Genomic DNA, 72089 nt, shown 5'->3' with positions numbered 1-72089 from the left:
ATTAGCATGTTGGAAACAACCATTCAGCTTTTTTTTTTCTTTTTTTCTTGCTTTTTTTTCTCTTTTTTCGAGGGGGTGGGGGGAGGTAAACTGAGTGACAAATGCACACACACACACACACGCATACACACACAACTCTTTCAAGATATGTGAAGCTTTGTTTTTAGCTATATTTTTCATGCAATTGAAGATGTAAAAAAGAAATGTTGGGCTGAATGTATACCTTTCTTTGAAAAATAATTTCGTGTGGCAGTGTTCATTGCAAAAAGCCTCATCCGATTAAACACCACATGTTTTGTCTTCCCAATCCAAAATGTCCGCGAAAATTCACATGTATGCTTTTTTTTTCTTTTTTTTTTAATGTTGTGCTTTTCCTAGACTGAAAATTTCGAATGATGTTTGTTTCCGAAAATATCCTTGTGAAAGTAAACACCACTTGTTTTGGTCGCCATGTTTGTTGTCGTTTGCATGGTTTATCAATTTCTTTTGCGCAAACGAACTGCCAAAGGGAATTAAGTGCGTGAAAAAACGGAAATAGATCTCAATATTGAAAGAGGAATAATAATAATGATAACAACAAAAACAATTATTTCAGCCATTTGATCAAGATATGTGAGGCTATCATTTCAATCTTAATTTTTGATACTCACCTGGAAGGATTAGAACAGTCTAAGAGTGGTCACCTTCGACTTTTGTTCTTCTTTTTTTCTTCAACGATAGCGAGCATTTGTAATTGGACAGTTTTGCGAAATAGGCTCGTACAGTGTCTGCAAATTTCATGTTTCCTAGCATGATGCATATTCTTCCTGTTTTCCGAGTCTGACGATCATGTATATTTCCATGACTCACAAGGACAGAATTGAGAAGGTAGCTCCTTCACGCTAGGTGATACCTATTTAGAGAAAGACTAATTAAATATGTCAAGTTTCTTTCCTCTCAATCCAAGGGAAGTGGGTCAGGGGAAATCTTTATTGAGTGTATATCACAAGTGAGTCAAGAAGGCCTTGCCTCTCTTGTTACCATTTCTTTGCAGATGATTTTCCACATCTGTTTTCCCTTAGACTTTCCAGCCCTTACCTGTAGTGTGAAAGATTAGATTGTGTTGGGGATGCGGCTGAGAGGATACGTGAGAACAAGTAGCAGATGAATAAAGATAAAACCAAGCTAATTGCAACTGGCACGAAATCAAAGATCAACCAGGTCACCTCTACCCCTGTGTCCATCTCTGGGTGTGATTTTCCATTCTCCTTGTCTGTTAAAATCCTTGGCATCTACTAAGATGAGACACCCTCCATAGATGCAAAAAGTCACATTGAGAGTCACATGTCTCACATTGAAAGACATCGTGGGATTGCGAGAAATCGTGGTCGTTCCTCTCCCACGTTTTCTCTCAATTTCGAGAAACAATGTGTGAGAAATCATGGGAAGTCCCCCTTATCTTAATTAAAAAAAAAAGTTTTCATTTGTCATTGGAGATGGGTTCTTGTCTTTTCACAATGCAAATTTAAGAGAAAAACGAGAGAGAGAAAAAGAAACGAGAAATGGAGGCGACGACGACGACGATCACAATAATGACAGTGGCGTTGGCGAAGAGATCAACAATAGACGGTGAAGGTGATGACACAGTATTGGTTTAAAACATGTGTATTCGCATATGTATGAGTGAATGAGTTGGGAGAGAGAGAGAGAGAGAGAGAGAGAGAGAGAGAGAGAGAGAGAGAGTCCTTTTGTATGTTTACTTGGCTGGTTGATTTCTTCTTTTGTTTTTCTTTGTTTTTGAATATGATATTTTCATTTACTCAGTGTCTTCTATGAAACTGAGAATCTAGTGTCAGTGCAATTTTACATGCGAAAACATGCTGACAAACAGATGAACAAATGAGCAAGCATAAAATGAAGAATATTCTTAATGAATATGACAGAAAAGTTTGCATTACAACAAACATCAAAACTATTTGGTCCAGTTTTCACACTCCCTAAATGACGATAAAGCATTGTGAAACATCTTTATATATATATATATATATATATATATATATATATATATATATATATATATATATATATATATATCACATTTACGTAGAGAGTTGAATCATTTTGATATTCCCAACATCCCTCGGGAAAGATTCCGTTTCAAGTCTTATTATATTATATTATATTATATTATATTATATTATATTATATTATATTATATTATATTATGATGATGGAGTCTCCTGTCGGACCGACGGATGAGTAGGCAGGCAGGCTTATCTGTCGGTGTGTGTCCTCATATGGGAGAAGAGGTCGATTCTAAATGCGCAGCACTTCCCACAGGTGTTGCAAGGGAAAACGTCTCCAGAAGTTGAGCCCTGCTTCCTTCGCTCACGCTTCTCCTTAATGGTCAGCGTTCTCTTGTTTTCAAACGTCTTTATGCCATTAGAGCAGAGCATCCTCCTGCGAGAGCGGTCAAGGGCATCAGTTTCCCAGGAAGCGATGTCTATCTCACGGGCTTTGAGGTTTGTCTTCAAGGTGTCCTTGAAGCGCTTTCAGGGTCTTCCGATTTCGCCTTAGTCAGGTCTACAAAGACCATGTGGAGCTCCTTGTTCTGCTCACGGCACTTCTCTTTCATCTGGCGTACGGAAAACACCACGTCACATGTTCCCCTGCCTGAGCGGAAGCCGCACTGTGCTTCAGGGATGACTGTTGGAGACATGGTCAACCAGTCTGTTCAGTATGATGCGGGCGAAGATCTTGCCGGCGATGCAGAGGAGAGAGATTCTACGGTGGTTATCGCAGGGTGTTTTGTCTCCCTTCTGTTTGTAAATGTGGACAATTGAACCATCCTTGAAATCATGGGGAACCTCCCCTCTCTCCCAGATAGACTGGAACAGGGTGGTCAGCTTGTCCGTCAGCACCTCGCCATCATACTTGTAGATGTCGGCCTGGATTCCATCCGCTCCTGGTGCTTTTCCTGACGTTGTGAGCTTCAAGGCCTTCCGGGTCTCGGCCTTGGTGGGAGGGGCAGCTAGCGAGTCATTGAGCTGTGGGAGGGCTGCAATTACCTCGTCAGATACGGACGAGTCCCTTTTGAAGAGGGTGTTGAAGTGCTCTGCCCAGCGGGCAAGGACGTCTTTCTTGTCTGTCAGGAGGGTGGGCTGGTCCAAGGCTGGTACAGGGGTTGATCCTGTGACTCTCGGAACATACACAGGTCGGAGACCATCATGGAAGGTCTTCGTGTTCAGGAGCTTGGAGATTCCAGAGTCGTTCTCGTCAAACCAGTCTTTGTGGCTCCTCTGTACAAAGCCTTGTGTGTCAGCTGCTGCTGTGTACACAGCATCTCTAAAGGTGCTCCAAACCTCTTCTACATCAGTCGATGCAGCAATTTCTTCGAGAGCTGCTTGGATTTGCTGCTGCAGCACGTCCTTGGTGATAGGGAGGCAGTAGATGTTCAGCTTCCTAGGGGGTTTCTGCCTGGCTGGTTGGAACTTGCGTGCAAGTCTGATGTTCATCTTGCTACGTACCAGGCAATGGTCCTACCAACAGACTGCTCCTCTCATGTAGCGTGTTATGGAAACATCACCTCTGTCCCTCTGCCAGACAATCGCATAGTCCAGCATGTGCCACTGCTCGGAGCGGATGTGGATCCATGTGTTCTTGTACTTGTCCACTTGCTGGAAGAGGGTGGTGGTGATGGTCAGTCCATGCTGCGCGCAGAGCGAGAGCAAAAGCAGTCAGTTGGAGTTGCACTTGCCTAGGACTTTTGGCCACGAGGAGAAGTCCACGCTGAGGCAGGCATTGAAATCCCCAAGGATAATCAGCCTGTCCTTTCTGACTACCGCTGAAATGGTGTGGCTGAGCTCCTCGTAGAAAGCTTCTTTGATATCATCAGGGTTGCCCATCGTCGGGGCATTGCAGTTGATGACTGTGGCGGTCCTTGGACAGCGTCAGACGCAGGGTCATCAGTCAATCGTTTATCCCACGTGGAAGGCTGTCAAGCTGTCGTGCAAGTTTTGTTTGTATGGCAAAACCCACGCCTGAGGTTCTTGGGGTGCCATCTGGCTTCCCAATGCAGTATAAGGTGTAGCCCACTCCAACTTCCTCCAGCTGGGTTTCACCAGCAAACCTGGTTTCACTCAAGGCTGCTATGTCCACCTGGTAGCGATCAAGCATTCTAGCAATGAGCACTGTGCGCCTTTCTGGTCTGTTGTCTCTGTCCAAAAGGGTGCGAACATTCCAGGCACCCAGAGTCAGGGCATGACTCCTGGTTCTTTTCTTCTGTTGTTTTCGACCGCTGGTGTTGGATGTCCAAGTAGGTGCGGTTTCCTACTAGGTACTAAGTGAGGCAGGCTTTGTATCTCCCCTTCCCCGTGTGGGGAGAGCAGTGCTGTCCCTATAAAGGGCTGCTCTGACCGTCTGTGGGGGGATACGGGCACCGCATCTACCCCAGTCTACGGCGGACGACCATTACCCCACAGCCGCCTGCGTGCTGAGTCGTGACTAGGAACTGCCAGCACCATCCTCTGCCTGTCCCCGTTACCACTTCTCCATCGCCGCAGGGCTTGAGAAAGCTGGGTGTTGAAGGGCTAGCTCGTCGTTCCGACATCAGCCTGGTTGCCTGACCAAAGCAGGTGACTTTTTTTTCGGGGGGTGAAGAGGAGTTGTGCAGTCCCTTCCCCACTCTCTCGCCTACCGACGCTCACAGTCCCACAGGTGCAGATACTGCTACGTGTAGAACGGCCTCGGCAGGTGCAGGTTTTTTTTCTTCGGAGTTCCATCTCCTAGGAGGACTTCCAGCCAAGGATAAGAGCTCCCCCTGCCCTTTGGTCATCCTCTTCCGCCTTCACAGCCGTTGGGAAAGGTTTCCTCCGCCTGATCCATCGTTGGGAGACTTTACATGCGTCGGGTAGTACTGGGTTACATGGTACCAGCAGCAAGGGCTATGTCCCTGACCTGATCCACACACACACACACACACACACACACACCAAACCACTCATTTATATTATGTAATATTGGATTGTATGATTAAGTATATTATGCTACATTACATTACATTATGTTATGTTATGCTGTATTATAGTATGTCATATCAAATGGTATTATATCATATGACATTATATCATATTTCTGTTTGAGTTATGTACATTGCGTCAATTTTTGTTTGCTGTATAATTCTGATGTTGAATTTGAGGTCAGTGAATTGCAGTGATCGATCTTGTGTGAAAAACAATAAATAGTTGTGTTTCGGTGTCAATACTGTTAATGTCTTCAAGAACGGCACTGTCGTTATCATTTCTCTTTTTTTTCCCCTCTCTCTGATTTTTCTCTTAGATTTACATTGGGAAAAGGCAAGAACCCAACTCCAAAGACAAAGGAAATCTTTTTGATTAAAATAAGGGGGACTTCCCACGATTTCTCACTTATTGTGAGACACCCTCCAATTTCTCGCAATTGAGAGAAAACGTGAGAGGGGAACGACCACGATTTCTCGCAATCCCACGATTTCTCGCAATCCCACGATTTCTCTCAAAGTGAGACCACGATTTCTCGCAATCCCAATCGTCGAACTGCGAGAAATCGTGGGCTTACACACCACCATATTTTCTTTCCCTGAAAATACTTCATCTGTCGGCACCATTGTGGCTTGAAATACGAAAACATGTTTTTTTTCACGCACTGCAATCATAATGATAACGCAATTTAACACTTTTATTCAAGCTTTGGCCCCGGGGGGGATAGGGCAAAGACGGGCGTTTAGGTTATGATGAACATAGGCCTACAAGTAATATGTAAGAGAAATTTGCGATACGGTCCCACTCATTCCAACACAGAAATATGAAAAAGTACCCATACAACAAACAAGCATGTAGTAAATAGAAAGTTAAGAGAAAATATACTTAAGTGTGGTCATCAAAATCAGCCTCTATTATTATACCTTATTTCTGGAAACGTAATTCAATATGGCACGGAAAAAAATTGCAAGTTTAACAACTTTGGATTTATGCTGTGTATTCATAAGTTTAGTAAATTCTAGAGTATTTGGGAAGGGCACAAAACATTGTGCTTCAGCCAAAAATATTTTAGTAGTTAGTTACTGGTACATTTTTATCTTTATTTCTTGTTCACTAACCTTCGCATTTTTATCTGACATTGATCCGTTCATCAATGGCAGTCAAATTAACCTCTTAAAAAAAGAAAAAAAAGAAAAGAAACTCATTTGTTTGGAAATTGCAGTGATGCATTGATCTGCCAGGAACAGAAAACATGTGCCGTGGAATAAGCTTACAATGTAAAATGCTGATCCAAGATACTAACTCATTACGTCATGAACCGCGCCATTCAGCACCCGTCCGTCATTAAAAGTGTACGTCTGCTATTCATGTAAATGTTCTCCAAACCTGTTTGGCTCACAACTAATCGGTAAGTTGTTTGGAGATCAGTGAAACATGAATATAATGTGGAATAACTTACGCAGCTTACACATCGTCTTATTGCATTATACCAATAGTTAATATGAAAAGAAATAACCCTACCATACGAAATTACCGAAAATCAGTTTCTGTGTGGAGTGTATGTTACGATCTAGGCTATTGAAGCCGGAGAGCCGTGATGAAAAACATCGGAAGTTAGAAACTTTAATCTGGATCTAAATTGTAATCGAGGAAAAAAAGGAAACACCAACCGACGTGTCAGATGGTAAAACAAGAGAGGCAAGGCCTTCAAGACTCATTTGTGCTACACTAAAAATAAAAAAAATCTAATCGTTATATGTGTTCTGTATTTGTTATTATTAAGCTTCAGGTTAAAAGAAAAAAGAAGAAAAAAAGTCCTAACAGCAGATTCGAACCCCGTGTGTTCGGATGAGAAGAAACTGTCTTATCCATTACACTATCGTGGCTTCTTAACTGTCGTTCAAAAATATAATATTTAAACATGCTTTTTTAAAGGGCGATAAATCGATTGCGGTATTCGCAGTGAGAACGCTGTTCAAATCATATTATTCTGGTGTATCTCGGGCATTCAAAAAATCTTTAAGGACAATTAAAATTTCTTTTTAAGTCCGCGGTAAAGGAGACGTGGCTATCGCTGCAATCACACTGCAACATTTAGCCGTTTTCTCTGGATCTAGATAGATGTACAAGTTTAGTCACACCCGGTTGACACGTCGATTCAATTTCTCTTTTATGTTCATTCTAGTTTGATAGTTTTAAAGTTGATATGAAAATTGAGTATTTTGTTAAACTAATAACATGTAGAGCCCAGTACAAGTACTTCCAAACGTTGTATGAAGTGAAAAGGACTTCATTTTGAGAAAAGTCAAGACTGGAAATTTTTGCGTTTCATCAATTCAAGGGTATTAACTCTCATGGTTTATTATTTTTAACTGTGAATTCCGACTGATTCTATGGATGTCTTTATGGCAGTTTGGGGCATAATCCAGTAAGTGATGAGGCGTTCACAAATCTTTCTCTGAATAAATATTAACAGTCTCCTTCAAATTTCCATCACATGTTATCGTGTATTGTTGATTGAATATAGGATTGAACGGGCAGGTCAACAACTTTAAACAAAATGGCGTCGTTCGCGTTCGCCAAGAATATGAGCACGCGCTTTGAATATGTATAAATATGTGTACGCAGTTGATTTTTGCCCATGACCTTCAGGGCTCAGCCAATAGATCTATAAAGTCCACTCGTCGTATTGATTTTAGTATTTTCCGAAAAAAACCACTTGGGGAAATGAACATAGTGAAAGCCCTGTACACTGAGAGTAAAACACACAAGCTTTTTATGTATTGAGTATAATTTCAAAATGTAATGTTTAAGATGAGAAAGATCAGTTTAAAGCAAATTAAGTCCCCTAGCATTAATTACAGATTAATTTCCCTTTTTTACTACTTGCACCAAAACGTTTGCAAAATAAATATAACTTCCATGCTTAGCAAAAGAAGTTCCTGTTTGAACAAAAAATTATAAAAATGACTGCTCTTGTTGTTGTGTCAGAATATCATATCAAAGTGCCTAGGTTAGAGAATAAAAAATATATGAATATAACAGTAAATGCAGTTCACATATAATTTGGCTTCTTTTTTTAAAATTTTTTTGTGTGCCCATCTCAGAGGGGCAATATTGTTTTAAACAAGATGACTAGAAAGAACTGAATTGCCTAATGTGACAAAGTATTTGCAGAGAAAATGGTAATGTTAAAGTTTACCACGGACACGCACACACACACACACACAACCGAATACCGTGTTAAAACATAGCCTCACTTTGTTTACACAAGTGAGTCATAAATGGTCAATGGATATATAAGAACTGGTACGCCATCCACTCCCCTCACTCACACAATGCCCACACCATCTGCGGTTTCGGTTTTGTTCTGATGGTTTTTAAATGAGCAGGAAAGCCATAAAGGCTTCGCCCCTTGTAGTTTCATATTTGGGGCCTGTATTCTGAGATATTTCAATTGAAATGCAACACCACATGGTTTTCAGCAAATTACGTGTCGGCTCTTATTGTTTGTATTTTCATGACATGATTAAATCATGATAAAAAAAACAAAACGATTGTGCAGAGGCATATACGTATTTTCGATTGTTACAGACATGGTCTTGCATGGTAAACATATTGCACCAGAAAAAAGTTCATGCACCAGTCAGTTACAGGCCATGGTGTATTTTATCACAGGCTTGGTGCATTAATTGGTGAAGGTTCCTGTTGTCGAATTGTCGTTTCGGTTATCTTGTTGTATCTTGTTGTTGGTGTTGCTTTTCCTAAACAAATAGCGCAAGAGTCTACCAATGTTTCTGACAGAATTGGTGAACCTTAGGCATTCATCCTCTACGATTCGTTTCTCATCTCTCGCTGGCGATGGCCCTGCACATCTCTCTGGTGCTCTTTTTCAGTACAACACATCTCGAAATTTCCGCTCTTCTTCTGATAATCGGAATCTTTGTGTTCCATCTGTCAAAACAAAATACTTTGGTCAACGTAGTCTTTCCTTCCACAAACCAACGATCTGTAATAGTCTTCCATTTAACATTAATAATACCAAGAACAATAATGAAAGCAATCAGTAAACAATAATAATGATAATAATAATGATAATGATGATGATGATAATAATAATAATATAACATAAACAACAACTACAAACAATAATAATAATAATAATGGAGTGCTCTTCTATAGCGCTGTTCCCTCACAGAGAGGCACAGGGCGCTTGACAAATAAAAAGTAACAATAAAAAAAAAGTGTCCAGTTTTCAAGGAAATTAAAGTAACAAATAATCACCCATAACGCCCCACAAACTACAACACCTCCACCCACACATACACACACAACACTGGAAAAAGTAGTACTTCCCTCATATAACAGCAAATTAGACTAAACTGTTACTCAAATGCAAGAGAAAAAAAGATGAATTTCAGCTGGGGTTTGAAAGAGTCCAGGGAAGGGGCCTTTCGCAGGTCGGCAGGCAGTGAGTTCCAGACAGTTGAGGCTGAGAAAGGAAATGATCGGTGACCGAAGGTTTTCAAATTAACTCTTTACATACGAACGGCGAAAGAGACGACGTTAACAGCGTTTCACCCCAATAACCACCATCAAAATATTACCAGCGGAAGGCTCTTACACTGAAGAGGTGAATGTTGACAAAGAATACCACAGTTCTGACGACGGAAGCTAAAGGTTGGGTCATTGAGACACCCACTGGACATCCGAGGGGTCTGTGTAGAGGAGAAGAGAGGACTGGCCGTACTGAGTGAGTTAATGTTCGCCACACGAAGTAATCTTTCAGCTGAAGATCGAAGTCACCGGGAAGGCTCATAATTTGTGAGTGATACTGCGGGAGTGTACCATAAAAAAAGTGGTACCGAATTTGAACTGAATGCGGAATCTAACTAAAAGCCAGTGCAGCACTTTGAGCAAAGGTTTTACATGTCACTCTTAGATTTCCACGCTACAAGTTTAGCTGCATTGTTCTAAACTTTCTGCAAGCGAAGCTGGAAGACCCACTAGTACCAAATTGCAGTAATCGAGATGTGAGGTAACAGCAGAGACAAGTCTAACCGTAGCAGTCTTTGAAAGATATGAACGAATGCTAGGAAAGTTCCGAATTTAGAGAAAATCTGCACGGCAGTTGTAGCTTATGTTGCTGCATGGACAATGTTTTGTCTACATTTACACGGAGGTACTTGACAAAAGGTTTCAGAAGAATTCTATCACCCCTAATGTTGGCATGGTCTGACTGTTATATTACTGAATGTTTTCCTTTTATTATTATGATTCAAATGTGCATAATACGAGTGTTCGTGTTTCATTAATCATTATTTGACGTGACACGTTTTAAGGAATGCATTACGTTTACGTGACTTATGTGCATGTGGTAATCAGTAAACGTACGGTAGTTACTCATTTGTTTATTTTCATTTCCCTTTATCAGTTGTTGACTGGCATGACTCAGTCTTGTCTGTGTTGAGTTTCAATTTTGTTACTGCTCATCGAGGCCGGCACAATCAAATAAAGCAATAGAAAATTCTGTGGGACGAGTCCCCAAGTTAAACATATTCCAGTAGACACCATTTTCATAGACTCTTTAAGATCCTCTCTGAAGACCCATACAGGTATATCTATTGATGTTTTTCTTCAACACATTTTGAAACTGCGTCCTATCCATGCTGTGTGTGTGTGTGTGTGTGTGTGTGTGTGTGAACAGGTGAGTCAGCCAAGTTGTGTCATAATGTCTGTGAAGTCTGTGTGAACTGATTTTTATTGATTTATTTTTCGTCATTTATCGCTGATGAGTTGTATACGTAAACCACTTATGAGAAAAAAAGCACAGGATAAGTGTTCACCATCATTATTATTATTATTGTAGCAGCAGTAGTGGTAGCAGTGTTTGAATATTTGAACATAGGTGACATTACATATTCTTCAAAATTGATGGCACAATATATTGATTCGGATTTAGATTCAGATTCATGCCAGTTTTTTTTTACTCACCTGTGTAAATAGAGTGGGTCTGTGTTATAACCCGGTGTTCGTGTGTGTGTGTGTGTGTGTGTGTGTTTCCTTGGTTAACTTTTACCAAATTCATTTTCTCTGGAAATATACTTTGTCTGCCAATACCAAATTTGGATTAGACATGTCAGAAAAAAAAGCAACATTTACACTAATACCAGAAATAGGTTGTAACTCTTCCGGATTAACCCGCATTTCTGGATCATGAACGGTTTATTTCGTTGAGACTCCAGATCCTGAAATTTACAAATGGGATCTTTCCATTCAAAGACGGCATGTTATCGTTTTACTTGTTCGCAATTAAAAGAAAGGAAATGTACAACACATACAATGACACGAACTACACCATTGAACGTGTTTACTGCGTTTTAAAGTTTTAGACTGGATACTGAATTAATTAGAATGAATCGGCAACAAATCTCAGTTTCCAGCTGTAGGTCTGCGTAGATCTAGAGAAAACATGTTGGACTTTTTTTTTCTTTTTGAAAGCTTCATGATGTATTATACAGAACACGTTTTGAACAATCCCCGTCTCCCTCTTTTTTTTCTTCTTCTTCTCGGGATTCCTTTAATGGATAAAGTGTGTATCGCAAGTGAGTCTTGAAGGTGTTGCTTCTCTGGTTTTATGTTGTCAGTCATGGTTTTGCTGGCTTGTTCCGGGTCTGTGTCTTTCATATCGTTAATCCCGAAGTGAAAAACTAGGGAGTCTGCTTTCTGATGGATTGGACTCAATTTGGTTGGCTTTTTAAAATTTGATAATAGTATGACAGGCGTAAGGGAGTGCTGTCAGTGTTGTTTAGAATATAGTTGTGTAAAAATATTAATCGTAGGAAATTCCGAATTCTTTTCTTTGGAACAACTTCATTTGTGACGTCATATTTCATCTGTTTCGTCGACACGCTAGTGCTTACTGTTAGGCTAGGCCTTGTATTTGCTCTGCGGACTGACTTTTCTTCAGTTGTTTTTATTGCACAATTTGAGGTGGTCGCATCCCGGTGTTTTTTGGCAACCTGTGCGTTTGTTGGCGGAGGAGCGGCAGTGGAAGAAGTAATTGAAGACTGTGTCTGGGTTCCTGTGGTAAGAACCATGACTGTTGTTGATAGCAGTAGTAGTAATAGAGGATACTTTCTTTGAAAGTTGAAATTGTGAACTTGAAGTGAACTCAGTATCATGGTGTTGGTGTGTTTTTGTTCAGTGAGAATATGGAAAATGCTGAAAATGCTCAAAAGTTATATTTTTCGCAACAGAAGTCAAAGGTCATCAAAATGACTATGTTCCACAAGCAATTTTACAACTGATGCATAGTTATTACAAAAAAAAGGGAGAAAAACTCCAGAACTGTTGAGAGTTAAAATAAATATTCCAAGTTGCTGACTGTTGCGTTGCGCAGACTAGCCATGATGGAGGATGATGGTGATTCTTCAATCACACCGTGATGCAGTCATAACATCAGCACACCGTTTGCAGTTCGGGAAGAGTGAGCTCTTTCCATTGACTTCCGTCTATAGCCTATATAAGTAGGTAGCGGCAGCCCCCATGGCCGATCCCGGGAAACCTATGAACGCCTAAAAAATTGACTAATTTTGAATTGCATTTTCTCAAATTTGATTTCATTTTGTGAAAAACTATCCAACTGAAGTAATTATTTATCATCCATATTTTTATTTATTAATTTTTTTATTGTGTTTGCTTTATACAATGCGTAATGAGTTCGCGGATGGAAGAAAAAGAAGTGTACTGTAACGCGAAATGGCGATCCTTGTTCAATGGCGGCCGGTGTCTTTCTGAGCGCGACACAGTTAGTTTCAACCAATAAGCTTAGTGGAAAAATTCGCATCCGTTGTTTTCCATTCATTGGTTACTGTTCGAAAAACTGGGAGCCGTGGAAGGCGGAAGTTCAAGGAGAACTTTCGTGTGTTTTTTTCCAAGCCTTGGGCGAAGTAGGGTAGTTAGATCTGAGCGCAAAGTTACGGGAATTTTTCGGCTATCTTTCAACGCCTCGCGCAGTTCGAAAATGAAATCTGACCCTACGCGATACTGTATGACCGGTAAAGAGCATTTTCTACTGATTTCAGTGGTATCCGAAACTAAGATTTTTTATCCATGATCAATTTGCTCAAGCGATTCAAAAGCAGGTAAGCTTACCCCTCTTCGTCAGTTGCGTCGGCCCAATCAACATTCGACACAGGAGAGCGGCACTTCATCTAACACAAAAATGGCATTGTTTCTCCAGAAAATCTTAGCCTAAGTTTCATCGGTAAGTTTTATAATATTTTTGAAAACAAATGTCTTTAGCACTTTCATGCACAATATTGAGCTGAAATTCTTTGAATCAGGATTTTGATCGATGTCAGTAACTGAGCAGCTTGGATCTATTTCATCAGTGTTTTCGAAACGTGACACCGTGTTTCAATCTGAACACGATTTATTTTTTTCTGAGTAAAACACACAAAAACTATTGATACAGAATGAAAAATGGACATGTTAAAACAGAGCCCATGAATTCCAATTTACTAATATTTGACTGATTTTTGCTTTAGTAAGCAAAATATTACCTGGGTCTAAAACCGGAAGTGCTCGGGACAGCATTAGCGTCGTCTGCTACAGACTCGGTGAGTGTTAAATAAGTGAGTAAAAAAATTGTAATGTGGTTTCTTTTTCCATAAGATGAGCATTTCATTCAACATCACACAAAAGTCTGATAGTCTGATGTTCTAGTTGCTTTCTGCTTCGATAGCTGTGAAACTTTATATTAATATATACAGACAGATAGTTACTATGCTCTCACATTCCAAAAAGAACAAGAACACCAATTCATACTAACCCCCACCCCCCCACACCCCTCCTCTGCAAACTTCACTTTAATAATTTACTGAAAGTTGTATAATCATTCCCCTCACTTGTCTCTGAGTATCATCCACCAATAGTAAGTAGAGGGGAGGGGGTTGTCAATGGTTTTGGCAAACTTGGCACTGAGCCAAATCACTGACCACTTGCTCCGGCTTAGAATTCCTGACTGCTGACCCACCACCCCCTCCCTCCAGTCATCCCCTCCCCCATTTCTTTCCTGTCAGTGGAGTAGGTGTGTGTGTGTGTGTGTGTGAGAGAGAGAGAGAGCAAGTTTGCATTTGCACATGTATGCGTATGTGTATGTATGAGTATGAAAAAAGTGTAAAGTGAAGAGATATATGATTAATTTGAACAGTGCAGTCAACATCCTGTTTCTTAAAAAAATTAACACCAACTTTTAACAAACTAAAATTAGTAAAAAGAAAATCAGTACAATAATACCCATAGCCTAAGCTGCACATCAGGTAAAGTCAAACTATATAACACTATCTGGGATCCAGTAATTAAGAGTATAACGTGTGTGTGTGTGTGTGTTCATGTAACCCATGATATGCTATGCATCTCGACTGCATGAAACAGGAAACAAAGAGATAATTCATGAAATGATAAAATGCAAAATACCATGCACATATTGTGAATGAAATATTCACTTTGATATATATATATGTATATCGAAGACATGCATTCTCACATACACACACATATAAAGGTGAGTACACAAAATATATATATCAAAGAATAAGATACTAAGTATGATGTGCATATTAACAATAAAATATTCAATATTTAGTAATAATATATACCTAAGACATTTAGTAATACATTCATCTCAATCATGAAATGTAGTACCCTGAAGTGGAAATATTTGAGTAAATAATCGCATGAAACAAAGACACATAAGTTGAACAGTACATGTAGATGGCAAAGCTATTGTCAGTAACTGGAAAGGACAGACCCCCAAAACTTCAGCCTCAGTTGCCAAAGCATAAGTTATTGCTGCAATTTGAGTTATTGTGTGAAAGGAAAATGCAGCCAAATAGTTCAGTGCAGTGAATTTTGTGTTGCTGTTGAATGCATACTTACCTGTCAGAATGCCATTTTATAATTCTGTTACCACAGTGTTTTCCTCCCACTCAAAACACACAGAAATTGACAAAATCCTAAACATATATTAAACTGAGAGCTCTGTTTTTGGTTGTATGTTTTAAATTGAATATAACTTTTGTTCTTTCTTATGAGCTGATCTGTGTATCTAACATGTTGCAGAAAGGGCTGCTCATGGCAGGGCATGCAAGACCTATTCATTGATCCAAAAAGGCCAGTATGAACAGCTCAGGTAGCGAGCAGTATGTTATTGCTGATGCCAGGAAACCTGTGAGTGCCAAAAAAGATATTTTTTGGTGTGCATTTTCTCTCTTGTGAATCAAATGCCATTTTCTGAAGAAATAAAGATGCATCATCCACCTTTTATTTCTTATTTATTGTGCTTCTTCTACAATGAAATGCATGACTGGGTTCGTGGATGGAAGAAAAAGCTAGAGAGCTGAAAGAAAACAGATTCACATATCTGTCATTTTTGCTAGCAACTTAAGTAATATTTGCTCCCTCTTGGGAACCTTTGTTGTGGAATGCCCCATCAACCTACCCATTCTGTACAATGCTCTCAAGTTGCATTTGTTTAAAAATTTGCAGTTATTTTGCAGAATCTGATCAGCCAAGACCACTGGTAACTTATTGTGGCTGTAACTTAAATATTTTTTCAAAAACAAAAATTTTGAAGAAGTCTCATCTACAACGTGCACCCTTATTTATGAGGAAATCGGGTATCATTCCTTTTCTGCCAACTTTAGATGAAAGTTTTAAGATTGATTTTAATTTATTTTGAAAGCTGACATTTCACTTAATACACACACAAAATTTCCTGGTCCGGTTTGTCTGTGGCATGGACCATCGGGCTCAGGACCAACGTGAACCAGATATAGTTGGGCATGTGTGAGAACAGTACACACGAGGGGCGAGTGTGTGTGTTCGAGCGAATGTGATTTTTTTGTTGTTGTTTTTTTTCAATTTGTAATATTGGTTAGTAAGGTTGGGAGGGGGGATAAAGGGAAATAGTTGTTAAGGCCTCACTGCTGTTTTGGTTGTCAGTGTGTCTGTGTCAGTGAGTGAATAAAGTTTTGTATTAGTTATAAATTCTTGGTGTTGACTGCACTTCATTGAGCGTGCAAGGATCCGGAGACCCATTTTTTCTTAAATTTTCTTTTATTAGATTGCGCGGGGCCGGTCAGGTTGTAGGTGGGTCCTCAACCTTTACCGGTCACGTGACATAAATCTTGTCAAAAGAATAGGACCAGTCAGCTTATAGACATGGTCATAGTTGCGAAACGGCCCTTAGAATAGTGAATGATTTGCTTTCGGGATTTGATGAGGATAAGATATCTGTTCTCGCTCTCTTAGATTTGTCAGCAGCTTTTGACACCATCGACTACTCTATCCTCTTAACAGACTTAAAACTTTCTTCGGTATTCGTGACACTGCACTAGCATGGATCACGTCTTACCTGTCAGACCGTACACAGAAAGTGTGTGTAAATGGTAGGTACTCTAGAGTATCTGCCTTAAAATATGGTGTCCCACAGGGGTCCGTCCTAGGTCCTGTTCTTTTCGTGCTGTGTGCGGCTCCTGTGTCGGATGTCATCAGTCATCATGCGATGTCGCATGAGAGCTTTGCTGATGACACACAACTTTATCAGTCGGCTTTCATAGCTGAATTTGATGCACTGGTGACTCGAATACAGGAGTGCATTCTGGCCTAAAGGACTGGATGACTCTCAACAAGCTGCAACTAAATGATAAGACTGAATTTATGATAACCTGTCCAAAGAAGTTTCGTCAACAACCTTCCTTTCCTGACTCTGATCAATAGCATACATGTTTCACTTTCTCGTTCTGTTCGCAGTCTTGGTGTAATCCTAGACCAGTCTCTTTCCTTCCAACAGCACATTTCGAATATCTGTAAAGTTGCCTATTTGGAACTGCGTAGAATCAGCTCTATCCGCCACTATCTCTCAACCGATGTAACCAAGACACTTGTATGCTCTCTGGTTCTCTCAAGATTGGATTACTGCAACTCTTTTGGCCGGCCTTCCCAAATATCTGTTAGACTCCAACGAATTCAGACTGACGCTGCCAGACTCATTTGCAGAACTTCTAAATTTGACCATGTTTCTCCTCTCCTTCAGTCTCTCCACTGGTTGCCTGTTTCTGATCGAACAGACTATAAGCTATCCACTCTGACCTTTTCTGCAGTCAATGGATCTGGCCCCAAGTATCTTTCTGAACTCCTCCATATCTATACCCCGTCTCGCCAGCTCCGTTCTTCCTCTGATACTCGACTTCTCAGGATACCTGTAAGTTTGTGCCTGCCAATGTGTGCGTATGTGTTAGGGTAGCTGTTAGATACACATGTATTGTTAAAATGTATGTACGCAGTGTGTGTGTGTTGTCATATTTTGGTGTGTGTATGTAACATAGATGTAATGTTTTATGTTAACAAAGCGTTTTTGTAAAGCACCTAGAGCAGATTTCTGGATAGTGTGCTATATAAGTATCCATTATTATTATACTATCTTGAGGGGTACCACTAAAAACGCCAGCTACTTGTGAGTAGGAGTTTCCAAGTCTTGCTGTTTGTATTCTATATGTTAAAGTTGTTTTGTTTTTTTGTTTTTTAATGCGAACAGGTTTTATTCTCAATGCTTCTAGCTTATTCAACAATCTTTTTGTGAGGAATTGTATCAAACGCCTTCTTAATATCTAGACATATATCACATGTTGTGTGTCTCCAATATTTGACTTAGCTGTAAAGTCTTCCGTTACTTAAAACATTTGGGTTTGTTTTTTTTAAACCACGCAGACATTCAGAGTACAAGGTTCTGTTCTTAAAGTGCTCAGCCATGACATTATGAATGATTGATTCAAAAGCTTTGCATTAAACCTACTGGTCGGTAATTTACAGGATCAATTTTAGGACCCTTTTTAAAAGAATGTCATTGCCTCAGCCTTTTCCTCATTCATTTGGTAATCTCCCTTGTTCCAGTGACATCTGGCATTTGATCATCTGATGAGTCTGCCGCTTTTAATTTATTTTTGACTTTCTGGGTTATAGTAACTTTACTTAGATACTTATCATTTTGACTTTGAACCTTTACTGTTGGTAAATTCAAATCGTTTTCCATCGTAAAGAATATATTTTGTGTTTCAGCTTTACCATCATCTGCTGTTACCATTCTCCATTTTCTTCTTTCATAGAACAAATTCCTGTATCAGCTTTCACCTTTACTTGTTCACAGTTCCAAAAGTATTTTGGTTTGGTTCTACAATTCTTTGCTATTTCTTTCTCATAATTCTTCTTTGACCTTTATTGATTTATGTATAAATCTTTATCTGATTTATTGAATAATCCCGATTTTAAGTATTTGAACATAGTTCTGTGTATTGTCATCTGAAGGGTTTGAACTTACCTAAACAAAAATATTTCGTTGCTTTCCCTGAGACTACACAAGACACTCTCAACAAAGTTTAAGCAGTTTAATTCGGCACAGTCATCTGCCTTTAGAGATTGTTTAAGATATACCAATACTCTTCTCATGGGCTTAGTGTTAAACAGATCCTGGAATTTGATATTCAGCTAGATTATATTTCCTTGTAATACTGTTTGGGATAAAATTTCTGTGGATGTTTTTTGTTTGTGCCAAGGCCGTCAATACACGCGCCTGTTCATTCATGGTTTTTTTCCTGGGACAAGCTGCTCTGATTTTAAAACATTTATCAACAAAACTTATCCGTTCCAATATATCACATGGACAGGAGGTCATTTTCAGTACTCCTAATCATTTGCCAAATAAGCTTCACAGTATAGACTGTAAAACTGATAGTCTTGTCCTTTGCGTGTACCTTTCCACGCATCACCCTCGGAACACACACACACACACACACACACACACACACACACACATATATATATATATATATATATATATATATATATAATGAAAACAGCAGGAGTCTTTGCATGTCTTGAAAACGGAATAGATCATGTGCCCAAGCCTGGAGAAGCTGTACTACAGCGAAAATTTGCTGCATTTTAATGAAAAGTTTTAAAGACATGCAAAGACTACTGTTGTTTTTATGCCTACATTTCACTGCCTTTTGTAGTTACTTCAGTTTATTTTACAAGAACTGGAGCCCATGACACAAAGAGTGATCTTCTTGTATTATAATTTATCATATATACAGAGAGAGAGGGGGGTGGAGGTCGGAGGATGGAGGGGAGGGGGGGGGTTCGTGTGTGTGTTTTATCTTAAGAAAGTGGAGAATGCTAGGCATATATCTGACTTCAAAACTGCAGGTACTTTATCACAGGTTTTCTTTTCTCCAGAAAGCTTAAATTATTCCAGATAATTTCGATACACAAAAGATGGTAAGTCCTTGCCTCATTTGTAAATTATTCCAGATAATTTCGACACACAATAAACGGTAAGTCCTTGTCCCGTTTTGGAGATAATGAATATTCTAATGAAAGTCATACGGGTATTAAAAAGGCTCAAAATCCAAATTTATGGCAACTGTGATCGATTTCACCCGGAAAGCGAAAGGAGTGCTTGTTTAAAGGTGTATACGGACGGCTCAGTTCTAGAATCACCAAGCAGGTTCAGCTTTCATCATACCAGATCTAAAAACAAAAAGATAATATCATTTTGGATGAGAAAAAAAAAAAAAGAATTCACAGCTGAACTTATCGCTATTTCATGTTTCTAAATTAATCATATTAAGGAGGCGTCACTGCGTTCGGACTAATCCATGTAGGCTACACCACATCTGCTAAGCAGATGCCTGACCAGCAGCGTAACCCAACGCGTTTTGTCAGGCATTGGGTAGAATAATAAAATATAATAACAATTATCATAATACTCTTCTCGATGAGTGAGCTGACAGTGCTGCCAAGAAAGAGGGGATGTCAGCATGCCTACTGGGGCAGGTATCGCGGATCATTGTCAGGGAATCATATCAGTAGATTGGGAAAGCTTCAAACGGAACTCTGATATATTCGTAATATCGAATCTTTAACAATTCAAGACAGCTGAAACCAAGAAGAAGAAAAAGAAGGGAACAGGTGTAACATTACAGGGATTGTGGCTAAATTACAGGGATTGAGGGTAAACAAAGCATTTCCACGCACACTTGGCGACCTGTTCAAAGTCACCCTTCAATCTGAGCCAGTTGGAGAGAGAGAGAACAAACGAACAAACTTTTTTGTGGTAATAAAGATGAAGTACAGAACCTTGTTTTTATTCTGCCCTCGTATAAAGGGAAAATAATACAAACACGCAATACCAAAAGGAAAGAATATCTCAGAAAGATGTTATTCCCTTTCCGAGTTGCACAGAGAGACGAGACTTATTTTGCATTTCTCGTGACCATTACAGGAAGCCAGAAACGAAATAGAAGAGGAAAAAGACAGAAGGCTTTTCAACCGACTCAGCTAAGCTAATCAGAAACACTCGCAAGGCAGAAAACAGAAAAAGACTGAAGAGAGACGGGGATTTCCATTTGCCCCAGCTACCAAAGGTAACGCCCACCCCATGGCTACTAAACCCGTCGACGCACCTGAAGAACCACAAGCAAACTCGGGACGAATGTCTTGTGGTCAACTTTCACCAGACAGAACTCAGCAGGATTCGGCCAACAAGGCACAGCAGAAAGCGGAAAGAAAACTGACAGATCAAGTCTCAGAGCCGCTCCTTTCCGCTAAGGTCAATCCTCCAGATCACTTGTAAGTGCTGAGACAGGGTTCAGTGGGTGTTTTTAAAGGTTGATGATCTGTACCATCCTCTTGTCTCTCTGTTTTGATTGACTGTATATATTGTTGTTGCCATTGTTTGATGCTGCTGCTGCTGCTGATAAACATGATGGTGTTGCTGCTGCTGCTGATGTGTTGTTATTGTTGATATTGTTGTTTCTCAATTTTTCTTCTTCTCCAAGTCTACCTCCTCCTCTTCTTCCTAGAATACAAAATACTGTATCTCAATAAGAGAAATCTATGTGTTGTTTTGCTACAAAAAAATACACAAGAATCACAGTTACTCAATATGAATACACAGGCACAGAATGCTGAAATGCGAAGTTAATTTGAATCTCTTTTACGATAATCACAATAGTTAACATGCCGTGGGCACACTACTTTCACAGCGATTCAGAATGAACACAAAAAGGTAAATGCTTAGATACAAAGTTAACGTTAATTTCAGTACAATAATTACAAGTCAACACATGCAATAATCACAGTAAGAGAGCAGACATAAATATGCTGTAACTGAAACAGACATACATGATTAAAAGCAGGCAACAACAGTATTTCAACAGTATTTGAAACTAATAAACACTGTAAAATTCACAGATACATCCAGCCATTCATGTATGCGCGCACGCGCGCACACACACACACACACATACACACACACACACAAGGGCTAATTATGTAAAGACAGATGTTCAGAACTGAATTGACTAAGGTATACAACTATTGGTTTCTGAGAGTTTTTCAGTTTAGGAAACCAGTAGCTGTCTGTCTGTCTCATTGTCTCCTCTCTCTGCCTCTGCAACCCACAAGTAATGCAACACTACCCCTCATCTTCCTTCCCCCAGTGCCCCACATTCCCTAACTCAACAAAAAGTCATCCATCCATCACATTTTGCTTCTCAGACAGTTCCAAAGCCAGAAGAACTATTCAAAAGATGAGCTTCCCCAACCACTCAAACAGTCCGCCCCAGCCAGTTCCATCATACTGGATGTGGGTGGCAAGAAGTTCCGAACCACCAGGGGCACCCTGATGAAGCTACCCAACACCCGACTCGGCAGACTGGTCCAGGAGCAGGGCCAGCTATCCAAGAGCAGCGGAATGGAGGAGTTCTTCTTCGACAGGAACCCCGAGATCATGAACAGTGTTCTGGACCTGTACCGTAAGGGGGAGCTCCATTTGCCATCGAACATCTGCTACACCCTGGTAATAGAATCAGAAGCAGAATGATTTTATTATTTCAGGAAGAGGAATTAGTTTTGGTGAAGTCTGTGATACATACAGACATACCATACGCAGTAGCATTTGACACACAATATGTATGACAAAATTACATACAATAGAGTCGGCAAAGCAAGCCCAATAAACAGCATAATAATAAACAGCATCTTGCCACTATTCAAACAACACACGCGCACACACACATACATGCACACATGTGTGAATAACACACACACGAACATGCACAAGCATCCGCTCACGTACACCTGCACCAATGGAAAGTTTTTGGACACACTTGCACAATATAGTAAATATAAAAAGTGGTGAAGTCAGTATAAGCAATTCCGATCTTTAAAAAAATAAAACAAAAAGCAAGCAAACAACGCACACGAAGTTAAACAATTAAGGGAAAGAAACACCAATTACAGGCATAGGAACATCAGTTACAACATTTTTGTTGTAAAATAAAACTTTTCATCTCCAATTGAAGGTGGAGGAGGAGTTGGAGTTCTGGGAGATTCCAACTGAACTGATCGGCGGCTGCTGCTGGAGGCATTTCCAACATGACCAGAAAATGAGGAAGGTGATGGCTGAGATGTGCAAGTTCCTTCAGGTCTCCTTCTCGGAGGTTGTGGTCAAGGGAACCACGAGCTTCAGACTGAAGCTGTGGAGCATGCTGGAATTTTCTCACGACTCGCCAGCTCCTAAGGTATAAGGGTGGTGGGATTTGTGTGGGCATTTTATATTGGGGGATATAGGAAGTATTTGTATGGTGTGTGTGGGTTTTTTTTTTGTTGTCGTTGTTTGTTTTTTTAATCTTTGTATCTGTCTCTCAGTTGCAGCTGTCTCCCACTCTGTCTCTATTTCTGTAGCTCTGTCTGCCTATGTCTCTCGCTTTATGGCTGTCTGTATATATATATATATGTGTGTGTATTTCTCTATCTCTGGACTAAAATGACTGCTCCTCCGAATCCGTTTCCATGTCGGAACCATGTTTCAACTACGTAAGCAGTCAACACAACTTTCCCATCTGTTTCAAGAAACCGTTTTAGATCTTGAGACACCAATGGCACACGTGCATGCAATCAGTGATGGTTGCAGTAATAATAATAATAATAATAATAAACGAAACAGCTCGAAACATCAGTGACTGAGAGATATTGTCCATTAACAGTCGTCATTCAACACAGCTGTGACGGAAACAGCCAAGGAGATCCTGGGAAAACACCGCTCAACCAAGAAGCCCTGGATCACATCTGACATCCTGGATCTGTGTGACAAGCGGAGAGAGCTGAAAAACAAAAAAGGCGAGACCAAAGGAGCGAAGAAGTACAGAGCAGTCAACCAACAAATCAAGAAAAGCATGATAAAGGCAAGAGAACTGGATTAAAGAGCAATGCCAGGAAATTGAAGAAAACCTGAAACAAAACAACAGCAAGAAGGCATACCAACATGTGAAAAAACTGACCAGCACAAAGGAAGAGCGAACCACCACCATCCAGGACAAAACCGGAAAATGTCTCACTGAAGAACAGGACATTTTGAAGAGGTGGACTGAATACTGCTCCGAGCTGTACGGTCACAGAGCCACGGGAGACCCAGAGGAACTGAACGTCCCTCCAGGAACCAACAACGACAACCACCCCATCCTTCGAGAAGAAGTGGAAGCAGCTGTAAAATCGCTGAAAAAGGGGAAGTCAGTAGGAGCGGATAATATCCCAGCAGAGCTGGTCCAAGCAGGGGGAGAAGCAATGATCACAGCCCTCACAACCATCTGCAACAAGATCTGGCAGACAGGGGAGTGGCCAACACCGTGGACCCAGTCACTGATCATCACTCTCCCCATGCAAGGCAATCTACAACAGTGCCAGAACTACCGCACGATCAGCCTAATAAGCCATCCCAGCAAAGTCATGCTAAAGATCCTGCCAAATAGATTGAAGCCACAAGCGGAGAAGATCATCGCAGAGGAACAAGCAGGTTTCAGACCAGGGCGCAGTACAGCAGAGCAAATCTACCTCAGGATACTGTGCGAGAGGTACCTCCAACATCAGCAAGACCTCTACCACGTCTTCGTGGATTTCAAGAAGGCGTTTGACCGAGTATGGCATGCAGCTTTATGGGCCACCATGAAGTTGTATAACATCAATGCTAACCTGACCCGAGTGATACAGAACCTCTACGACAAAGCCACCGGCGCAGTCTACTTCAACAGTAACATAGGGGACTGGTTCAGAACCACAGTCGGAGTGAGGCAAGGCTGTTTGCTCTCACCAACATCTTCCTGGAAAGAATCATGACTGATGCACTTGAAGACCACAAAGGAACAGTCAACATCGGAGGCAGAGCAGTCACCATCTTACGTTTCGCCGACGATATTGATGGCCTAGCAGGAAAAGAAGAGGAGCTAGTTAGCTTAGTGGACCACCCTGATAAAACCTCTAGAGCCTATGGCATGCAGATCAGTGCAGAGAAGACCAAACTGATGACCAACAACACCAATGGCATCAGCACTGACATAAGAGTGGATGGCCAGAAGCTAGAAACTGTCCACAGCTTTAAATACCTGGGAGCAATTGTGACAGATGAGGGATCCAAACCCGAAGTACTCTCCAGGATTGCACAGGTGACAGCAGCACTCGCAAAACTGAGGTACATCTGGAACGACCGGAACATTGCACTCGGCTCAAAGATCAGACTGATGCGTACCCTGGTGACATCAGTACTCTTGGATGCATGTGAATCGTGGACCTTAACAGCTGAAATAGAAAAGAGAATACAGTCCACTGAGATGAGATGCTTTCGAAGACTCCTGGGCATCTCCTACAAAGATCATATCACGAACGAAGAAGTTCGAAACAGAAGTCATTGGGCCCTACGAAGACCTGTTGACCTTGGTCAAGAGACGCAAGCTCAAATGGTATGGCCATGTCACGAGATCATCAGGGCTTGCCAAGACATTCCTGCAGGGCACAGTGCAAGGGGGGAGAAGGAGAGACTGACAGAGGAAGAGATGGGAGGACAACATCCCAGAATGGACGGGCTTGAGGTTGAGTGATACAGTCAGGAGGTCAGAAAACCGAGAGGATTGGAGGATGCTGGTTGCCAGATCACCTGTGGCGCCCCAACGGTCCACAAGACTACGGGATAGGTGAAGGTGGAGGTGAACAGTCGCCTGAAGTTATGCTGATAAGGCAAGACAGGGGTCAGCATGGTCTGTTCAAAGCTGCGTCAGGCATAGAAATTTTCGATGGTCACAACCACTGTAGCAGTCCTCAGCAAGCAAGCGATGAGCAGAAGAATGCTGTCATGATAATACTCGGTAGAGAATGAGTTAAATTAAGTCTCTAACTTCACATGTCCATAACCTTTTCACAGTTGACATGAAAAAATCCCTCATCTTTCCTATCTTTTCGATTATTGATTCTTTAACACGTTTTCTTCTATTCCCTTAAATATCAACACCAGCACCACTAACACTTAACCCCTCTGCCCATCGATGTTGACTCACACTGCTACCACTTCCCCTCCTCGTGTTCATATTCAAAGTTTAAACCCTTTTCCCCTCTTCCAGCAAATATAAACCAAACCCGCTTCCCTTCTTTTCCCACAGTTGACACTTTCTGCAAAACCCCTTCTTCGTATAGATTTGGCCATTTGAAATTTTTTCCTCTTCTTCTCAATATCATTAATTAAAAAAAATTCCATTATCATTATCAGTAATAGTAATAGCAGTAGTCCTGGTAGACGTAATAGTCGTGATAGTAGTAGTAGCAGCAGCGGTAGAAGCAGTAGCGGTTGTTGTCAAAGTCCCAAAACCTTTTACAGCCATCGAGGCAGTGAATTCATCCATTGTGTTTGGATCTTGGCATTGGAAGGCGAGACCCAATCCTTTCCATCTGCCGTTTTAACCGTCCCAAGCCGAAGTCAGGTGCCCATTCACACCTGGGTGGAGTGAGGGAAATCGCAGTAAAGTGCCGTTCCCAAGGACACAACACCAGGTTGAAAGAGGGGATTATATCCTGACCACTCAATCGAAGTAGCAGTGGTAGTATAGTAGTGGTAGTAGTAGTAGTAGTAGTGGTGGTGGTACTTTTTTTCCACAATATATTTCTCTGTGTGAAATTCGGGCTGCTCTCCCCGGGAAGAGCATGTCCTTACAGTGCAGCACCACCATATATTTCTTTGTTTTGTTTCGCATGTGTATTTGTTTTTAATATCAAGGTGGATTTTTCTATTTGTCAGGAACAAGCCTTTTGTTGCCGTGGGTTCTTTCACTTGCGTTGAGTGCATGCTGCACACGGGACCTCAGTGTATCATCCGAATGACTAGTATCCAGACCACCACTCAAGCTCTAGTGAAGGAGGCAGGGAGGAGTAAAAATCCCAGTCCGTTTATAGGTCTCAAAGGCTTCCTAGTCGGGTGCATTACCACCAGGCCACCGTTCCACGGTACCCACTTACCTTTCCTCTGTTCTTTTCTCGTCACCCAGATCTGGGGCTTCATCTTCTTCGTCTCCGTCTTCTTGTCAATCTTTAACTTCATCTTCGAGACGGATCCTTATTTCCGGGTTCCCACAGACACGTTCAGTGAGTACCTGGATGCCCATAACACGACTGTGACTCAAGCCTATGACGAGTTACCCCCTGTGCGCTTTATGGCGGTCACGTTGCCCATCACCGGGCTGCACACTCTCCGCTTCATCACCACCGCTTTCTTCAGTTTGGATTTCATGCTGAGGCTGGTGACCTGTCCGGTGAAGAAAAAGTAAGGGGCCCATTTAATGTTCAGTACAGGTGGTGTGTTTCTGTTTGTGTGTGTGTGCGTGTGTGTGTGTGTGTGTGTGTGTGTGTGTGTAGATTAAATATCAAATCCAGGCCAAGATGCCTTTGTTTTTTTTCAAAATGTAAATTGTAATTGAGAAAACACAAAAAATAGTCTTGGTTAATCTTTTAACCTTTAAAACTGTATTTGTGTTTGGGGTGGGGTAGTGATTTTAAAAAACTCATTTATAATGATAATAATAATAACAATAATAACAATAATAGTAGTATTTATATAATATTGTGCAGAGACAAATCTAAGCGCTTTCACACCAGTCATTCAAACGCATGTATAACTCTAAAACTGAAGAAACTGAAGACAAGGAAAAGGCAGGGGAGGGAGGCTATCTTGTGAAGAGGCGGCTTTTAAGGCCAGACTTGAAAGAGCTGAGTGCGGAGACCTGACGAAGGGAAAGAGGACGTTCATTCCAAATGCAAGGTCCAGAGACAAAGAAAGAACGGCGTCCAAGATTGGAATGTTTGAATCTGGGTATGTGTAAACATAGTGGATCCGAAGCCGATCGTAGAGAGTGAGATGGAGTGTAGAGGTGAAGGCAGCCACATAGATAGGAAGGGGCAGATTTGTGAATACATATATAACAGAGCGTTGATCTTCAACTTTATTCTGTCTGAGGCAGAGGGCCCATGGAGATGTTGCAAAAGAGGAGCGATGTGCTCAGAACTTTAGTTTCTGAGGACGTCGGGCAGCAGAGTTTTGTATGCGCTGAAGAGACTGAATGGATGAAGCAGGCAAAACAGACAAAAGAGAGTTACAGTAGTCAAGGCGAGAGAGAATGAGAGAAAGGACAAGTCTAGATGTTGCGTCAGTGGACAGATATTTCCGAATGGAACTGATGCGTCGCAGTTGACAGTAGCAGGATCGACATATCTGACTGATAAATTTTTGCATGGACAGTATGTTGTCAAGGACAACGCCGAGGTTTCTGACTGAACTGGAAAGAGGGATGGATGAACTGCCAAGTTTGATTTTGTCAATTGTGACAGAAGAGAGTTTTTGTTTAGTTCCTATGATCATTGCTTCGGTTTTGTCTGCGTTCAATTGTAACTTATTTAGAGTCATCCAGTTTTGAATGTCCAGGAAGCATTTATGTTTCCTGCAAGAGCGAGGACAATTTTCCAGGGTATCACTCCTTTTAATTTCTTTTAACATTTATGCCCATGTTGGTCCATTGTAACTCCAAAAGGAAGGTTGGTTTGCACAGCAAGAGACAGCAGTTTCACACTTACGAAGTGCTCATTGGGCTTGCTACCCACTCTTGACTCAGAGCTAGAAAGAAACCCCTACTCAAGCATGAGAAGTTTCCAATTGCTCAGCAGGGATTTTTTTTTTTTTTTTTTTTTTTTACTATAAAGAAAATGTCTCTCAGTGACCAACATGAGCAGAACATGGAAAGTAAAAACCAGGCATATAGATAAAACAGACCTTCCAAAATTGTCTTAACACCTGCACTTAAAAACTACAAGACACAGCCCATGGGGGGGAAGTTACAAGGGATTAAAAAAAATCCACAGGGGGACTAAAATAAATTCTAGGAAGTCAATCCCAAGTTTAAAAAATGGGCACCGCATCATGACCTGTTGTGTTCAGTGGATGATGCATGTCATGCAGTTATAGATTAGATATTAAATCCAGGCCCAGATGTCTTTGTTTTTTGGGTTTTTTTTTAAAATGTTATAGAGAAAACACCACAAAAAACAGTCTTGGTCAGTCTTTTAACCTTTAAAACTGTGTTCGTGTTTGGGGTGGGGTGGTTGTTTTAAAAAGCTCTTATTTATGCCCATGTTGGTCCAATGTAACTCCGAAAGGAAGGTTGATTTGTACAGCAAGCGACAGCAGTTTCGTACCTATAAAGAGCTCATCGAGCTTGCTACCTGCTCTTGACTGCGAACCAGAGAGAAACTACTCAAGAAAAGAAAAATTTCCAATTGCTCTCTCTTTTATGGAAAAAAATCCCTGCTGAGCAACTGGAAATTTTTCCTTGCTTGAGACACAGACAACAATTGTATATAACGTTCCCTCTATAATTCAAACTTAATGTATCAAAATGTTTTAACCCATTCCATGCACACACATTCCCTCAGATAACTAAATCTTGAAATAGATAATTTAATATTTAAATATTTGAATCTTCGAATCAATTTTAAGATCCTCTTCTGGTCCTCTCTAAGCAGCTAAGTTTTCCAACCGACCCTCCTGGTCCAACTTCTTTCAGATCACAACAAGTGGCAAGATTCTGTGCTGGTCCCCTCCGACCTCAGTCAGTGAGCTAGCAGCTCCAAGGACCTTGAGACCCAGGGCATGTACGAAGCGCTGAGGGTCCACCTGAAACACTCGGCACTCTACCGTAAACCACATATCCAATGTCTCGAGAGTGGTCTCAAATAAAGATTCCATGAATAGAAATCTTGGCAGACTATAAAATATACAAATTCATACTCACCCGGATGTCGGTCTCTTTTAAAATGCTGTGTCTACAAATGATCCTTGAAAATAGTAAATCAGACTTGAAATAGTATTTGATTCGCGAGAAACAATCATCAATGAAAAAGTAAACAATTTGAGTAAATAGAACATTTTCACTAATCTATCACGCGAGGATCATTTGTAGAAATAGGCACCAAAACTTACACGGCCACATCACTGTTACCCGGACTGACAAGATGCCAACAAGAGGCAGCAGAGCCCTGACTGTATGGGCCGGCGGGTCAGAAAGGAGTGACACTAAAACTTCGTCACAATTTTCTATTTCACAATAAAAGTTCACTCCTGAACTATTTTCACAAAACGTGCAGCCATTCAAGACAAGGGCTAAACCTCTGTCTCACTTAACTACCCATAGTAGTGTTCATGTTCCACGAACTCAAAACCGCCGTCTCAAAAAACTACCTCGTCCATTTTCATACGATTCCTCCTCAGCGCTTTCACATTCCCTGACAGTAGAATTTAAGCCTTCTTGTAATAGATTTTGAAAAAAGCCTTTGATGTAATCAGTCATTCTCTGTTTCTTCTTAGATTCTAAGTTTATAGAATAATCAAGGATATTACTCAAAGAACATTTTCTTTTTGACAGAAAATGGTTGATAACAGTGAATGATCAAACTCAGACTTTACTCCAATCAAACAAGAAGTCCCACAGAGAACCATTTTAGGGCCAATCAGATTAATTATCTATTTATGTCAAGAACTTGCCTTTTTTTCATTAAACGTAAATGTGGAATATTTGCAGATGACGCCGATGTATGTGAAACAATGTATTTCATTATCACAGTATTCTTGTATACAGAATACCCTGTTATCTCAAAAAGAGATTTCACGTGGGATGTATAATACACGAACAGTGCACGGTGTCACAGTCAGTTTGAATACATAATCGACATAATTGACTTTGATTTTGAATCTCTCTCTCTCTCTCTCTCTCTCTCTCTCTCTCTCTCTCTCTCTCCCCCCCCCCCCCCTCTCTCTCTCTCTCTCTCTCCTTATTTTCCAGATATGGAAAATAATTTCACGAATCGTCCCATCCCGAGAAAAAGTTCTCTTTGCACTTGGAAAGAAAGGGTAAAACTGCAGGCCCTGATGAGATAATTAGAAAAAAAAGAAAGCTCCTTACCAGCCAATCATTGACTGTTTCCGTAAAATCTCAAGTACTTCATTTGATAAGGGCATTTTACCGAAATATGGTGGATTCTGTAACTCTTCCTTTGTGTAAGAAGACTAATATACATAACATAAATAATTATAGAGGTGCATCGTTATCAAATATCAGCAGCAAAGTGCCCAGTTCTGTTATCATCAATAAACGTCTTCAGGAACATACATACCAAAATAATGTAACTGGGGAATATCAAGCTGGATGTAAAAGGGGATATTTTACAATTGATGATATTATGTTCACCCTTTTGGTATTCAAAAGCAATTTTCCTTTAATCACAAGCTTCATGTTGCATTTATTGATTTCGAAAATGCATTTGAGTCTATCAACAGAAGTTTACTTTGGCTTGCTCTTATCAAAAATGGAATTTCAGGGGGAAAATTTTAGATGTGTTATGTATAAAGTACTTTAAACGATGATAAGATGTGGAGGCAAATGTATTGATTCATTAATTGTACAAGAGGAGTAAAATAGAGGATGTCTGAAGTCCTACTTTATTTTCGTTATCCATGAATGAATCAACATTAGAAGTAATCGAAAAGGGAAAGCATGGTGCTACATTTACAGTTGACATTACTGAATGATTTATCTTATTACCAGCTGACGATATATTTCCGCTCTGAGAGACAATTATATGCTTGCAACCACAGCTCAGTGATTCTTCTTCTTCTTCTGCGTTCACTCGTATGCACACGAGTGGGCTTTTACGTGTATGACCGTTTTTACCCCGCCATGTAGGCAGTCATACTCCGTTTTCGGGGGTGTGCATGCTGGGTATGTTCTTGTTTCCATAACCCACCGAACGCTGACATGGATTACAGGATCTTTAACGTGCGTATTTGATCTTCTGCGTGCATATACACACGAAGGGGGTTCAGGCACTAGCAGGTCTGCACATATGTTGACCTGGGAGATCGTAAAAAATCTCCACCCTTTACCCACCAGGCGCCGTCACCGTGATTCGAACCCGGAACCCTCAGATTGACAGTCCAACGCTTTAACCACTTGGCTATTGCGCCCGTCGCTCAATGATTCGCCCCCAGGGGTCTGGCTTCACGTCGCCGGGGGTGTTAGCGGGAGGATTCATGCATCTGATTGTTGCTTCCAATTGATAGTATAGTGATGTGGTTTGGATTGGTTGTTAGGCGGAGGGATTTTTGTTATGCTGAAATATTGTTTGTTGACGGGGTATGGGAAGCAGATTGGATGCATGAGTTCTCCCGAACCAAAGACCCAAACGTGGTCAGCGTATCTGGCCCGTAATCCCACGTTTCTTACACTCGGCTAGGGGATGAATGGCTATACGTTAGTTAGTCGTGAGAGTGTACTGTCTGAATTCATGCGGGACGGTTTCAGGCAGACGGACGTCGAATTGACCATCCATTGTCCCTTCCCCAGCACGGCAGCTCTCCTGGGGTGACCGAATATTTACTGCCATCGCTGAGCCTACGCCTCATGCACAAACAAAATCAAAACCCTATAAAACGGAAACGAACGCACGGAAATGGAACTGAAATTGATTCTGATTCGGATGATGATGCTAGGAGGGAGTTTGGTAATTGGCCTTCTTGGTTGGTGGTTGAACCCCTTGACAGTGATCACCCTCTGCGGACTCTGAGTCCCTTCGCAGTTGAAAAGGGAATCTCTGCTATTGTGGGAGGCAAGGCAAAGGATGCGAAAAAGCTGAGGAATGGGACGCTGCTCATTGAATGTGCCACAAAAAAGCAATCTGACCAGTTACTGAAATCCTCAACTTTTGTGAACCGCCCTGTTAAAATATCCCCTCATAAGAGCCTCAATTCTTGTAAGGGGGTAATGAGATGTCGTGATTTGGAAGGTGTGTCGGAGGCTGAAATCAAGACGGAGCTGGCGTCGCAGGGGGTCACGGATGTGCATCGGGTCCATGTGAGGAAAGGCGCTGACCGAGTTCCAACCAATACCTTCTTTTTGACCTTCGGATCCACGGTACTACCAGAGACTCTCAGGGTGGGATATTTGCGGGTCAACGTTTCTCTGTACGTGCCAACTCCGCTCAGGTGCTTCCAGTGCCAGAAGTTTGGCCACGTGCGGGATCGTTGCAGGGAGGAGGAGGTGTGTGGCACTTGTGCCAAGTCTCCCCACACAGGGGCATGTGTCAGTCCTGCCCTTTGTGTGAACTGTGGAGGTGACCATCCTTCTTCTGCAAAGACCTGCCCCACCTGGGTTAGAGAATCTACAATTCAACGGATAAAAGCAGAAAAAAAGTGCAGCTTTTCTGAGGCCAGGAAGTTGGTGAAAAACAGTGAACCAAAAGGTCAATCGTACGCCAGCGTTCTCAAAACCAAAGTAAAGATGGTAAGCATCGCTTGCCAGACAGAATGTACAGAGTTTACACACAAGAAAGGGTCAGTCGCCTCGGGTGGAGGCATTGTATCCACCCATTCTTCTCCTTCTTCTTCTTCTTCTTCTCCTTCTTCTTCTTGTCCTTCTCTGCAGGGGTCCTCCGGTACTTCTGCAGCGAGGGAGAAAACTCCTTCTGGTAGGGGCGTACCATCTGCCTCTACCACAGCTCCTTATCCCCAGACCGGATCCTCGGCTGGGGAGGGGAGTCACAAACCTGCTCCTCCTCCCAAGCCGGGGGGAGTACTTAAAAACCAGCGGGGGCGGGGAACTGTCTCCCATGGGAGAGCGGCTCTTCACAAGCCACCGGAACACAAAGCTCCTGGAGGAGATCGGAGGTGGTCTGTTCTCTCTGGGAGACAGAAAAAAGCTGAATTGAAGCTACAAAATCAATACAACCCTCTTTCGGACCAAGATGACTGTGATGATATGGACTACCAGAACAGCCCTGAGATGGCCTAAGTGGCCGGCTGGGCTATAAACATCATCAACATGAACACAATTTCTCAGTGGAATGTCAGAGGTATACAAGCTAGATATGAGGAACTTCTTACTTTCTGCTGTGATAAAAAAACCAGCTGTACTGGCCATCCAGGAAACATTTCTGCCGGATGGTAAAGATTTTTCTATAAATGGCTACCACATTGAAAACACACCAGCAGATGTCACTGAAAAAGACGGTCTTACTGGAGGCGTATCCTTACTTATCCACAAATCTCTTTTACACAGTCCTGTTCCCCTCATAACAAATTTACAAGCCGTAGCAACTAGAGTTAGTTTACATAAAACTATCACTATCTGCAACCTTTATCTCAGCCCTTCTATCCCAGTTCAAAAACAAGCCATTGAAAATCTTATTCAACAATTACCTAGACCATTTCTTCTCCTGGGTGACTTTAACGGTCATTCTCCACTCTGGGGAAGTGACCGCACATCTTCCAGAGGTCGCTTACTGGAAACTATCTTCTCTGATCTTGATCTCTGTGTCTTAAATGATGGATCTCACACTTTCTTTGACTCTAGAAATGGTACATTCTCATGCTTGGATCTGTCTGTATGTGACCCATCATTAGTCCTTGACTATGATTGGAAAGTACATGATGACCTGCATGGGAGTGACCACTTCCCTATTCTTATTTCTCCCACTGTTCGTGAGCCTATCTCTATTCCAGAACACTTTCTTCTGAATAAAGCCAACTGGGACCTTTTCTCTGCCATAGTTCATTCAAAAATGGATGAAAACAACATAATAAACTCTGATGATCCTGTCAAATCTCTCACAGATGTAATATTAAATAGTGCAAAAACGGCTATTCCTACCTCCAGTAGATCACCTCAACTTCCCAAAACACCTTGGTTTAATCAAGATTGTCGAGATATTTGCTCGGAGAGGAAAAAGGCTCAACGTAAGGTCTTTAAAAGACCAACCACAGACAACGTTAGAGCGCACCAACGTCTCCGAGCGAAATCAAGACACATCTACAAAATGAGCAGACGCAATTCCTGGAAAAAGTTTGCTTCCACACTAAATTTTAAAACATCTACCAAGAAAGTATGGAAAGTTATAAAAAAGATCAAGGGTAAAAACACCTGCCCCTCTTTACATCACCTGAAACTAAACGACCGCCTAATTACAGGAAAAGAAGCAGTTGCCAACTTATTAGCGTCTACTTTACAGGAAAACTCTGCTGTCAACAGATCTGCTGCCTTTTCAAAATTAAGAACTCAAAAAGAAAAATCTCCTTGTGACTTTGACTTTGATGGTATCAAACTTTACAATCTGCCTTTTACGCTGGATGAATTGAAGTCGAGTCTCCAGTCATGCAATGACTCTGCAGCTGGGCCCGATGAAATTCATTACAGCCTATTAAAACATTTACCTGAAAGTTGTCTTCAAACAGTCCTAAAAGTTTTTAATCATATCTGGACCACTGATTACTTCCCTCCATCCTGGAGAAAAGCCCATATTATTCCACTTCCCAAACCTGGCAAAGACCCGAGCAACCCTTCAAACTATCGACCTATTGCTCTAACCAGCTGCATTTGCAAACTCATGGAGAAAATGGTCAACTCCCGCTTGATGTGGTACCTAGAAACTGAGGGGCTCTTAGCAGCTGAGCAGTGTGGTTTCAGGAAACACCACTCTACAGTTGATCATCTGATCCGTCTTGAGTCTACCATCCGCAATGCTTTTGTAAACCAACAACATGTTGTAGCTATATTTTTTGATCTGGAAAAGGCGTTTGACACAACCTGGAAATATGGAATTTTATCTGACCTTCATGACCTTGGTTTCCGTGGTCGCCTTCCAAAATTCATCCAAAAGTTTTTATCTAATAGACAGTTTCAGGTTCGCTTGGGTTCTTCTTTGTCTGACTTCTACACGCAGGAGCAGGGTGTTCCACAGGGCAGCATTCTCTCTCCTGCACTTTTCAATATTAAAATAAATAGCATTATAAATTCTGTTCGCCATGGATCCGATTCTTCACTGTTTGTCGACGACTTTGCTCTGTACGCAACAGGGAAATCGTTTCCATGCATACAACGTCAACTGCAGTTATGTGTAGACAAAATTCAACAGTGGGCTGAGAACAACGGATTCCAGTTTTCTTCTTCCAAAACAGAGTGTATCCATTTCCATAATTTTAGAACCTTTTTTCCTGACCCAGAAATAAAACTAAAAAATGGAAAAATCAAATCTGTCAAAGAGGCCAAATTTCTTGGTATCATTTTTGACCAAAAACTGAATTTCCTCAGCCATATCAAATATCTCAAGAAATCCTGTCAACAAGCTCTCAATGCACTCAAAGTGGTAGCTCACACGGACTGGGGTGCAGACCGTCGGACCCTCCTACGCCTGTACCGGGCCCTTGTGCGCTCCAAGCTTGACTATGGCAGCATTGTATACGGCTCTGCGAGAGACTCTTACCTCAAGAAGCTCGATCCCATTCATCATCAAGGATTAAGACTGTGTCTGGGGGCATTTAGAACGACCCCAGTTCATAGTCTATGCGCTGAAGCCGGAGAACCCTCATTAACCCTCAGACGCCTCAAGCTATCTTTAAATTACTATCTGAAACTTTCATCTGATCCACTAAACCCTGCCTATGACATTGTTATGAATCCTCCCTCTCAAGAAAAATTTCAAGATAACCAGTCCTGCATTCCACCTCTGGGCATCCGCATTCTTCCACACCTGGAGGATGCGGATATAAACACTGATGTCATTTCTGATGATTCCAAGTTTCCGGACAGTCCTCCCTGGATGATAAAAACTCCTGAGGTGAGGTTTGACCTGTCTTCTTACAAAAAAGAGTCCACCAACTCCCTGATCTATAAATCATTGTATGCTAAACTATGCCAGTTGTATCCAGACTTCCTGCGCATTTTTACTGATGGTTCAAAGTCTGAGGAAGGTGTTGGCTGTGCTGCTGTATCCCCTTCTCTCAACAACTCGTCTTTATCTAAACATCTTCCAAACGACAGCTCAGTTTACACTGCAGAACTCACTGCTTTGGTTTTAGCTCTAAAAATGATTCATCAGTCACAAAACAAAAACTTTCTTATCCTCTCTGATTCTCTGTCTGCTCTGGAGGCCATCTCTGGCCGCAATACAAATCATCCCATGCTTCTAAAATTCCACGAGCTGCACACCTCCCTTAAAAATGATGACTATAATATTGTCTTTGTTTGGATACCAGGTCATTCGGGCATTTTTGGAAATGAGATGGCTGACCAACTAGCCAAAAGTGCAACAAAGCAGACCAAATCCAATTCCACAATTCCGTTTTCTGACCTGAAACCAAAAGTTCAAAGTTACACAAACAATCTCTGGCAAGAAGAATGGAACAACAATACCAACAACAAACTGTTCCAAATTAGACCAAATTTGAAAGAATACCTTCCATCTTTTTCTGGTAACCGCAGAGAGGAAACGGTGATGTGCCGATTACATACTGGCCACACATTCCTCACACACTCCTATCTGCTAAAAAATGAAGAAGCTCCTTGGTGTATCCCTTGTCATGAACCTCTTACTGTGAAACACTTATTAATTGACTGCTGGGATTTGAACGAGGTCCGACATAAACACTACACAGCTGAGTCCTTGAGAACACTGTTCAGGGATGTGCCTCCCTGGGCAGTAATGGACTTTTTAAGAGAAACAAATACTTTTAACAAGATTTAGATATTTTTAATTGCAAAGATTTGTTGTGGTCACAGCCCTGAGATGGCCTAAGTGGCTGGCTGGGCTGTAAACATAAAAATTTTAAATAAGATATTTTATTTACAGTTTTGAGAAGATTTTTTTGTTGAAACGTGGAAACAGCCCTGAGATGGCCTAAACGGTCGGCTGGGCTCTAAACAACATGAATTGAATTGAATTGAAATTGAATCGCTCAATGATTCAAACACTGCACCTGAACAACCACGGGTTAAATTGAATAAAAGTAATGATGTTGTGTTTGGGAAAGGAGGGTATTTGGCGGCAAGGGTAAAACTAAAATGGTTCTTTGATGGCACTGCTTTGTATGTTGTGAAGGCATATGAATACCTTAGAATTTTCATTATCCGTCTTAGTTTTGTGGCTGCATGTAAAGATCTGTCTATCAGAGCAAATAATACATTGTTGCTCGTTATAAAGAAATTATTTGTGTTGAATAAAAACTCTCTGGACCTTTTCCCGTCTAACCGTTTGATACCCAAATACAACCTATTGGCAACACGGTTCGAAATTGTGGGGCTTTGAAAGTAATTGTTTACTGCGAATCAATACATTTGGGCTAAGGAAGTTTTTTGGGACTTCACACAAGAACATCAAATGACTTAGTTTACAGAGAGGTAAACAGATATCCTAATATAAGATTAATTCTGCAGTGAGATGTATGTAATTACTGAAGATGAAAAATGATAGGCTGCAATGAAAGGCTTATATGATGTATGATTTAGACATGAGAGGTGAAAGTAACTGGGCATCTAACATATGAACATGTCTATTTGAACTTGGGTTTGGGTATGCATGGACTTAACGAGAGGTGGGAGAAGAAAAAAAACGTTGTGGGTTGGTTTGAATGACTGATAGACTAGATGGCAAACAATTCAATTGAGTGATGAACTTAGAGCTGATATATATACATAGTTCGTAGTCTGACACATTTTGTTACAGAATTCTGGAAGGACCTGTTGTACCCGTGTGACTATAGTTTTTCTTCATTATTGTACATATTGCCCCTCCGCATATGGGGTCAGGGCATTAAATTGAATATATAAAGAAAAGTTCCAAGCAATGATTCAATGATTGGAAGGAAATTCGCATCACTAACAATTCTAGATGTTAAAACATAAACCTAATGTCTGCAGTCAACACGTTCAACAAATCATTACTTGAAACACTGAAATATTGGGAAAACATCAGTGCCCCAAAAAGCAATGGGCCACAACAAAGATCTTAGCGCTGTGTGATAAGAGACGAGAACCAAAGAAAGGGAAAGGTGAGTCAGAAGGAGCCTAGAAGTGCAGAGAGACGAGACAAAACAACAAAGCCAGGTAAGGGTTCAATAAGGGAAAAGAAACCTGATTTGATGAACAGTGTGCAGAAATTAAAGAAAGTCTGAACAGAAACAACACTAAGAAAGGTCAATAGGTTGTTAAGGAATTCATCAGCAAGAAATGAGGAAGACCTACAAGCTTTCGAGAGCAAGTCATGGAAGCGCCTTTCGGAAGAAAAACATGCACTAGACAGATGGACAGAATATTGATCAGAGCCGTATAACTACCATGTATATAACTGTTGAAGATCTAGCAGTACTAAATTGTCCACAGCTAAGACCAGAAGAAGAATCATACCCCATTTTGACCTCAGAAGTGGAGGCAGCAGTCGAGGCACTGAAACCAGGGAAGTCGGCGGGAATCAACAACATACCTGCAGAACGGGTTCAGGCAGGAGAAGAGGCAACGATCACTGTTCTCACTACCATCTGCTATAAGATCTGGAGCATTAGAATATGTTCAGCTCCGTGAACGTAGTCATTTACATCACTCCGATCAAGAAAGGAAATCTTTGGTTATGCCATAACTATTATCAACTTGATAAGCTGTCCAAGCAAAGTTGTGTTGAAATTCCTACTGAACAAACAGTAACCCCAAGCAGAGACAATCATTGCTGAAGAACAGGCAGGTTTCAAGAGAGGGTGGAGCCCCGTTGAAAATATATTCATCTGCGAAAAAGTACCCGCAGCACCAACAAAACCTGTACCTTGTATTTGCTGACTTCAAGAAGACCTTTGACAGGGTTTGGCAAGCTGCCTCATAGTATTCTGTGAGGATGTACATCAGTGCCAACCTTGTCCGAGTGATCGAACAGTGGTGCATGGCCACAAGCACTGTACTCCTAAATGGGAACATGGGACACTGATTCCGTACTATGGTTGAAGTGCCTCAGGGATACCTACTGTCACCAACCCTCTTTAGTGTCTTTCTTGAGAGGATTATGGAAAATGCCTCGGAAGGCCATGAAAGCACACTTTCCATTGGGGGGAGGGGGGGGGGGGAGAACGATCACCAATCTGCGTTTCGAGGGTGATATTGGTCTTGCAGGGAGTGAACATGAACTGGCAAGCTTTTGGAATATCTGGACAAAGCGGCCTCATTCAGCATTGAAAAAGCACCGAAAAGACTAAACTCATGACCAACAGCACCCTAGTTATCACTTCAGACATCAAAGTCAGTGAGACAAGTTTAGAAACAGTGAAGACGTTCAAATACCTTGGTTCCATCATATCAGATGAAGACTCGAAACCTGAGATCGTAGCAAGGATTGCACAAAGAACAGCTGCGATAGCAAGACTCAAAACCATCTGCAGAGACAGTAATATCAGCCTGTGCGCTAAAGTACAGACATGTTTCGCACTCAACAGGAATTGCAATAACCTTTTCGCATGGAACAGTAAGAAAAAGTAGCAGACAAAGAAGACAAATGAAGAGGTGAAAAGATAATATCCTAGAATCGACATGTATGAACAGCGGTGGAAGATAAAGACAGGTGGTGGAAGAGAGTGGTGGTGTCTTTACTAGTGCCAGAACAACGTCAGCAGACGTCAAGGGACAGGTGAGCGGTGACTGTATTCAAGCTGTATACTCGCACACATGAATTCTAACCATTCCAAAATCATAAGAACTTCAGACAGACTTTAAACACAGACATAGCTTTGAAGAAAACAGATGATCTTTCTACCCCCTTATCCCCATCCTATCTCGCTTCTCTCTATTTTCTCAACTACTCTCCACGCCCTCTTCAGTCTGTATCCTTTTTGGCATGTACTCTCTCTTATTTCTTCATTTCCTTCGCCTTCTTGTTCTGTCTCTCTCTCTCTCTCTGCTTCTTTCCCCAGAAATACATACCACCACCACCACCACCATCAAAAACAACAACAACACTACCACCACCTATTTTCCTTTTCGTCTTATTTGTCCAGTCTTTTAAATGTCAACCAGATTTTTCAAGCAGCCACGGAACTGGCTGGAGATGGTGATATTTGCCAAGACCATACTGCATTTCGTGATGGAGTTGGTGGTCTTCGCAAAGGAAACGGAAGAAGTAAGCCACGAGGAGAAGATGGTGACCATGCTTCTGTACGCCCTGTCGGGAGTCCGCATCCTTCGAATCCTCTATCTGGCCACCGTGTTCCCTGATCTGAAGGTGAGTCCTGTCACTGTCCGTGTCAGCGTCGAGATTTTGTTGTTGTTCTCTTTCTGCGTTCGTGGGGCCTCCATTTTTACGCTAATGTGGTGTAGCGTATATGCATCAGTCCGCACGCTTCGACTGACATCTTAAAACATGATGTGCAACTTCTACACTCACTCATATTGATCTGTCAGGGTTTTTTTTTTGTTGTTGTTGTTGTTGTTTGTTTTTTTCCCCCAAGTTCGACACTCATATTGATCTGTCAGTTTTTCTTCTTTTTTTCCCAGTCTTTTCTTTTTACGGTCTGACGGAGATGAACTTTGTGGGACAAACCATGAGAACACTCTAAGAGGAGCAGCTACTGCACTGATGCTACATTCTAAAAAAAAATTAGATCTAATGAATCTGAATAAAGATGAAAATAGCTATACAACTTTAGGCAAGTCATTTCGGTACTGCGTGCTAAGTTGTCAGCTGGTTATTATTAACGGATGGGTGGGGACTGATGTCGGGGTGGGTAAATTTACATGTAAGAATGAGAAAGTGGTGGATTATATAATTGTTTCACAGAATATATTGCAAAAAATTAGAGTGTTGCAAAAAATTAGAGAGACTTCATGTTTTTGATGACACACATGAAAATAAATGTTAGCGATGTTGAGTCTATTCAGACCGTGTATGTATGTAAAATGGTCGAATGACTTAAAGTAGGTACCGGCAGCCTTTTTTTTTTTTTTTTTTTTTTTTTTTTAATTTCTGTTGAAACAACTCTACAACAAGCTATGATTAAAACTGCGTCAAAGACTTCCGGTTTGGCCTCCGATGTCGGAAGGCCACGCTCTTCTGTACTCTGTGCTTTTTTTTTTTTTCTTTTTTTTTTCCAAAAAAATATAGTGGCTTCGATATGTCGAGGTTTGTAAGTGAGAAAAACGAGTTAGTATACTGTGTGTTTGTACTGTGCTCCTTTCGACAACACCTGTGTGTGGAACGAGAGAAAAAGACCAGGAGATAGAAGATTCCAGTGTTGGGAGACACCATGGTGGCGGCCACGCCAGCCCCGCCAGTCGTGGAACCAGTATACGTTACTGCCAGAGCACTCCCCACATTCGAGTTGTTGCCTACAGAAAAGACATTTGTGTTGCCGCGGAGGCTGCGTGCCTGTCGAGGCACAATTGGGATTCGCGGTCTGTGGCGGATATATCCGTAATTATGAAGCAAGAGACCAGTTGTTACTGGAAGGGTTCCTGTTTAGGGGAGCACGAATGTCTCCCGGACAAGAATCCTTTTGTTAACAAAGACGCTTTAGGGGAGCACGAATGTCTCCTGGACAAGAATCCTTTTGTTAACAAAGACCAGGGGGATGAAAACCCCACCACAAAGCTGTGGGTGAATAACATCCCGCTAAGCATGAATAATGAACTCATCGAAACAGCTCTTTAAAAGACAGGGGTAGAGCTACGATAATCTCTCCGAAATGAGCTGGCGAGGAACCCTGACGGGCGACTGACCCAGTTTGAGACTGGCCGCCGTTTTGTTTACATTCATCGGTACCAAACACACCACTGAGGCCAGTTATGAAAATTGGTGTATTTAGTGTGGACATTTATCACAAGGAACAAAGACAAAAAAAAAAAAAAAAAAGTGTAATAAATGCCTGCAGGAGGGACATGTGACAGCTAACTGTGAAGGGGAGGTGGTAAGCAAAGGCTGCCTGCAGCGGGGGCATAAAAAATGGACTGCCCTTCTTCGGTGCTCCTCAATGCCGAGGAAGAAGAAGTTAGTGAAGAAGTTGAAACACCAGCAGCATGCGAGCCACAGGGCAGCAGTCAACCAGCACCGACACTACCAGGCAAGCAAGCGCCAGTGTGCGGCAGCGGTGATGCGAGCAACACGCAGGGCCAGAAAGCAGCCAATCCCGTGAAGCCGGCGCACACACACACCGCAACGACGAGCCTTGCTGGAGGAAAAGAAAAAAAAGGAAAGGAGTGAATCTCCCACAACGCCAGTGCCGGACAGCAAACAGCCGACTGTAGTGGCCCTGGACAATGCAAGAGGAGAGGAAGAGACAGCAGACAGCATGGAGGAGGGGGCCAACACCTGGCACACGTTCTCTCTCCACTGGTCTGACCTCTCCCTCACGACCTTTGGCTTCGTTTTATGGACTTATGATTTATGATGAATGGTTTTGGTTATCTGCTACAGAAATTTGAAGAAATGTTATCCCCATATCAGTTATGAAATACGATATATGTATTGGTACTTTAAATGTGCGAGGTCTGAGAAATAAGCTAAAACGAAAAGTTTTTGTATTTGACTTCATCAGAAAACAAAAGCTAGAAATAGTATTTTGGTGTCATATACTGTACCATGTCAAACTGATGCAAACTAGGCCTATGGTTTGCTCTGTTTGGCCAAATTTCGCGCGGCAAACAGTGAAAAGACTTTTTTGCAGGAGACATACATAACAGATGATGTGATGCACGAAATCGATAGACAATGGTCGGGAAGCATATTGTATAGTGCAGGAATAACAGAAGCAATGGACTCATCATCCTCATTTCCAAACTTAAGCGGATACAGGCAGAAATAATTCATGCAGCAGAGAGAATATTACTAATTAGAGTCATGCATGACAACAAAGTTACCATCATCGCTAATTGCTATGCACCAAACTCGACCGTAGATAAATTAGAATTCATAAACCAACTAGGCAGCTTACTGATAAAGCAAGACTACGACCATTTGTGGGTACAGGGTGATTTCAAAACAACAATAAACCATCTAGATAACATCGCGAGCAAACCACACTCACCACGAGAAAATGAAGCTCTCATGGAAATGTTATCTACTCTAGACTTGGAAGACACATGGAGACCTATCCACCCAGACGTCAAAGAATATACTTGGTCAAGATCTACACCTTTCACGGCAAGGGGAATTGATTATGTTTTCTTTGACACTACCTCCCAAGCACTCGTGCAGAAACAGACATTGACATTGAGTTATTCCCCCACTCAGACAACAAACTTGTGAAAGCAATATCTAGTGGAAACAGGTTTCAAAGAGGCCCAGGATACTGGACGTTTAATGGCTCGTTGCTATTGGAGGAACGTTTTCTGGAAGAAACAAACGAATTTATCGATTCACATTTCTCAAAATATAAAGACAAAAATCCACTAAACGCCTGGGAAACGTTTACAGTTAGATACAAGTCCTACTGCATCAACTATTCAAAAATCGCCCAAAATAGAGCTTCAAATAAACATGCAAAACTCAAAGTGCTGAACGAAATTGAACAAAATCTGACACAAAGCATTCTCGATAAAAACACTATGAAAACGCAACAACTAAAAAAAAGAAATAGAACTACGGGAACTAACAGAAGCAAGAGGTGCTCAGATTCGTTCGAGAGTCAAGTGGAAAGAGGACGGGGGAAAAACACAAAATACTTTCTCCGCCTTGAAAGGGCCCAAGGATCCGCGAACGTAATATCATCTCTACGCATGAACCGAAACACTACAGACAATCCACAGACAATATTGAACCAGATCGAGAAATTTTGTACAGAGCTACACAAGAAAGACTTACCGTTGATAAAGGTAGAAATTTAAGAGACCATTTCCTGAGCAACGAACATTATCCCGTACTTACAGAAGAAGAAAAAGACCTATGTGACAAAGAAGTAATTCTGGACGAGCTAACACTAGAGGAGGAAGGTGGCAGAATGGTTAAGACGCTCAGCTGCCAATACAGAGAGTCCGTGAGGGTGTGGGTTCGATTCCCGCTCTCGCCCTTTCTCCTAAGTTTGACTGGAAAATCAAACTGAGCGTCTAGTCTTTCGGATGAGACGATAAACCGAGGTCCCGTGTGCAGCACGCACTTGGCGCACTGAAAAAGAACCCATGGCAACGAGAGTGTTGTCCTCTGGCGAAATTACGTAAAATGAAATCCCCTTTCATAGGTACACAAATATGTAAGCATGCACTCAAGGCCTGACTAAGCGCGTTGGGTTATGCTGCTGGTCAGGCATCTGCTCAACAGAGCGTGTATGGATTTGTCCGAACGCAGTGACGCCTCCTTGAGAAAGTGAAACTGAAACTAACACTAGCACTCACAAACTTGAACAAAGACTCTGCGGCCGGTAGTGACGGCCTCACACCGGCATTTTATAAAACGTTCTGGGACAAACTTGTCATTTCTCTTCTATTACAGAAGCCATTAGGGAAGGAGAATTACCTTTCTCAATGAAAAAAGGAATTGTAACATTAATTCAAAAAGGGAAAGAACTTGACAAAAATAACCTTACAAATTCTAAACCTATTACTCTCACAAATACAGACTATAAGATAGTCATGAAAGCGCTTTCCACGAGACTCCAAAATGTCATCAGAACAGTTGTACATGAAGACCAAGTATGTTTCATAAAGGGAAGAAATACAGCAGTTCACTTGAGATTCTTTGATGACTTCACTAAGCACCTCAATACAACAAATCAAACAAGTGCTCTAGTTGCTCTAGATTTATCTAAAGCCTTTGACACAATATCAAAAGATTGTATCATCGAAGCACTAGATATTTCCAACTTTGGCCAAATATGTAAGAATGTTGTTTCTGCTGTAATGAAAAACACACAAAGTTGTGTTCACAATGGTGGATGGCTTTCTGATTGGTTTCCAACAGAACGAGGAATCAGACAGGGATGCCCACTAAGTCCCCTTCTTTTCGCACTAGCAGTAGAAATACTGGCGATTAGAATTAGAAATGATAAAGTGATTTGATGAATTGAATTGATACCATCGCGAGGTATGTGCAACGAAAGCAACACCTCTAAAATAAAACAGTTTGCAGATGATACAACATTTACAACTCTAAAAAAATGAACAAGACATTCGGACAGCTACAGACATTGTATCACAGTTTGAAGAATTCTCAGGTCTGAAATTAACTAAAAGTAAATCAGAGGGCATGTGGCTGGGATCAAGAAAGCATGAAACAGGCGACATAGATAGCATTCCCATGAGACCTGACGGGCTGAAAATTCTGGGGATATATTTCTCAGCAGACAAAGAAATTTCGGAAATGGAAGAAAACTGGAAATCGGAAATCGAAAAAAAGATAACCATGGTGATTAAACGATGGGAATGCAGAAACCCATCACTATACGGTAAGGTTATTTTGGCAAAGACGTTTTTGTTGTCACAGTTCTCTCACGTCCTGCAGGTATTGGCTTTACCAGTCAAAGTCCTCAGCACCATTAACACACTTATGTACAGGTTTTTGTGGGGTAAAAAAAAGTTTAATAAGAAAAAAGCATTTGAAGAAATAAAAACAACAACAGTATAAAATACAAAGGTAATGCGTTACACTTTCCCAAATGGAGCGAAAAAAGGCATTCTTCTCGTGCAGGATCTTTGGCAGCATGGAAATTTAATGACATACGAAGAAGTAGAACGCAAACTGGGCACTGACCCAGGCATTCTTTTTGAATACAATGCGTCATAAATGCAGTACCACAACAATGGAAACAGCATCTATCCAGCGCTGCCCACAAAGAGGATACCCCCAAAGACATTGCAACAACAGAGGGATACCTCACTAGGGTATCTAATAAACAAATTCGAAAACACTATGCCCTCAAACAAAACCATGAAATATGTGAAAACAAAAATATTTTGGAAGCGCAAACTAGACATCAGTATCAAAGACTATTTCAACCTAGCTTATGAATCCCGTCTGAGAATACTCCATTTCAGATTTATCCATACCCAACGAATATTCTGCTTGCAAAAATGGGGGTCACTTCACTCACTCACTCATTCCCTCGACCGCTGGGGTCGTTGGGGGGACATGAGGAAGATGTCATAGCTCGCCACGCCGTTCTGTTGGCAGCTGTCGTGAGGAGATCTGGCATCGTCATTTTGGTCCATTCCTTGATGTTGTCAGACCAGCTTTTTTTCTGCCGCCCCCGTCTGCGCCCTCCCTCTACAGTCCCTTGCAGGATGGTTTTGGAGAGGGTGTTATGTCGTATGACGTGACCAAACCATGCCATCTTCCGTCGTTTGACAGTCGCCAGCAGTGGTTCTTGGGGCCCAACAAGGTTGCTGACAAGGTTCCGCACATAGTCATTGGTCTTGTGCTCCTTGTAGGAGATGTGTAGTAGTCTCCTCAAGCACTTGGTTTCGAATGCTTGGATTCTTCTTTCTGTTTCTGCCATCAGTGTCCATGTCTCACATCCATATAAGAGGATGGAGACTACCAGTGACTTGTAGAGCGGGAATTTTGTGTGGAATCTGATGTTACTCTTCCATACCCTGTTCAGTCTGGCCATCGCTGCTGTTGCAGAATTAATCCTATTTCGGATTTCTGCTGTGCAGGTGCCGTCTTTGGACAGGGTTGCTCCCAGGTACTTGAAGCTGGTCACTTCTTCCAAGGGCTCACCATTCATGGTTATGTTGGCACTGATGTTAGTTGTGCTGTTGACCATGACCTTTGACTTCTCTGTGCTGACCTCCATGCCGTAAGCACTTGCTCTTGTAGTGAGTCTGTTTGTTAGATCCTGGAGCTCGGTGTTAGTGCCCCCCATGAGGTCGATGTCGTCTGCGAATCGCAGATTGCAGACTGGCCTACCGCCAGTGGTGATGGAGGTGTGGTGATGTTCAAGGGCCTCCTGCATAATTCTCTCCAGAAAGATGTTGAAAAGTATTGGGGATAATAGGCATCCTTGCCTGACTCCGACTGTGGTCCGAAAGAACTGTCCTTGTTGATTGTTGAGGAGCACTGCGCTGCTGGAATGTTCGTAGAGGGCCTGGATGACTTGAATGAGCCCTTCGTCAATGTTGAAGCCTCTCAGTACTTGCCAGAGGCCGCTGTGCCACACCCGATCGAATGCCTTCTTGAAGTCGATGAAGTTGTGAAAGATGTCCTTTTGGTGTTGTAGATGTTTTTCAATGAGGACTTGACAGTTGAATATTTGTTCGACAGTGCTCCGCCCTTTTCTAAAGCCTGCTTGTTCTTCTGATAGCAGCTCCTCAGCCTTGGATTTCAATCGGTTGAGGATGATGCGGAGCATGACTTTGCTTGGGTGGCTAATTAGACTTATAGTCCTGTAGTTTTGACACTGCTTGAGGTTGCCCTTCTTGGGTAGAGGATTCACCAGCGATTGGGTCCATTCTGTTGGCCACATCTTTTCTGTCCAGATCTTCTGACATAGCATTGTTAGTGCTTCTGTGGTCTCCTTTCCTCCGTACTTCAAAAGCTCAGATGGGACGTTGTCCACTCCTGGGGATTTCTCTGGCTTCAGACTCTGTATTGCAGCCTCAACCTCCTCCTTCAATACTTGGAGATTTTCCTCACAGTCTGTGGATCGTGGGTTGTCCTGCAATATAGATGAGTCTGGATTGAGCTGGTAGTTGTAGAGGCCGTCACAGTATTCTGTCCACCTCTTCAGGACTTCTTCGCTATGTGTCAGTAGCTTGCCATCCTTATCTTCGATGACAGCTGATCTTGGCTGGCTAGTCTTGGTGAGGGTCTTGAGGGTGCTATAGGCCCTTTTGCTGTTCCCTGCTTCCATGCCTTTCTCAACTTCTTCGCACTGCTCCTCTATCCAGTTTTCTTTGGCTGCCTTCATCTTCGTCCTGACTTCTCTGTTCACCTGTTGGTGCTTCGTCCTGGCTTCGCTACTAGAGTGTTTCTTTTTCCTCAGTTCTCGCTGCTTGTCGCACAGATCTAGGACCTCATTTGTCACCCATGGTTGGATCCTTTTTCGCTTTTTTGCCACAACTTGTTCAGCTGTTGTAGTTAGCACCTCTTTGATGTTGTTAGCAAGGGTGTCAACGTCGATGTCCATTAAGTTGAGGGCTGCGAACTTCCCGCCTACTTGAGCCTGGAACACATCCGCGATTTCGGGGTCCTTCAGCTTTTCTAGGTCAAAGCGGATACGGGGATTCCTTGGACAACGCTTGCACTGCAGCTTGAGCTTGAAGGTTGCCAAGACAAGATCATGATCGCTGCCGATATCAGCTCCTGGGAACGTCCTTGTGTTGGCTTTGTTGATACTGGATTTGTAGCGTTGTGGGGTCAGGATGAAGTCTATCTGGTTGTGGACTTGCCCATTTGGTGAGTGCCAGGTTGCGGTTCTGGACAGCTTATGCGGGTGGAGAGTATTGGTTAGGGTAAGGCGATGGCTTTTGGCAAACTCCAGCAATCTGAGGCCTCTGTTGTTGGTTTCCCCAATGCCGAATTTACCAGTTGTTCCCGCCCAATGGGGGTGTCAAACACAAACACATGTAACTGGTGTCAAGAAACTGATTACATTGAACACGCCTTTTACTCCTGGCCCAAACTGTCCGTCTTTTGGAAACATGTGAAACGGTTCATTCTCTCCCGTCACAATAACCTGATCCTCGTGAATGAAAAAGTAGCGCTGTTTGGTACAACAAAAATGGATATCCCAGATCATGAAAAGATTAAAAAAAAATTTTTTTAAATCAACGTTTCTGTTGATAGCAAAACTGTCCATGTCTAAATTCAGATATGGTAAGTGTAAGAATCTGTACCTTATCTTTGAAACTGATCTCAAATTACGTAAGATTTGATCTATGTCTATCAAGATACCCGACCACTTATCCAACTCCACATAAAATTCAAGTGGTAAAATCAAACGTACACATTCTTAAAGAACTTCCATAAAACATAATACAGAGAGAGAGAGAGAGAGAGAGAGAGATCGTGTCTACCTCGCCTCATTCAGACATTGTGCATGAAACTACCATGTATGCGATTTTATATGTTGCATGGCCTTGAAAATGTTTGAGCATGACAATGGTAAGAGGACAGATTACAAGGGGGGCCGGGGGTGGGGGGGGGGGAGAAAAAAAAAGACAGAACAAAGAGGTGAGAGACAGAAAAAAAAGAGAAAGAAAAGACAACTGAAAGGAGAAAAATAATGATGGAAGGAACAAAAAGAAACAACAAACAAACAAACAAACAAAAAGAGAGAAAAAAAGAGGTGGGGCGGGGGAGCGGGAAAGAGCCTTCCAAGGATGCTGAGACTATCCTGCTCATTTGCAGAAATTTTACGCATCCACTGATTTCTCCCTTTAAAAATAATAATAATAATTTAAAAAAAATTTAAACTGCGTCAAAACAAACACCCCACAGCAAAAATGATGATTCTATCTATATTAGAACCAAAAATACAGCCAAGTGAAATTCACTGAAATTCAGCCTTTTGAGCCTGGGACTGTACCATCACATCATAGAGTATCTTCATTGAATGTCAGATAAGCAAGTTCACTTCCTCAGAAATGTATCTTTCAGGTCTTCATAATCATCTAGTGTCTTCTGGAAAATGCTTTATGGAATAGTTCAGCAAAATTCCAGGATTGTTTTCAAGAAATTGATGGAGAAGAACAGCAATGAAGATCAGTGGATGTGTTTATAAGATGTGTGTTTATAAAACATTATAAGCCAGATATGTCAGGTCAGATAGATATATCTGCTACTGGTAACCTGGCAGTACTACCTGTCACAGGGTCGAATTGCTGGCGACTAAACCAGCACCCACACCAGTCCTCATATGAGGATGGTGAGGAGGGTGGCTAGACACCCTGGTGGAATTAAATGACCCATCAAAGGGCGTCAGCTCTGGAGAGCTACCTGCGGCCATCTAGCTAAGGGAGTAAACCCTGACAGAAAATCCGATGTGGGGCCCCTAAGGCGGTTGGATGGCAAATTTTGTCACTTTCCGGCAGCTCCTGCGGCCGCGTTGGCACCAAAACATAACAGCCTTGCTGTTCCTTTGGATCTGTCAGCGAGGTGGAGAGGGGGGACAAGCTGCATGGGCAACCGCCTGTCTTCAATATTACATTGCCCAGGCTTATATCCGTCCATCCATCCACAAACACCTTGCACCTAAAACCTGGAGAGGACACTCCAGCTTCGCTACTAGCACTAGCGTCGGAACAACACGTGAAGCAACAGTTACCGGTTATAAGTTAGCGCTCAGTTGGCGTAGAGCCGACGTCAAGGGTTGCTTCTGACGGTGGGAAGGACCCTCTCGTCCCACTGGACAGCTACTGCCCGCCCAAGCTGGGCAACCCCCAGCCAGTTAGGTGCTGTCCCGCCACGACCTGCCTTCTTCTATGGGTGTATGAAGATTAGGAGAATATCCGACAAGCAGGTCGTTAATTTCCGCACCAGGCAAAAAGAAAACTTCAAGAAACGGATGAACAATGAAACTGGCCTGTTGGAATGTCCGGACAATGATTCCTGGGCTCTCCGAAGATCTGCAAGACATCAGCGACGCCAGAAAGACGGCCGTCATTAACAGCGAGCTGAAGAGACTAAATGTGGACATTGCCACTCTGCAGGAAACACGGCTGGCTGACTCAGGAACACTAAAGGAGAGGGACTACACCTTCTTCTGGCAAGGAAAGAGCTCTGATGCCCCAAGAGAGTACGGAGTATGCTTTGCAATCAGGAACAGCCTGCTGAACATGATCGAACCAGGCAGCGGCGGTTCAGAACTCTCCGCCTCAACACCCCCGAAGGCTATGTCACTCTCGTCAGCGCATATGCTCCAACATTGTCCACCTCTCCAGACGCCTAGGAGGAGTTCTACGAAAATCTCGCATCAACCATAAGGAACATCCCCAGGACAGAACAACGTGTTCTCCTGGGCAACTTCAATGCCAGAGTGGGTGACATCCTGTCTCGGTTCTTTTGGAGTGGGGAAAATGAATGAGAATGGACAGTGACTACTTGAGTTTTGTACCTGCCATGAACTGTGCATCGCCAACCCCTTCTTCAAGACGAAGCCCCAACACAAAGTCTCCTGGAGGCACTCGTGCTCAAAACATTGGCACCAACTGGATCTGATCCTAGTAAGACGAGCTGCCATCAAAAACCTTCTCCACACTCGCTCTTACCACAGCGCAGACTGCGACACAGACCACTCTCTGGTATGCTGCAAGATCAGACTGCATCCAAAGAAGTTCCACTGCTCAGAGAAACAAGGGAACTCTTGCATTGACGTCAGCAAGATGTCTCAGTCAGACCTTGTAGAACAGTTCGCAGAGGCCTTTGAGAGAGAATTCGATGCACTGCAGCCCAGAGACTCTGCCACAGAAAGATGGGAATCGCTACGAGACACCATGCACCGCATTGCTATGGCCACCGTTGGGAAGAAAACCGCGAAGTCCCACGACTGGTTTGAGGCCAGATCATCAGAGATGACTCCCAGCATTGAGGCCAAGTGCGCTGCACTCACTGAGTACAAACGGTCACCCAGTGAGAAGAACCTGGAAATCCTCAGGGCCGCCAGGAGTAAGGTTCACTTTAACGCCAGGCGATGTGCATATGAGTACAGGACAGAGCTCAGTGAAGAGATACAGAATGCTGCTGAAAGAGGCAACATCCGAGGGATGTATGATGGTATTAAGAAGGCACTGGGACCAACACAGAGCAAATTGCCTCCCTCAAATCCTCCACTGGGGAAGTAATCAACGATCATAGCCAGCAGATGGAGAGATGGGCAGAACACTACTCCGACCTCTACTCCACAGAAAACATGGTGTCCAACTCAGCCCTCGATGCCATCAAGTGCATGCCGGACATGGAAGAACTTGACGCAGAGCCAACTGAGGAAGAACTCAGCAAGGCCATTAACAGCCTGACATCAGGCAAGACACCTGGCAGTGACGGAATTTACCCAGACCTCATTAAACACTGCAAGACTGCTCTTCTGCATCCTCTGCACACAGTCCTCTGTCAGTGCTGGAATGAGGGAGCTGTACTGCAGGACATGAGGGACGCCAAGATTATCACCCTCTACAAAAACAAGGGTGAAAGGAGCGACTGCAACAACTAGAGAGGTATCTCACTTCTCAGCATTGTAGGCAAAGTCTACTCTCGGGTCCTAATTCGCCTGCAGAAACTGGCCGAACGCGTTTACCCGGAATCACAGTGCGGTTTTCGAGCAGAGAGATCCACGGTAGACATTATCTTCTCCCTTCGCCAAATCCAGGAGAAGTGCAGAGAGCAGAGGATGCCCCTGTATGCCGCATTCATTGACCTCACCAAGGCCTTTGACCTAGTCAGCAGAGACGGCCTTTTCAGGGCTCTTCGAAAGATTGGCTGCCCCCCAAAACTGAACAGCTTGATTGAGTCCTTCCACTCCAACATGAAAGGGACGGTGCAGTTTAATGGTAACCTCTCCAAGCCCTTCGACGTACGCAGCGGTGTCAAACAAGGCTGTGTCCTCGCCCCCGCCCTATTTGGAATCTTCTTTGCTCTTCTCCTGAGACATGCGTTCAGCACAGCGCAAGAAGGGATCTACCTGCGGACCGGATCAGATGGCAGGCTCTTCAATCTCGCCCACCTCAGAGCAAGGACAAAAGTCCGCGAAGCCCTCATCAGAGACATGCTCTTTGCTGACGATGCCGCAGTTGTGACCCACACCCAGCGGGACTTGCAGTCACTAATGGACCGCTTCTCCCAGGCCTGCAAAGATTTCGGTCTGATCATCAATCTCAAGAAGACAAATGTCATAGGCCAAGACACGCCATCTCCACCAGCCATCACTATTGATGACTACGAGCTTGAAGCCACCCATCAATTCACTTACCTTGGGTCCACCACCACCGACAACGTCTCCCTTAACACCGAGATCAACAAGAGGATCGGGAAGGCAGCCACAACGCTAGCCCGTCTCACACAAAGAGAGTGGACAAAACCCAAGCTGACCACGAAGACAAGGATGGCTGTATACATCGCCTGAGTCCTCAGCACCTTGCTGTATGGCAGTGAGGCGTTGACCACACATGCTCGTCAAGAGAAAATGCTCAATACCTTCCACCTGAGAAGCCTACGGCGCATACTCGGCATCTCCTGGCAAGACAAAGTGACAAACACCAAAGTCCTGAGTCGCGCTGGCCTCCCGACCATGTATACCATGCTGAGACAGCGTCGGCTGCGCTGGCTGGGCCACGTTCGCCGCATGGGAGATGGTCGCATCCCAAAAGACATCCTTTATGGAGAGCTCGCCACGGGGCAGAGAAGCATCGGCCGCCCACAGCTGAGATACAAAGACGTTTGCAAACGTGACATGATGGCACTTGAGATCAACACTGAGTCCTGGGAGGGCCTTGCAGATGACCGCAACAGATGGAGAAGCACTCTCAAGAATCAGCTACGGATTGGTGAGGACAAACTGTCAGCTGCTGCTGCAGAAAAGCGAGCTCGCAGAAAAGGGACGGCAGCCGACAGACCAGCATCAGCTTACACATGTGATCGCTGCGACATTGACTGTCTCTCTCGCATCGGTCTCTACAGTCACAGGCGACGCTGCTTGGTCCAAGCAGACAGCCCAGTTAGACAGTAGGTCGGATATACTCTATTCATGGTCAGCCATGATCGGAAGAGGCCTACTGCTATGAGCCAGTTACTAATTTAAAAAAAAAAATCAAATGGTACTGCTGCAGACCTGATCATCTGATGAAAACAGAATACGATTTGTTGAGAGAGGGGACGGGGATGCATGTGAGCACTGGCATGGGATTTGTTGTTGTTGTTGTTGTTGTTGTAAACAAGACTGAAGTGAAAGATAGTGCTTAATGATAATTGTGTTTTATTATTCATATAACTGATTTACATATGCAGATATGTAATTCTTCTGCTTTTGAGAGACTACACTGATTTTTTCAGGGACAGCCACGGGTTTGCAGAATGGTCTTGCTGTATTGAGACAGTTTTGTGAGAAATGGAAGCTAACTCTGAATGCCAAAGAGTGTAAAGTAAGGGGGGTAAAGTAAGAACATTTCCTGATTTTCATATCGATGAGGACAACATTTAAGTTGTAAGTGATTTTCAGTACTTGGGACTGGAGTTTGATTACAATAATAGAAAGCATGTTGCCTAGCGTGACTTACACGATCATGCCTCGAGAACAGCGTTTGTACTTGTGGGAAAACAAACCAGTTAAAACTTACTGTTGACCTAATCATTGACTTATTCAATAAAACAGTTCTTCCTGTACTTGTGGGAAAACTAACCAATTAAAACTTCCTGTTAACCTAATCATCGACTTCTTTGATAAAAAAGGTCTTACTGTACTTAAATATGGTTGTGAAATTTGGGGGAGGGTGGGGGGGGGGTGTGTGATATATCTGATATTGTGGAAAAATTGCCTTTGAAATTCTACAAACTAGTTCTGAAACTTAGACAGTCCACCCCATCTTATATGATATTTGATGAAACAAATGTGTTTCTTGTGTCTGTCTCTGTAGTGACCAGAATGCTAGCATTTTGGTTTAAGTTCGTTACAAACCTAGGTACTTCAAAGCTATCTTCTGTAGTTCACAAATCTCTTCAATTTATACCTCACCAACATACATCAGAATCAATACCCGAAAAGTATTTTAAATATCTTGAATGAAATTGGTTTCTTGTTAAACCAGCACAATCCTAAGCACATCCCATTGGGCTCAAACAGAAGATTAAGTGCTGCTTAAAAGATCGGTTTTTGCAGACTGGTATAGACATGTAGATAGCAATACTCTGTATATCAATTACAGGAAGTCTATGCCAAACATTGGTCAGGATGCTTATTTTACAGTGTTACAGATAACTGTGCAGTCCAGTCAGTTAAGTTTAGATTAACCAGTAATGCGTTGCCTGTTAATAGACAGCGTTTCGACAATTTAGCCAGAAACGAAAGAATCTGTGATAAATGTTCCACAAACGGCATTGCTGATTTCACTGTTAGTTTGCGTCTCCTTTTTTTTTAAGCGTCTCAGACAAAATGCTTATCTGGATGTTTTACAACCCTGCCAAACTTCACTTTATGTGGAAAGTTAGGGAGGCAGTCATTGCAGCGAAAGAAAATCTTGACATGAAGCAGATAATAGGACACACCCAAACCAACAGACAGGGCCTGGGATCGACATAGATGGAATGGTGGTCCAAGGCAAAGGGGAAAGCAAACAGAGACATGATCATACAGGAGATCAAGACGGAAGAAGATGATAAAAGAGTCCAGAAGGCATTCCAGCAAGGCCAGCAGGGGCAGTGGACAACATATGAAAATGTACTTCAAAGGAGCCTCAACTGGAGTGATATGTGGAACATGGCCCCTGTAAGGATCAGCTTCATCCTACGATCAGTGTACGACCTCCATCCCTCGAATGCAGACTTAGTGAAATGGGGGAAAGCAGATGGCCCTGCGAGCCCACTCTACCATAGCAAACAAACAGTGGAACATGTCCTTACTCATGCAAAGTGGCGTTAAGCCAAGGACGGTACACATGGAGGCACAACCAAGTGCTAAAAGAAATTGCACACTTGGTGAGCACTGTCCAAGGAGCACCAACACCATCAGAAGTTCCAGCAGAGTTCCGCTCTGGAGAAGGCAATAAAGTCTGGCCAGGAACAGCATCCAAAGTTTCCAAAGCGTGGAAACGTGGGCTGCTTGAAGGTGCCTGTCATGGCTCGTGGCATTCATTTGTGCGCGTGTTCGTGTGTTCGTCTCCCTTCCCCTCATCTCCCTTTCCCCTCTCCCTTTCTCCCTCCTTCTCTCTCCCCCTGCTGCTCCATCGTTCAATGCTGAACTGATGCACGTGAAATTCATGTGATGTGTGTCTGGCATGTCTTATTTCTTCTCGTTCCAAACTCTTGAGATGAGTTTGGAAGGAAGGGTTTTGCTTTGCTTTTGGAGCCGAGCATTGGTTGGAGACGGGTCGCCGAGCCAGCAAGCGAGCCGTTGGGTGCCCTCTTGACAGGAATCGTGGGGTTCAATTCTTGTGTGACCCCCTTCTTCCTCGGTGTGGGTCTGTGTTCTGTTTATTTTTCCTGGGCCAGTGGTGTGCCTGATTCCTGGTGACAGATTTTTCCTGTGATATTTTCCTGTGGGTTTCCCCTGTCTGCCACCCCGACGGAACTCCAGGACTCGTCTCCGCAGTGGTCCTCGTTTCCCTTCTGCCCTGTCCAACCCAAATTCCCTCATGCCCACTCCACCCCCTGACCTCCCTACTTCGAACGCCCTCATCTATTGCCCCTCGTCCCATGTTACCCTCTTCGACTCTGCAGGTCTGTGACTTCAGCTGGCTCATTGACACTCGTCGTCCATGAATGGACTTGATTTTGGTTCCACTTCAAGTGAACTGTCTTTATCCCACGGAACTGGTGCCAGAAATTCTAAATTTACTTTTTGTGTTAACTATGCTGTGTTTTTTGTGACTGAGGATGGTACTGCAATTAAGGGGTTCAATGTGTGTGTCTGACTTCTTTCAAAGTGCAGCAACAGTACAGAACAGAGCTGAACTTTCTGTGTCTCTGTGTTTTGTGTTGTCGGGGTGTTAGTTAGTCTTGGAAGGTGCTGGGGTTCATGGGCAACCCCTTATGGGTTGTGACAGTGCCGAAGGTTGGGAATGCACAGTTGACCTACGAGAGGGAAGAAACACCCGGAAATCATCAGCAAGAGCAGCACGAGACCTGACATAGTACTCCACTCCAGGGCAACGAAACAAGCAGTTCTAATTGAGCTCACTGTGTCATACGAGTGCAGAATGGAGGAAGCCCACATCTACAAGACCGAGAAGTCTGCTAGTCTAGTCAGCAGCTTGAGAGAATCTGGTTTCCAGGCCAAAGTCCTCGCCATAGAGATTGGTGCAAGAGGGTTTGTGAGCCCATCTGCCTACAGCCTCATGAAACAGCTGTCGATTTCTGGCAGAGAGAAGACACGGGCTCTCAAGGCAATGGCAGAAGCAGTAGAAAAGAGTTCCAGCTCGATCTGGTCGAGGAGGAATGAAAGTAAACTTCATAAGGATTAAATTTCCCTACTCAAAACTAGGCGTAGTTAAAACGTCTTCCAGAAAGGGTGACTCAGTCCCGAAGTGGCGACCACCTTGCGTGGGTTCGAACCTGCTGAGGACTAGGAAAAAAGGCGACAATACAAGGGCATCCAGGAATCATGACCTGGGTGCGGCCTGGCCCCCTTAGACTGTAAGTTGTCAAAGAACGAAACACTTGACTGAGGGGGGCGCTTCTTCTCTGAAGACCTTGTACTATCCAGCTCTCCCTAGAGTTTCTTATCATTCACTCACTGTTTTCTGAAAAAAACAAAGAATTTTGTTGAAACTGAACCAGTTGTTTCTTGTCTGTAGTTCTTTTCGATAGAATCATGTCTGCTGATATGGACAAGAATGTTGTCTATTGCTAGGGGAAAATACTCATTAATGTGTATTTGCGTGTTTGCCCGAATAGACATTTTTCTTTTCTCCTTGTTCTTTTGACATCATTCTCTTTGTCTGTATGGTATGTGTAATAGAAGAATGCATGGAACGTTTCAATGCCTTCAGAGGGCACAAAAAATAAACTTTTTGCCTTGCCTTGCCTTGCCTTTCATCCCGAGTTCCCCCATACACAATCACTCCCGGATTTGTCTGCCACGGTTTCTACAGTATCAGGGTCGCCATACACCAGAAGAATATCTGCACTGAGGACTTTGTGTGACTTCCTTTTGAATCTGTTTCACAAAAGGACAGACGAAATACAACTATTTCAACGTGACAAGAAATACACGAACAATCATGATGTCTCCCTGGTGCAAGCCGATTTGACTTTGCTGACCAGAAAATGTGGAACACCTCCAAAAGATGAACATGTACAGAAATGCTAAAAAGTGACAACACTATATAAAAATAAACACTAAAACAGAACAACCCCAAATGGTTAAAAACAACAACAACAACAACAAAAAAAAAAAAAAAAACAACGTAAAGCATAGACAGAAGATACTAAACTGTGTTTATAAAAATAAACACTAAAACAGAACAACCCCAAATGGTTAAAAACAACAACAACAACAACAAAACAAAAACAAAACAACGTAAAGCATAGACAGAAGATACTAAACTGAAATGATTCTGGAACTGTAGCAAATACAGAACCAAACCATTGAATTCTTGGAAAAAGAGTTCTGTAAATAATAAGTTTATATGTAATACCATGTAATGTTATAAGTATCGTTTAAGCATAATTCAGTTTGATTCGTAATAGACAATCATGCACATTTACATACAAAAACATAAGAAAAATAAAACCAAAAAAAGGTGACTGCGTAGACCATTGTTGTGAGGACTGAAATCAAGAAATTTAAGACACTCGTAAAGACATTGCTGACTTCGAATACAAGACATAAAAATTCTATGTGTCTTGAAATTATCATCACAAACGTGCCAATGACTTTCTAAAAGAAAACTCATACAGTTTCGTCATCAGGAATGACGGGACTGTATTGAATCTATCCTTCCAGTTCCGCTGTGTCTGCTCTGGTTCATGAATTTGTTTTTATTTGTTATCGTCCGTTACTGATAGCATGCAGGATGTGCTCTTGCATGTTTGTGTATTTTGCCATTTGCCTTTTTTATCATGTTTTCTGTCATTCTCTTGACAAACAGGGTGAACCGTTTTGACATTTTTGTACTAGACTTTGTTTTCTTCAAATTTTCAGCTTGTTCGTCGCTTCTCTAGATTTATTTTTCCATCTTGCTGACAATTCTTGGTCCTCCTTCTCTGCTTCTTCCATTGGTAAGTTTTGTGTGTATTCTTCTCATCTCTTCTTTCTTCCCTCGTCTCCTCCTCTTAGTCTTCTTCACACTTGATGATTGGCAAGGGAACATACCTGTCCGGGTATGTTTAGCGACTGAATTAATTTAGTGTTTAGTGAATGAGTGCACACATATGTAACGACGCTTGAGGTAATGTGTGCCTGTATGCACGGGGTGGGGTTGAAGTGGATGGGATGAGTGTGTTCATACAGCCAAATTATCCTTTTCTGCCCCAGAGTTCATGAACACATATATGGCAGTACAAAACAGAAGGGTTTTTTCACCCCTGTCTGAGGGCCTCGTTACCCTTTGTCACGCTACTTCCGGTGAGAGCCTCTCGCCCCTTTATAACGTCACAGCGTTGACCATTACTCTCGTTTGGACCGTTATAGTCGATATGACATCATTCATGAAGACCGTCATGACCGTTATGATATCATCCATGAAGACCGTTATGACCGTTGTGAATTTTAGGGATACCCCCTTACCGCGCGTTTTTGACGCTATATCTGGTTTGTGTTTGTGCGTCGTTATATCCGGTGTAGGTGCGTGTTGTCATATTTGGTGTGCCTGCATGTGTGCCACTACGCAATAAGAGGCTCTGGCACATTTTCTGAGGCTGCAGAACATTGTTAGAAAGTAAGGCTTTATATCAGATGTGGTGAGCGTTATGAAAAACAAAAACAAAAGAGAGATGCCATAACTCATGAGAAGCAGCTAATTCCAGGCGTGTGAGGTTATCAAAAACCAACGTCATAATCATTTCTTACGTAACGCGAACGCACACTTGACTCGGTACCAATCGACGACCTGAAAAGCTAACCACCAGTTATCGCCCAGATCGTTCTCAGGCTCAGAACACTTTCTGGAAGCAAGATCTATCGTTGTGAATTTGTGACAGTGTCAACTGAAAACGTGTCATAACTCAGAAGACGAATATATATATATATATATATATATATATATATATATATATATATATATATGTGTGTGTGTGTGTGTGTGTGTGTGTTCAAAATGACTTCATAGTCAGACATTGTAAAATAATATTTGCGACTGACAATTTTGTCAGTTGCACGAATTCAAGCCATAACATTGTAATGTTCTCTCTTTCTTTGTATGTCTCACTCAGTGTGTCTCACTCAGTGTGAATGTTGATTTGTAAGGATGGATCCAATGTATAAACATCCGTTTACGTACGTACTTGTGGGGCCTACAGCAGAGGGGAAACGTTTTATGAAAAGTTTTTTTGAAGTGAGTGTCGGAGCTGATGGATCTGGTTTCTGAAGATGGGATAAGGGGAATGGCATGTCAGCTATTGTCGGCTGAAAGGGGTGACGTTTGTGGAAGGTTTCAGATAAACAGAAGAATGAAATGCTCAGAAAAGCCGGGAAGTCATTATAGAAAATTTGATGAGTGAGACCAGTCTGAGAGTGACCAAGTCATTTACCACGGGCAGGCATCAGCGGAATTTGAGCGTGATGCATGTCATGCAGAACTTTTTTTGGAAAGAACAAGGAGTACCGCACGATCACGTTGAACATTATGTCGTTATGTTTTTAGAATTTGATATATGCAATGGAGATCACCTATCATATATTTATTGAAATAGATATATCCACGCAAACTCAAGTTTCTTCAAGAAGCCATCAAAAACGCGAACCCTAAGACCCCGAGTTATTTGCTATTTGACCCGTGGTATATAACGCCCATTCATCTGTGTATAACAACTTAGATATTTCTGCCAGAATATAAAGTCAAGATTTATTCCAGAAAGATCCTTTAAGGGCACATGAAAAAACAAAACAAAAGGAATACAAGGCAAACCATGCATGGTGACAATGTATGTGGCAAGGTTAAACTATACATCATAAATTTGTTAGTAAATGAAGTCATGCTGAGCAGTTTGATATAGACACACATTTTGTTGACGCAGCCAGATCACGATTTGTGAACGATATCGTTTTTCTTTATTGCAGAGTTGGTAACATTTATTACATGTTCAGAATCTCCTTTCGTATTCAAATCAATTCACATTACACTTTGTCTGTCTCATACTTAAAAGACGAACACTTCAGCATGGCCAGTAATCTTGACATCGGAGAATGTGTGATTATGATAATCTCAACACATATCTGTCTTGATTGGCTATGTTGCGTGCTTTAAAATACACTTAAACACAAAACACGATACAACACACACAGTATTTTTCTTCTTTTTTTTTCTTTTTTTTTTCTCAAGGCTTGACTAAGCGTGTTGGGTTATGCTGCTGGTCAGGCATCTGCTTGGCAGATGTGGTGAAGCGTATATGGATTTGTCCGAACGCAGTGACGCCTTCTTGAGCTACTGATACTGAGCCACATGAATGAAGACCTGACACTCTGTTGCTGTGGTGCCTATATCCAGGCCAGGGTTTTGCAGTGTCTTCCGTCTCCTATCTTCTGGTGCCAAATTTGCGGTGCCGTCCTCCCGTGGAATGTAGTGTAACAGTCCTCTGCCCGCTGCAGTCTTCCCCTGTAGCCACAGTCTACTCGTCTTCTAAGTTCTTGAAACTCGGCGCAGTCTTCTAGATACGGTGTCTTCCTCCACTGTCTTCACATCAGTAAGTGTCTTCAACATGGAAATGTTCATAATGCCTTCAGCTCCTCAGTTCAGCTCACCAGACCTTCGCTGGCTTCTTGACTGCCCAGAGCAAACAACCAGTCTTTCCACCTCACCGGTGTTGGCCAATCTACCCATCGTTCACCCCAGTCACATGACTTGACTGTGCGTATGGTGCGTGGCTCACGGAGTACACAGAAATATGTGGCTCGCGAAACAGGGACAAAACACGTAGGGCTAAACACGACATGCTGACAAAACACAAACTGAACTGTCACTGGGACGTCATTCTGAATATATCATGGGAAATAATTTTCTTCAGACAGATCTCACTCTTTTAGATATCACATTTTAAGATATAACTTACACTTGGTGTGAATATCGACACAATCTACATTCTCCCAAATGGGCTTTTTCATAGTGTAGACCTGCTTATAAATATTTATGAGTAAGCACATGTGACTGTGATAACAGAGTTATTGAAAGGAGACAAAGAAGGCACCTGAATTTTGTTCATAGGATGATATGTGCATTGGCCTCATCGCATAATGTATATTGTCCACGAATGACCATAAAAATCAGCACATCTTGCATTCTGCCACATTTTGTTGCGTTCGGGGAAGACAGCTACAATAAGATTGCACGTCACATGCATGCTCGAAGAGCTTTTTTTCCAGTGTTAGTTTCCTTTCAGAGCAAAACTTCTGCGATCATTTAGAGAAATATATTTGCCGCATAGATTTTCAAGGATTCAGACAATGAGTTCTCATTTCATTGGCACTTGTGCCTCAGATATATTGCTAAGAGAGGTTGGAACATGCTTCGATATTACAATTAGTACTTCTAGTAATGTACGGACCGAAGGTCAGCCTCACTTGATTTACATAGAACATATGTCAAGTCCGCCAAACTTTTTTTTTTTTAAGAAAAGGACATGTCTAGAGTGATTATCATGTACATTACGCTAAAAAGTATGTTTGGCAGTTATTTCTTTACAATATGCCGAAGTCGGAAAATCAAGATGTAGACAGGAAAAGTTTTAAACTTTGACACATCTATATTGTGGTCATAAATCAATGAAATGCTGATATGAGTAGGCTGCTTAACATGGGATTGGCTTTTTCCCCAGCAAGTAACATTAAGATCACCAAACACTTGTTTCTGCTGGTGCTTCTGGCATTTTCCACTGTTGTTGTTGTTAAGTAGGAATCACACAAGAGCCATAACGGCTTTGCCACTTGTTTTTGGCTCCCACCCAGGGTTGAGTGTGTTATGATATAACATTGGAAGACCGTCCTTGCCAGGGTCATCCATTTCACAGATACATCCTTGGAAATTTTGTCAAAATTCGCTGACTAATATTGGAAGTATATCTTTATGGCCGGATTGACTCTGGGATATATCATGAAAGGAAGCTTAGAGTACAGACTTGTCATGTAATCCTAAGCCGAACTGTACCCCTACTAAAATATCATTGGGTTACACTGCTGGTCAGGCATCTGCTTGGCAGATGTGGTGTAGCGTATATGGATTTGTCCGAACGCAGTGACGCCTCCTTGAGCTACTGATACTGATACTGATACAATATCACCATCCTCCTCCTTATGATCCATCATCAGATAGGGAAAAAATAAAGCACCAAATTGTATGGTCTTTCATGCCCTGCTCTGTTGGTAACTCCAAGGTCAAATCCCTCCCGCCACACTTCCATGCATGTCGTGAATTCAGTGTTGGCAGATTCATAAGAATTGTCGTGGGTTGACGTGGTGGCGGTCTCCATTCTATGGGGCGATCCCACTAAATCCTGCTCAGTAACTGAGTAATTGTTGCCGTCAGTAAGTGGCTCAGTAGGCAGTGTCAAGTGTACATGAGATCGGAATGGGCACTACCTGACAGCACAGAAGTGACCCAACAGCAGTGCAGGCTCTCCTCTGATATGTGACGTTCTGGCGACATAACACTGATAACTTCATGTGAACTGCCACTGCTTGGACTGCGGCAAGTGACCCTTGGTGTGGGTTTATATGAGGGAGAGGGGAAAGAGGAGACTCAGGATGAGTGGTGTGGGGGTATCGCCACTGAATCATCGTGGATGATTGGAGAGAAGAGCAACGTACATGTCAGGCCTTGAGTGCATGCTTATATATTTGTGTACCTATCAGAGTCGATTTCGTTTTACATAATTTTGCCAGAGGACAACACTTTTGTTGCCGTGGGTTCTTTTTCAGTGCGCCAAGTGTGTGCTGCACACGAGACCTCGGTTGATCATCTCATTTGAAAGAGTAGATGTTCAGTTTGATTTTTGTAGTTGAACATGGCAGAAAGGACGGACAAGAGTGGAATTTGAACCCAAACCATCACGGACACTCTATATTGGCAGCTGAGCGTCTTAAGCATTCTGCCACCTTCCTCCTTGAAGAGACAAGAAAGGAAAGAAAGAATAAGAATTAAAAAAGAAAAAAGAAAAAAATGTAAGTAATTATTTTGTCACTGTGACAGCTGGTGTTGTAACTGTACAACACAATGCCCTCCTGTCCACAGGTTGTGATTCTCACCTTTAAGTCCAGCCTGAAGGACCTGCTGCTGATGGTCACTGGTATCTTCACTTTCATCCTGTTCTTCGCCACAATGGCCTACGTATCCGAGATTACCCTTGATTACCGAGATTCGAATCCAGGACCCTCAGATTCAAAGTCCAACGCTTTAACCACTTGGCTATTGCGCCCGTCTGTCTCCCTCATTCAACAGTTCCTTGAGGGGTTGTTTTTAGCAAGGCCATTGGATCTTTCTATGTGGCCACACCAGCACAACTTTCTTTTCCCATAAACCTATGTCAGCAGATCTTCATAAGGTCCAATGTACTGCTTGCTGGTTCGGCGAACTTGTTGATTGGTGATGTAATTAGTGTACGTGATGTTTGGTATCTTACAAAAACAACCATTCCGATGGCTTGTTTCTTCTTCTCAAACCTGCCATGAGAGTCTATGTCTCGCACGCATACAGGAAGTTTGAAGATACCAGCGCACTCAGGTGTCTGATTATGTGTTCCATAGAGATGATGCTGCCTTTCCACGTAGATCTCAATCTGGACAGTGCTGTTGTTATCTTTGCTACCATTTAGATCATTATGGTTTGGATCCTTCATAGATGTTCAGAGAGAGTGACAACAATTATTAATATGCTCCCTTTCTGTTTGTAGAAAGTGTTAAACTTACTGAACATCAAACCATCTTCTGTTATGAAATGGTGCTTTTCGGAAAACAGGCCAAGCATTCTCCCTGAAGATTGTGAAAAATTACAATAAGGTTCCACTTCCATGTTCTTTCTTCTCTCTGAGGTGTCCTGTTTATTACAAGAAATGAATGTGTATTTCTGAGATAATATTCGTGTCATTGATTTCAAATGCCCTTCTGTTTTTGTTGTGGATACGAGTTAAGTTGTATCATCAAAGAGAAACAGGAAAATGGCTGCCAAATTGACATTTTAGCCCGTGTTCTCGTGACGCGAGTGTGTACTTACTGAGATAATTGAACGAGTAAAATTTAATTGTTGCTCTCAAACACTACTTTCAGTTCTGTTGTACCGAAAGTGCTATGCCTCGTTGTAAAGGTTTATATATATGACAGTGTTGATAGTGCCACCCCTTAATCCTCACCCCCACCACCACCCCTCCACACACACACCAGTTGTGTTCCTCGGACATGCGAGAGTGTACAACTGAGCTTTCAATGAAATGATGGATATGAAATTTTATGGATACCGCGGAACGCGACTTTTAGTTTAGTTTGTCTTATCTTGTTTGCCTTAGTTACAACTAATCAGGGTGCAGTGTGTGAACTGGAACTATAAAAGTGGTGTTGACATTCAAGAGAAAAAAACAATGTGATGTAGAAAAACACCAACAAAGAAATAATAATAATAATAATGGTGTTTATATAGCGCTGAATCGTGTGCATAGACAAATCTAAGCGCTTTCGCACCAGTCATTCTCACGCACACATAACTCTAAAACTGGAGAAACTGAAGACAAGGAAGAGGCAGGGAGGGAGGCTATTTTTGGGAAGAGTTGGGTTTTAAGGCCAGACTTGAAAGAGCTGAGTGTGGATGAAGCAAAAGAGGAAGTTCATTCCAATTGCAAGGTCCAGAGACAGAGAAGGAACAGCGGCCAACAGTCGAGAGTTTGAATCTGGGTATGTGTAAATAGAGTGGATCCGAAGCTGATCATAGTGAGCGAGATGGAGTGTAGAGGTGAAGGCAGCCACAGAGATAGGAAGGGGCTAAAAAAAAAGAGGAAAAACCACCTTGCTAGTTTTATTCAATTTACAAATGTACCGAAACAAATATCATGAAAATATCAATTGTTTGGACATACTGCTGTCGAGAATTGAAAGGATGCACATCATTTAAATTATTATGTCTCAGCTGTATTATAAGGGGGCTGGTTATGTAACATGTATAACACGAATGCCATAAAGAATTGGTGTCATTTGAAATGATGATAACACACTCCGTCTTTGATTCCTGATCCTCACCAAAACATTGATCATCTTTTACATTTCAGTACAACAGGCAAGTACCACGAACATAAGCAACTATTATTCTACAGATCACAGTGCCCAAATGAATTTTCTGAAACAAGAAAATACTGGATGACACTTTTTCCATGAGGTGATGAGAGTAAATTACTGGCTAGTACCGTTGTTACAATGTCCCTGTACAATTGACAAATCAAGAAAGTAAGATCCAGCAAAGATCTTGCAAACTTATTAATAACAGAGTGCTTACAGTTCCGTTCTCTCTTCAAGGAGGAAAGTGGCAGAATGGATAAGTCGCTCATCTGCCAAGTCAGTGTCCGAGAGGGCCTGGGTTCGAATCCCGCTGTCGCCCCTTCTCCCAAGTTTGACTGGAAAATCAAACTGAGCATTTAGTCATTCTGATGAGACGATAAACTCAGGTTCTGTATGCAGCACTCACTTGGTGAAATGAAAAAAAACAACCCATGGCAACGAAAGTGTTGAAAAAAATCACATAGGTACAGAAATATACATGCACACACTCAAGGCCTGACTAGTGCATTAGGTTATGCTGCTGTCGGGCATCTGCTTAGCAGATGTGGTGTAGCGTGTATGGTTTTGCCTGAACGCAGAGATCTGGAAACTGAATCTCTCTCTTCACCACACTCATCAGAATCACAACGTGGCAAAATAGTCCATTGTGTTCTGCATTTTTGCCTGCTCAATCTCAATAGATAGCTAATGTATTGTAACACTCTATTTTTACCCCATGTAATTGATGTTCAGTATTTTCACTTGATGCTAGATATTTTTCCTAACCATGAATACAACACACACAGAGGTTCTCCCAAAATGAGAAAATTTAATGGCAAGAGCAACAAAGTGTAAATTATATGTGCAAATATCACAATCATGAAACACTAAATGATATTTTTTTCCAGTAAGACAAATGAAATCAAATGAACTGACCTAATCAATAAAAAGGTATATCATTCAGTTTACCGTGCAAATTTTCTACATTATGATTCAGAAAAGTCCAATCATTTGGATGGCCAGGCCTGTCCCATGTTTTTTGTTTGATTGTTTTCTTCTTCTACTTTTTTTTTTTTTTTTTTCACACAATGGCCTGCCACTGTCACTGACACCAGCTGGAGACTTGCTGGGCTGCACTTCATAAAAAAGTGAGGCCCGGTGTGTGGTGCCGTTATCTTCAAACTGCTGTTATCTTAGACTTGAAGACAAAAATAATAGATCCCCGCTCAGCAGTAAGCCGAGTGACGTAAATAAAAAGTCTTTGTCGTCCCCATTCTGAAACATTCCATGGAAGTGATAGTCCAGATTCTCATCAGTTACACTCAGCAACGAGATCTATTCAAGTATCAGTATCAGTAGCTCAAGTAGGCATCACTGTTTTCAGTCAAATTCATGTACAGTACACCACATCTACCAAGCAGATGCCCCAGGCCTTGAGAAAAAAATAATAAATAAAAATAAATAAATAAAATAAAATAAATTAAACATTTTTTTAATCAAATAAAAGAAAGAAGGAAAAATAGATAAATACATAAAAAATACTACTGCTAATAATAATAATAATATTTATAAGGCTCAAAATCTTGATTAAGTCAACTCTATGCACACACACACACACACACACACACACACACACACACACAAATAAATAAATAAATAAATACAACAATGATGATAAATCAGCATATAAATGTAAAACATGGAGACACACATCCACACATGCACACACTCACCTGCATAACAGATATGCAGTTTCAGTAGCTCAAGGAGGCGTCACTGCGTTCGGACAAATCCATATACGCTACACCACATCTGCCAAGCAGATGCCTGGACCAGCAGCATAACCCAACGCGCTTAGTCAGGCCTTGAGAGAAAAAAAAAGAAAAAAATGGTGAATAAATAATAGATAAGCTTACATAAATAAATAAATAATATAATTTTTTAAAAAAGGTAGTAGTAATCATAATAGTAATAATAATAGTAATAATAATAAAATAATAATAATAAATAAATAAGACAACAATGATGATAAATAAGCAAATAAATGTAAAACATGAAGACACACATTCACGCATACACCCACACATGCATAACAGATATGCACCAAACATGCAGTTTCACAGATATGAAAGCACAGTCAAATACATAAAAACGTACATGAGCTGCAACACACACACACACACACACACACACACCAACCACACATTACCCTGCACCTCCTCTACCCCCCTCCTCCACACACTCATTTCTAGTCTACATGTCGCAGCTTCCTCGGCACACACACACACACACACACACACACACACACACAAACAGACGCACACACACACACACGCACAGATGAACACTTACTTGTACAAGCACACACACATATGCCCATATCTCCCACCCCCAACCCCACACACATATATACAAAGATATATATATATATACGTTCCAATATCCTGTTGCTCCCACAGTGTAGGCATGCATACACTCACATACCTCATCCTCTACCCCACCTCCCCCCCCCCCCACCCCCCGCACCCCCACCTCCCCCTCACACACACACACACACACACACACGTGCACAGAACTCTCCTGACACTTGTGTACACTTACACTGTCGCGCATGCACAAACGCACTCAAAAAAAACAGACCCACACATAAACACAAACACACACCTAACTAAACAAGCAAACAGAGCAGTGCATACTTTACGAAGAACATTGAAAACTATCAACATCAATCCAGGTACCATATCTGAACTATATGATACTTTGATAACGCCAATATCGATTTATGGGGCGGAGGTATGGTTACCTTACCAACTCAAACCGGATGATTCTTTCGATTTAGCACATCTTTTTGACGACTGCTTATCGAATAAGTTTCCACATGAAAAATTACACATTAAATTCTGCAAGCAATTACTTGGAGTACACAAAAAAGCTATGGTGCTTCCAGTGTTTGATGAACTGGGCAGATTCCCGATAAGTTTAAAGATAATGTGCCAAATTATTACATATTGGATTCACATTATTCAATTACCAGAAACTTCCCTCATCAACAAAATATATAAGTCCATGTACCAACAAGAAAATACAACTTTCCCATGGTTGATTTTTGTTAAAAAGATACTCGAAATTATAGGCCTTGATCACATTTGGAAAAATCAATTCACATTCAGCGTACATAGACTGAAATACGTCGTGTATAAAAAATTAGAAAATGAATATATCAAATACTGGAAAGATAAAAGAGAAAAAACATTAAAGCTAAAATTTTACAATACGATTGTAGCAGAGTACAAAACTGAAACCTATCTTTTAAATATATCAGATACAAAACACAGACAAGCTTTAACGAAACTCAGAATAAGTGCGCATGACCTAAAGATTGAGAAAAGTAGATATTTAAATATTCCACAAGAAGACAGATTGTGCAACAAGTGTAACATCCTGGAAGACGAAATCCATCTTCTTGAGCATTGTATTAAATATAAAACCTGAAGGCAACAATTTTTAAAGGATATTCAAAATTCGAATAACACAGGACATATTCCCAGTCAGGTGATGCTAACAGATGATGAATATATACAAACGGGATTGGGAAAATCTATTCTATTCTATTCTATTCTATTTACACATACACACACACACAGAGGCTGCCACTGATTGGCAGCAAGAGGGATGGGAAAAGATCTCTAATGCCAAGAACGTGGCGTCTAGTGTGTTGCTCAGTCTATTCTATTTGGAAAAGCCCACAGAGACTCTGTTCCGTTTTGAAGAAATTTGCGCAATGTTGGTATGGGAATGATGCCGATATTTGTTTGATTTGCAAAGCATCGTGCTCTACCTTTCATGTTAGACTTACGGCTGCTCCCTCTCTCTGCTTTTATTTCTTTGAGGCGATCGATGGTGTGATGGCCTTGTACCTGTTCTTTTTCATATTTGACTTTTCTGAAGATTTCCGATTTTCCTAGATGTAGGCTGCTCGTTGGTGTTGCGTTACCAGCAAGTCTGTCAGCTCACTCATTTCCCTTAACACCTGCATGTCCCGGGCAGTATGACCATGTGAGTTTTTTAATCTGAAAGTTGCGCATTGCCTTATGCCACTCTGGGCTTCCCATTCCGTTTTCAATTTTCTGTATGAGGTTCATTGAGTCAGTTAGAATCATGGCATGTTGGTTTCCAGGTGAATGGATGGACGATAGCCACTGGAAGGCATGTGTCACAGCTTCAACTTCCATCGTTAGGCTGAAGGTTGTGACTTTGTAGGCAGCATTCTCATCCCTAACTGTTTTTCCATTTTGTTTCGCAGTGAATCCCCAACCGGATTGGTCTTTGGTGACTGAGCCATCTTTGTATATGATGATGTCCTCTTCTTTACTGTTTTCTTCTATGAGCAGCTTCACTTCTGCATCAGTTTTGCCCTCTGGCCATTCCCGACAATGTCTTCCTAGAGTGGGTGAAATGGCTGTGTTGAATAGATGGTTGAGGTTTTCGGGATTTTTCTTCCATTCTTTTGTTTCTTTCAGGTCTTGTAGTCGGCATACTAGCTGGATTGTGTCTTCTGCTTGCCCCATCCATGATCTTCCTCGTCCTAGACGGCTGCCTTTTGGTTCTTTGACTGCGTCATGCAGTGGGTTTTGAAGGTTTTCTAATGCTTTGAAGTAGGTCTTGACCTGTTCAAACTTGTTTCTGGCCTTCACCGAAGGAAGGTCAAGCAGGTATCACATGGTTTCTGTGGGTGTGTCTTTTGTTGTTCCAAGGATCAGCCTCATAGCTTCAATTTGAACTCTTTCTAATTTTAGGAGGTTGATTTGAGATGGTGTTGTTAGCCCAAGTCCATAGTCGATGACACTGAGGACGAGTGATTGGTATAGCAGGAAGAGGTGGCATTGTTCAATACCTTCAGTTGCCATTGCTTTTAAGACTGAAAGACCCTTTTTGCATTTGAGAACAGTATTTTCCATATGTTTTCTGAAGGTCAGCATCCTGTCGAAGTGTATTCCTAGGTAGCGTAGGCATTCAGTTTTCTCAATCTGAATCCCATCGAATGACACAGAAGGTGGTGATTTGCTCGCGGTTCTGTTGTTGAGGGTGCACAGTAACGTTTGGGCTTTCGCTGGATTGATGGAAGATCCTGTGTCTTTGCACCATTGAGCAATATTGTTTAGTTGTTTCTGGACGGCTTTAGTTCTTTCCTGAGCATCTTTCGAAGTTATGAAGACCAGGCCATCATCCGCAAGAGTACGCACCCAAGCTATTCCATTGTTGTTTAAGTCTGCAAGGCCCTTCGTGTAGCAATTGTAGAGGACAGGAGAGAGCGGAGACCCTTGTGACAGTCCCATGGATAGTTTAGAAGGTGCAGACATCCAATCTCCGAGGCGTACGACGACGGTTCTTTCCTGAAGCGCTGCTACTGTCCATCTTGTCAATGTCAAACTTACTCCATACCTTAGTAGCAGCTCCATGAGGTGCGCAAACTGGACTTTATTGTAGGCATCTTCAAGGTCAATTGCTACTGCTAGTGTTTCTTCTATTCTTTGAAATCTTTCATACACCTCATATGCAAAAGCAGCTGTATTTTCCCATGTGGACTTGCCTGTTCTGTAACCACCTTGATTTGAAGGGAGAATGTGCCTGTGTTCAAGATCACTTGCAAGTTTTCTGGCTATCATGCGTTCCATGAGCTTTCCAGCAATGTTTTGCATGGTTAGGATCCAGTAGCCGCTTACCTGATGATGGTCCTTTCCTGGTTTTGGTATGGGTTTTAAGAAGCTGTGTGTCCAGTCCTCCAGCACATGTCCATTGTGGAAACTATTTTGATATAGATTGAAAAGTTTGCTTCTGTC

The 72089-nt window shown here is 42.1% G+C and overlaps 1 protein-coding gene across 1 annotated transcript; it reads right to left on the bottom strand.

Moving 5' to 3' along the window:
* Window positions 1–45725: 45725 nt before the first annotated feature.
* LOC143288251 (uncharacterized) lies at window positions 45726–53267 on the bottom strand. Its single transcript, XM_076596600.1, has 3 exons — window positions 53241–53267; window positions 47833–48588; window positions 45726–45740 (listed from the first exon to the last, which is right to left on the bottom strand). Exons 1-3 carry the CDS (start codon window positions 53265–53267, stop codon window positions 45726–45728), a joined length of 798 nt encoding a protein of 265 aa, XP_076452715.1.
* Window positions 53268–72089: the final 18822 nt, after the last annotated feature.

Source organism: Babylonia areolata, chromosome 12, assembly GCF_041734735.1.
Source record: "Babylonia areolata isolate BAREFJ2019XMU chromosome 12, ASM4173473v1, whole genome shotgun sequence".
Taxonomy (NCBI): Eukaryota; Metazoa; Mollusca; class Gastropoda; order Neogastropoda; family Buccinidae; genus Babylonia; species Babylonia areolata.
The sequence above is the reverse complement of the archived record's forward strand: the minus strand, read 5'-3'. Positions and strand labels throughout refer to the sequence as shown.

Bases quoted from the DNA above. Each gene is read 5' to 3' on its own strand.
- LOC143288251 (XM_076596600.1), bottom strand. From the start codon at position 53,267: ATGTATACAGCCATCCTTGTCTTCGTG. The intron at 48,589-53,240 runs GTCAGCTTGGGT...GTCCACAACCAG, and splicing joins CAGCCATCCTTGTCTTCGTG to ATAGACTTCATCCTGACCCC.